The 69,172-nt window shown below is 45.9% G+C and overlaps 4 protein-coding genes across 10 annotated transcripts in view; 1 reads left to right on the top strand and 3 right to left on the bottom strand.

Moving 5' to 3' along the window:
- The window catches only part of TMEM150A (transmembrane protein 150A), a 4,263-nt gene extending 485 nt beyond the window's left edge, over positions 1-3,778 (bottom strand). The window contains exons 1-8 of one of the 2 annotated variants that reach the window (XM_068564730.1): positions 3,651-3,778; positions 2,945-3,127; positions 2,456-2,503; positions 2,029-2,115; positions 1,320-1,387; positions 913-1,040; positions 519-696; positions 1-296 (exon numbers count right to left, since the gene is read on the bottom strand). The exon at positions 1-296 is cut by the window's left edge and continues 485 nt beyond it. In XM_068564730.1, coding sequence (XP_068420831.1) covers positions 55-296; positions 519-696; positions 913-1,040; positions 1,320-1,387; positions 2,029-2,115; positions 2,456-2,503; positions 2,945-3,114 — 921 coding nt within the window. In that variant the 5' untranslated portion in view covers positions 3,115-3,127; positions 3,651-3,778 and the 3' untranslated portion in view covers positions 1-54. The other variant, XM_068564729.1, reaches the window with a different exon arrangement.
- A 276-nt stretch (positions 3,779-4,054) lies between these two features.
- Positions 4,055-12,409, bottom strand: C15H2orf68 (chromosome 15 C2orf68 homolog). 2 transcript variants are annotated; one of them, XR_011076540.1, is made up of 5 exons: positions 12,126-12,409; positions 11,924-12,042; positions 10,876-11,027; positions 8,859-10,505; positions 4,055-4,210 (listed from the first exon to the last, which is right to left on the bottom strand). XR_011076540.1 is itself a non-coding variant. In XM_068564319.1 (4 exons), exons 1-4 carry the CDS (start codon positions 12,230-12,232, stop codon positions 10,383-10,385), a joined length of 501 nt encoding a protein of 166 aa, XP_068420420.1. In that variant the 5' UTR covers positions 12,233-12,409; the 3' UTR covers positions 8,232-10,382. The 2 variants fall into 2 exon arrangements, 1 of the variants encoding a protein (XP_068420420.1); XM_068564319.1 differs by lacking the exon at positions 4,055-4,210 and having other exon boundaries at positions 8,232-10,505.
- Positions 12,410-13,977: 1,568 nt separating this feature from the next.
- On the top strand, positions 13,978-49,868 carry USP39 (ubiquitin specific peptidase 39). 5 transcript variants are annotated; one of them, XM_068564877.1, is made up of 14 exons: positions 13,978-14,282; positions 24,487-24,556; positions 25,827-25,921; positions 27,123-27,259; positions 28,426-28,578; positions 33,121-33,346; positions 34,972-35,049; positions 35,943-36,010; positions 36,752-36,940; positions 41,634-41,776; positions 46,587-46,722; positions 47,818-47,912; positions 48,427-48,513; positions 49,360-49,868. In XM_068564877.1, exons 1-13 carry the CDS (start codon positions 14,015-14,017, stop codon positions 48,464-48,466), a joined length of 1,698 nt encoding a protein of 565 aa, XP_068420978.1. In that variant the 5' UTR covers positions 13,978-14,014; the 3' UTR covers positions 48,467-48,513; positions 49,360-49,868. The 5 variants fall into 5 exon arrangements, with proteins under 5 accessions (XP_068420978.1, XP_068420977.1, XP_068420980.1 ...); XM_068564876.1 differs by lacking the exon at positions 47,818-47,912; XM_068564879.1 differs by lacking the exon at positions 47,818-47,912 and having other exon boundaries at positions 14,187-14,275.
- Positions 49,869-66,089: 16,221 nt separating this feature from the next.
- Positions 66,090-69,172, bottom strand: part of SFTPB (surfactant protein B) — a 7,667-nt gene continuing 4,584 nt past the window's right edge. Inside the window, exons 7-10 of the mRNA XM_068564702.1 lie at positions 67,991-68,174; positions 67,673-67,833; positions 66,739-66,819; positions 66,090-66,152 (exon numbers count right to left, since the gene is read on the bottom strand). Coding sequence (XP_068420803.1) covers positions 66,090-66,152; positions 66,739-66,819; positions 67,673-67,833; positions 67,991-68,174 — 489 coding nt within the window. The remainder of the gene's footprint in view (positions 66,153-66,738; positions 66,820-67,672; positions 67,834-67,990; positions 68,175-69,172) is intronic.

Here is a 69,172-nt window from a genome sequence, read left to right on the forward strand (position 1 = left end):
AGGAGATACGGGGTGGGGAGCTGCGGAGGCCGGGCCAGCCACCCTCCCCAGGCCTCAGATCATGGCGACGCTCTCAGGGGCACAGTTGAGGTGTGTGGAGGTGCTGCTGCTTCCGGACGACTTGCAGGCCCGGCCGGGGGCAGGCTGCAGTGCGGCCACCAGCGTCTCCGAGGAGACTGCCCCGAACTCATAGCTGAAGGTGCCGTAGAAGACGAGGATGTCGATGACAAACACCCACTCGCACAGGGCTGCCCCGTGCTGCAGCTGAGAGCTCTCGTGGATGAAGAAGACCCCGCCTGGGATGGGGCTAAGGAAACGTTCAGTAGGATGGGCGGGAGCCTCGCGACACCCTTTCTGCCTTCCCGGATATGCGGCTAGGCTGGGGCAGAGGACCAGGCCTCACCTCTCGGGGAGAGGGGGGCAGAAGACCACCCTGGGTGGGGGCGGATCCCCATCTTGGGTGGGATAGGGCCTGGGCTACAGGAGGAGCTCCTGGCCGCCCTGTCCTGGAAGGATACTGAGGATCAGAGAGACAAAGGCGATGGCTGCCAGCACGATCCGCAGGTAGGCCACAGCCAGGTCCTGGGGGGCAGTGGCCCCGTGGTAGGAGAGGGCACAGTGCAGGCAGACAAAGAGCAGCCCGGCAGTGAAGGCCACGCCGGTTCCGACGTAGTGCAGAGACTTAGCGTGATCCACCTGGGCCCGGAGAGAGGGGCTGACCCGTGAAGCAGCCACCCTCCATCCCCCTCCGTCCCTCCCTCCCGGGCTTTTCCCCTCCCGGGCCCTGTTCTTCCCACCCCCAACCTTGAGGGGCAGACCCCGCAGCCTGGGTCCACCCTCGGGAAACTGAGGGCCCCTGCCGAAAGCCTGGCCCCCTTTGGGGAAGTTCAAGAGGTGGGCAGGCGGGCGCACCTGGAAGTTGCCCACTACCACCAGGCCCGCAGCGTTGGTGCAGCCTGTGATGAGCGTTGTGGTGTTGACCCAGGAATGACGGCTCTGCTCCAGGAGCTGCCCGTAGCGCAGGAGGCAGATCAGGGCCACTGGGGGAGGAGAGCACAGGTGGCGCTGGCTCTGGCCCTGGCCCAGCCCAGCCCAGCGAGCCCACCAGCTTCCCCCAGATACTCTGAGGGCAGGAAGGGCACGGACAGGCGGGTGGTGTGCCCTACCAGCGTGGCTGTGTACGAGTCAGCCTTGGGCCTTCAAGGAACGGAAGGGAAGTAGGCGGCTCGAGGCCAGGGCTTCCTGGGCCTCTGTGGGGAGCGGGTGTGAGGGCAGGCGGGACTGAGCGGGGCGGTGGTCGGGCCGAGGGCACAACTCACCCATGAAAGCACCCACGTTGCCAATGAGGCTGAAGAGGCAGCTCTCTGGGGGGTATGTGCCGCACTTGCTGAGAGGAGGGGGCGAGGACAGAGTGAGGGGGGGCAGGAGCACCGGAAGGCCCCATTCTGGCCCGCCCGCTCTCCCTTGCCTTATCTGTGCCTGTTCCTTAGCAGGCAAGCCCGAATGATGAGAAGGGCCCGTGCCCCTCACAAACATTTGGCCCTAGGCTGGCCGCACCTCCCCCCAGGGCAGAGCTGGTGTGCGTGCTGGGGTAGGCGGTGCCCAGGATTGCTCAGCAGACCCCGAGGCTCTTGGACGCCCTGAGACTGTCAAGGCCTGCAGGGGGTCTGGCTTCCCTTAAGCCAGAACTTGGGCTGGGCAAACAGAGAGCTTGAACTTAAATCCAGGTGCCTCCACTTACTAGCTGAGAGACCTGGATGGATGACATAGCTCTGTCTCACTTTCCTTGCCTATAAAATGGTGAAAACAACAGCTGCCTTAGTGCTAGAAGAATTAAATGCCGCTACGCATGTAAAGCATTCAGCACAGGGTCCGGTACATAGTAATTGGTAAGTAATATTGTAATTAAGTGCTCTTAGTGGAATTATTATTCCTGAGACCCAAGGACAGGCCTTTGCTGGGGGGGGCTTAGTTGGGAGTCTAGCAGGGCCTTGGGTCTCTGTGACCTGCGCGGTTTCTAGGCCTTACCTGATGAGGGGGACATCGTCCAGGGTGCAGCAGGTCTTGGGGCCCCCTTGCTCAGTGGGGTCAGGAGAGCAGGATTCGTTGTAGGACCTGGCAGGCAGGACAGAGAGTAGCCTGGGGGAAAGGGGTTCCCCCAGGCCCTTGGCCTGTAGCCTCAGGCCTCTCGGAGACCACCCTCCCAGACCTCCCTTGGCAGGGGCAGAAGAGCCCACTTCCCAGGGCCTCCCTAGGACAGAAGCCAAAGGGGCGAATGACGGTGGGAAGCAGGTAGGTGGGCACGAAGCCATGCCTGGGGAGGGGCAGGCGCTGCCAATGTCAGAGAAGAGCAGTGAGGCCCAGTGTCTCCATCTGGCTCGAGGCAGCCCCGGCCCCAGAGGGAACAGAGATGAAGGGAGCTTTAGAGTGAGGCTGTCTGCAGAGTGCGCCATACCAGTTCTCCACGGGGCACACGTGGTGGTTCATCACGGCCATGGCATACCTGCGGGAGCACAACGGTCACCCCGCCCCATGGTGCACCCAGCTTTCTCCCACTGACTCTTTTCCTTTGATTCTGCCCCCATTCAGCCTCATTGTCCTTTCCGGGGACTCAAGTTGGGGTGGCCCTGCAGCTTGACACTACTCTAGAACCCACAGCCTAGTCCCAAGCTAGAGGACCTCTGGAAGTTGCCCTGGCTAGAAGTGTGTCTGTCAGGGCCACCCTGCTGGACAGCAGTGGTGCCAGCTTGTCCCAAGGGGCTGTGTGCCCAGGCACCAGGCCAGGCTTTGCAGACAGCCAGAGTGACCCTGGGTACCACCCTGGAGCCTGCAACAGGACAAGGGACTTTGTGTGTGCCATCAGGCTCCTGTTGGGTCCTGTCCCTCCTCAGCCTGGGTCCACTTTGTCCCCTAGTTGCCTCCCCCCATCCCCCTCTTTACTCACACAGTCCATAGGCCAGTGATGGAGAATGCTGACAGGCTGACAGGAAGGAGGATCCAGGCGGTCATGAGGGAGGGGAGCCAGGGTGGTGGTGGTGGTGTGGGGGGAGGACAAGAGGTAGGTGGGGAAGAGGGGGTGGACCCAGCTACCTTAAGGTACTTCGCCAAAACCATCAGCTGCCCGGGCCTGGTGGAGAGAGACAGGTCAAAGTCCAGGGTCTAGTGACTGGCCAAAGCTGGTGCGGGGGAGAGGAAGGTGGTCAACACCAGAGGCAGGGCTCCCGCTGCGGCTCTGAGCGCCCACACTTCGGGCTGAGCCGCCGCCGCAACGTGGACACCCTCCGGCATCCACCGGGGGCCTCCGCGTTCCACCCAGATGTTCAGAAACGCCGCGGGGCCCTAACATCCAGAAAGGGAGCCACTCTCCCTGGCCTGAGGGTCCCGGGCTGGGAGAGGGGCTGGAGTCAGGACAGTCCAGGGGGCCACGCCAAGGAAAGCCTGGGAGGGGATCCGGGGCTGGGTGGAGAGGCGGCCGGGGGCAGGCAGCCACCTGACCACCAGCGCCGCGGGGAAGGGGCGGGTTCACGCGGGAAACTCAGCCCGGCCCGCTCCCGCCCGCGTGGGCGCCCGGAGCCCAAGGTCCGCGAGGCCCCGGGATCCGGGGACCCGCGCCTCCGCAGGTCCGGGGGACGAAGGGGCCCAGTACGCACCTCCCCGGAGCGCCCCGCCGCCGCCGCCGCCGCCGCGTCTGCTCGGCCCCCGCGTGGCGCCGTCCCCGGCTGCGGCCCTCGGAGCTGCCCTGAATGGTTTAAAGGGCCGAGCAGCCCCTCCCCCGGCGCCCCGGGCCGAGCCGCGCCGCCCGCCGGGACGTGGAGTCCGCGCCGCCCCAGCCCTGGCGCTCGCGCCCAGCCGGGAACTACAACTCCCGAGCCCCCGCGCCCGCGTCACGCTGGAAGGGTGGGCGGTGCCCTGACTTCTGGGGACCTGGACGCCGAGGGCGGTGGCGTGGGACCCCAGCGGAGGCTCTGACACCGAAGCCAAAAGGGTAGCCCCATCTACCCTGCTCCTGCGGGGTAAGCTTCGGGAGGCGGGGAGCTCCGAGTGTGCACCGCCTTCCTGCTGCACGTGTGATTGTCACCGCGCACGTGGCTGGAGGAAGCCTCCCTCAGCCGCCGCGCACATCTTGCAGCCTGGACTGGCCGACAGTGACTTCGGGCAGCCTCCCTCCATGTGGCACCCCGTGCCTGCCGCTGTCCAAGGCGAGGCGGGTCTGCAGAGAAGCAAGCACAAAGCCTTGGCTGTTCCTTAGGAAACTCTAGAGCCCTGGATTTGGCTTTTGCTTCCCTCAGCTCAGCAAACTCTGGAGGAGGTCTACTTTCATCAGATACATTTTATTTTCAAGGGTACAAGTACACGGTGTACTGTCCAGAAGTCAGTGTCCAAAATGTGTTTCCTGACTGCTGAGCACTCACTTGAAACAATATCCATTCTAAGTAGACACACTTGGCCAGGTGTTGGGAGGCAAAGGAGAGGAGAGGAAGGCAGGAGACCCAGAGCAATCTGGGAAAAAGCAAACAGGATACTGTGAGGATAAATTACCCAACAGCTTCACCAAAATTTATGTTGAATGAAAAAAATGCACAACCTAAAAGTTGAGAATTGTTTTATTCGGTAGACTTTCTGAGGACTCAAGCCCTGGAGGCAGCCTCTCTCGGATACCTCTGAGGGACTGCTCCAAAGCAGCAGGGGAGAAGCCAGGATGGGAGTTTTTGCAAAACCCAGGTATTTGTAATATCAAAAGCTTACTGTTAATTAAAGACCAGTAAACAGACACCTCAAGTTAATGAATTAGTGCTTTTCTATGTATGGGAAGATACAAGAGTCTGGGCTCTTTGAAATCATTCCCTTGATATGCACCTTAACTATCTAGGGCCAATATCCTGCTTTTCTCCATCCACCCTGAATCCCCTCAGGGTGCACAGTTGGGGGTGGCTGCAGGCTTGATGGTCACATCCTTTTTTTCCTGATATGGCAGGAGACATTCTTCGCCCACACTTAACAGGCCAAGGGTGCCCTCCTAGACATTCTTTTCATGATTAAAAGGGCAGGAAATCTTCCTTTCACACACCGGAAGTGTACCTGGCACTCTAAACGGCAGCCCAGCATCTGTTGGAGCCCTTGTGAGACAACACTGGGGCCGACAGACCTTTACCTGAAGGGAGCATGGGCCCAGGCTGCTGGGAACCAGGGAGCTTAAGTTCGGCAGCACTGGTGAAGCAAACGTAATAGGCAGAAACAGGGCCCTGTACCATGGGGGAAATGGAGAAGATATACTAACTGGACAACAGCTTGAGAAAGGAGAAACCTTTTTGGACCTAGTGTAAGGTAAAAATGGAAACAGGAAACCTGTTGGAGGGCCCTCTTCCAAACTGCATCAGCACAAGTAGTTAAATCAGGGTCAAGAAGTATGGCAGTGCACATCAATCACTCTACAAGAATACCTGGCTGAAGGACGGGGGTTGGGGGGGGTGGTAAAGTCCAGTCCGTCTGCTGGCCATGCTGTGCCCCAGGACAAGGGAGTGCCTCTTTCAAATTTACCAAGAAGCACCATCTTCCTGCCCAGGGGTGTTCTCCTTGGAGCAGGCACCTTTTTCTCATCTGCCCAATGGTGCTGTGAACCCTCAGCATTTCCTACTGCTTTGGAAGCTTTGCAATTTTTTTTTTTTTAAATATTTTCTTTTTTTGATGTGGCCCATTTTTGAAGTCTTTATTGAATTTGTTACAATATTGCTTCTGTTTTTTATGCTTTGGTATTTTGGCGGGGAAGCATGTGGGATCTTAGATCCCTGACCAGGAATGGAACCTGCACCCCCTGCATGGGAAGGCAAAGTCTTAACCACTGGACCACCAGAGAAGGCCCCTGGAAGCTTTGCAATTCTTTTTTTTTTTTTAATTTATTTTAGTTCACTTTAATTGTATTTTTAATTTTATTTATTTATTTTTGGCTGTGTTGGGTCTTCGTTTCTGTGCGAGGGCTTTCTCTAGTTGCGGCAAGCGGGGGCCACTCTTCATCGCGGTGCGCGGGCCTCTCACTATCGCGGCCTCTCTTGTTGCGGAGCACAGGCTCCAGACGCGCAGGCTCAGTAATTGTGGCTCATGGGCCTAGTTGCTCCGCGGCATGTGGGATCTTCCCAGACCAGGGCTCAAACCCGTGTCCCCTGCATTGGCAGGCAGATTCTCAACCACTGCGCCACCAGGGAAGCCCCAGCTTTGCAATTCTTAATCAACATTTACTATCCCCTGTTGAGCTGGGTTTCAGTTCCTCTCCAACCACAATCATGGGGAAGGCCTGAGAGGGCTACTCAGGTTCTAAACTGGCCGTTCTATCCTAAAGTGGGGGTAAGGCAAGCATTCCAGAGCCTTGACAAGGAGGCAGATTTTGGTTTAATGTGACAATCGGAGTCATCCCTAAAATAGAGAAGTAGCCCAAGACAGAAGGGCTCTTCATGGGTAGTCGGTAGGGAGGAGTTGCATATCAGGTAAAAAGTAGGACCAGATGTCTTTAAAAGGCCCTTCCAGCTCTAATGCCACGTGAGTCTACTTGTTATGCTCCAACCAGGACAGTTCTTAAAATAGGCAGAACAAGAGATGAGATTTCAAGTGCTGATTCTGTGCTGCTGAATGACTTCAGGGCAGCATGTAATCTTCACTTCCTTATGTACACAAGTGATTTCACAACTCTTGGCAAAAACAGTGCTATAAAAATAGTAAGTTTATTGGTTGAAAAAAATACTGTATTTGACGAGTACCTTCCTTCCAGGATTTTCAAATAATTTCCACGTCACTTTATTCATCCATACGCATAAACATGGGAAATGAGAAAAGAGAAGAATGTATAGCTTTTTACACACTTAACACGACAGAGCCAGTGCAACCAGTCTCATTCTGGTGGCTCTGGGAGGGCCGAGGGGCCATTCACTCTCTTCCCTTCTGGCATCACTCCACCTCCTGGGGAAATCTGGGGTGGGTTCCTGTGGCTTCTTGGTCATTTGATTCCTCGCGGACAGGAGTTCAAGGAGGGAGCTTAAAATGTTTCAGATAATTGTCACCATTCCATGGTGCTTCTTCCCAAAGAAGGCTCAGAGGTAGGAAAGTAATCTGTCCTTAGTTTTCTTTCTATATGCCTCATTTATATTTGGGACCAGCTGGGGGATCCCTACCCTACCATCCACAGATCCTGCCAGATGCACAGCAAACTGGATACCCACCACCCCAAAGGGTTTCTTCCAGTTTCGTGGGCTAATCTCTAGATGGCAGTGCCCCTCAGAGTGGAACAATGGAGACGGAATGTCCCTTTCAGAGGCTCATCCACAGGGAGAAGCATTTTTTTTGGCCACATCGTGAGGCATGTGGGATCTTAGTTCCCCGACCAGGAATCAAACCCGCATCCCCTGCATTGGAAGCGCAGAGTCTTAACCACTGGACTGCCAGGGAAGTCCCAGGACAAGCATTTCTTATTGCCCACGTTGGTCCTACTGGCTGGCCGGGCTCCTACTCTCACTCAGTACAAAAAGCTTTGCATTCTCCTTTTCCCTTCTTGCGTTACCTTCTTCAAAGACTTCCATACTTGCCAGCTGGCTGGAACTCAAGCTTTAGTGTTTACTCTCACACAGCCCAAAGCCCCTGCAGGCCCCAGCTTCCTTCTATTAGTAATCACCCACGGTGGCCCAGGAAACACAAAGCCTTAAAATCCAAGGCTTAGCCTTAGTAAGTGAAGATCACTTCATTTTGGATTAACGTGAGCTATGCTTGTCAGGCTACAAGACTTTCTTTTATTAGGCGGCTGAGAATATATCTAGTTAAATGAGTGCTGATTCTGAAGCAGTCTGCCGGAAAGCCCCAGCTAGTCTAATGCTGTTGCCACTGCACCAAACGGCACGGGACAGTCCTCTTTGGGACATCTCTAGAGCCTCTGGGAAATGCTCTGGAACATGCTCCTTGATGGCACAGCACTGATATTTGAAAACAGCTGGAAGACATCGAGAGGCAAGTCCGGTAACCATACTGGATAGTACTACCTTGGACTGGGATGAGGTGTGGTAGAAGCAATGAGCGGAGCTGTAAGGCTGTCAGTGGGCTGAGGGCCATCACCAGAGAAGCATCTCAGGCACACCTGGAGTGATGGCACCATCACCACCAACAGGCCTGCTCTGAAGGACAATGCCTCATTTAAGTACCAGGCTTAGCGCTTTACATAGTCTCGTGGCACAAATTAGCTACAAATTAGAACGTTTTCTTGGGTGGAAAATATTTTATATGCACTTGATAAAAGCAAAGGGCCTCAAGAAAAAGCTTACAAGCAAGATATTCCCATCATTCTCTTACCTGAGAGTGTTAGGAATACACGATAAACACACAGAAGGACAGGATAGGTACACAATTCTCACAGGAACGGAGGCTAAAATTTCAAGCGCCATGCCCCCAACCTCCTCTTCTGGACTTGTTTCTCAATTCTACAATAAATCCAGGAAATGGGCCATCTAGCCGTGAGAAGACGAACCTCAAAATATTTCCAAACTAGGAAGCCTAAAAGTTCCAGTGAAATGCTATGTCCAAGTCAGAAGATCAGCTGAAGAGCTGGAAGACGAAAATGACTGGTGCTCTGAGCCGCAGGAAGGCTGGGGATAGAGTATGGCATAGTCTCCTTGACCCAGGAGGCTCTGGAGGGTAGTTAACATTAAAAGTCAAAAGGCACTTCCAGCCTGGCTGAACGAGGACAGACTTTCTCCTTTGAAAGCAGAACTGAGCCCAGGACTGGCAAGTTTAAGGCATTTAACCTTGGGCCAGCTCTGGGGGTCAGGAGCATGCTGGTCCCTGGCTACCTCCACAGGCCCTGCTAATATATCCACCTCACTCACCTTCCCAGCGAGCTGTGACTGGCTGCACTTTAACGATGGAGTCGAAGTAGCTGCCTTGCCCCATTTCAGAGGGGGTAGATTTTCAGGGGTGTAGGGCACGAACCAAAAGTGCTCTCAGGTGTCCTTTAAGAGAAAAGCTGCTGAGAGGGACCAGCCAGACTGATCTTGAGACCCTGATGAGGAAAAACCTCTGGGGCAGGGGGCTTTGGTTTGAAGAAGTCTCAGTGCTCACGGGCTCACTTAAACCCCATACTTCAAGTCACTGAGGTTAGGCCCATTTGCTGGAAAACTGAAGTGGCTTGGAACTGCAGTGCATGGGATTGCTTGTGGATTTCTCAGACTGTAGCCCAAACCTGCATTAGGAAAAATGTTCACTTAGGTGAAAGCAGTGATATTCCTGGGATCTTTATTCTCAGGATCTGTTGGGAGTTTTATATACTCTATACTCTTGGGAGGTAGGAAAGGAGAAAGCACAGAGCAGGGGAAGGGCAGATGAAAGAGGCTTGTTTCGCTCCCTCTAGGGCTCTCTTCAGGCTTTTTTTTTTTCTTTTTCCCAACTAGGGCTTGAAACAGGTAATTATTGCTAGTGTTGAATTTCCCTTTGTATGTACATTCAAGGCTGTTAAATCACAATTGGAAACACGGTTTCAGGCTTGTTTTGATAATTCCCTTTTAGCCTGAGCAGAGGATGGTCTGTTCCCAGCTAGGGATGAGGTTGGAAGCTGGAATTCTGTAGTCCGAACCCTGGCAGGTTTTGCTGCAAGAAATCCTCACAGTTTAGTTCTGGCGTCATCTTTCTAGATTTCCTTACCTAGACTGTGTGAAGTGGTGGAGCATGGGAGAAACCTGCAAAAACCATGGAAGGGGAGGAAGACATGCTCACAAGTAGGCATCAAAGAAGATCATCTCTCTTGACTAGCATCAGAATTACTGGGAGAGCTGGTCAGAAAGGTAGACCCCAGAACCCCATCTCCAAAGTCCTGAGCATCCGTAGGTGCGCAGTCACACTGGGAGGTGGGGGGCGGGGTGGAACTGATGGATTGAGAGACAAAAAAGATGAAGGAAAGAAAAGAACAAAGAAACAGAGCTGAAAAAATGATCTAGGAAAGCACGGATGGAAGTGAACAGAAACACAGAAGAAAGGAACCATAAAATAACAAACGGGGCTTATGGAGCTGGGCGGAGCAGCGTGGTCAGATGCCCTGGGGCGCGTGACCTTGGTGAGAAAGCAGCACGTTGGCAGAAGGTCTCATAAGCCTCATCTCTCCCCGGAATCTTTGCTTCCAGAACACCAAGCTAACCAAACAAAATTCTCAAAAACGTCCAGAACATTAGGCTGGTCAAATGGGCCAATATACGAGAAAGAATGGCTACAAGGGAGGTGGCCAGGCGTAATCCCTGTGACACCCTTTTCCTGTGGATGTGGCAGCTCTGGGGCAGGGGGGCCGGTCCTCAAGATCAGCTCAGACTGGTCCTGGCACCCCCAAACTAGGGGCGGCTCCCTGGACAGCGACTCCAGTCTGGTCAGTGTCGGTTCTGGCGCTTTGCAATCTCCTCCTGGATGCGCAACTTGAGGGCCTCTCGCATGGGTGGCTCCAGAGGTGTGTGTGCCGACACCTCCTCGCTCACCCTTCCTGGATCATCATCCTACGTGGAGGAAGAGTCAGGAAGCTCAGGGCCTGGCCTCTTCTGAAGAGGCGACCTGCCCTGTCCCTAGACAACTCTCTCACAGAACTCTGCTCGACTCACAACTTCTTGCCAGTGCCTGTCATTTCCCAGGTGTCCCCTGTAATAGTGACTCTCAACTGGGGGCCATGAGCCCTCCCTGTTGCCCGCTGAGAATCACTGTGTGACGGCAGTGACTTGTGCTCAAAAGCATCGCCCAGCAGTCTGTGCTCTCATGTGGAACAAACACTTCCCACTGGCCCTGAGGAAAACAGTGGCTGGCTCCAGGTCCGGCAGTGATTTCCATCACGGCCCAGGACCTTCAGGCTGCAGCTGTTTCCATCAGGCGTACCTGATACACGATAACTGAAGTGACGTCTCCGCTGTCCGCCTCATATTCTAAGCAGAAGAGCTGATGGCCAGGGGGCTCTGGCTCAGAGCTGCCACTAGTGCTGCTTTCACCAGACTCCTCACAGTCTGGGTTGCTTGGGTGGGTAGAGCCATCTGGAAGGATGAACCAGAGTGAGAGGGAACAGAGGAAGGCTGCTGGAACCCCTGCCCAGAGATGATACAGGAAAACATACTGTAAAGCCCCAATCTTCTCATGGACCTAGAATGTACATACGTGTGTGTGTGTGTGTGTGTGTGTGTGTGTGTGTGTGAAATCAGCCACCTATCAGGAATTTTATTCACCTTTGTATCCCTGCCCCAGGACCAGCACAGTCCTACCACGCAGTGGGTATACAATGCACATCTGTCTACACGGTTGGAAGGTAGTGGAGAGGTGGATAGGGCTCTGCCTGGGTTCAAATCCAGGCTCTGCCATTTATTTCTCTGAGATCTCCAACAAGTTACGAAACCTCTCTCTGCCCGTTTCCCTGACTGTGAAACAGAAATAATAGTTCCCATCTTACCGGGTCCTCTAAAAGCTAAGTGAATGACTGCACATAACCTCTAAAAACACTCTTAAGGGGAGCTCAGCAAATTTAGCATCATACGTTAACTACCGTAATCTCTAGATCACAAGTAAGCTGGGGGAAAAAAACCCATTAACTGGGTTTGGGCTTCATTCCACAATTATGTTCTGGTCGCCTAGAGCTGTGCCTAACTTTTTTCCTGTTAGCTGGTGGGAGTGCGAAAATATAGTACGCTGGGGGCAAAGCGGCGGACAACTTGCCGACTCTCAGGGACGTCCGGTAATAGTGATGCTTAACTGCGGGCCTTGAGCCCTCCCTGTGCTGCGGGCAGAATCACTGAGCGGCGATTGGGGAGCGTCGAGATAGACGTTGGAGATGAAATGAGCCTTGAGAGGTAAGACAATTTTTTCCCAGACAGAAAAGAAGAGCGCGTGGAGGCAGAGGGCCCGGGGGCAGAAGACCGCGCGGGGCGGGCGGCCTCACCTCGATGTCGCGGCAGGTACACCTGCAGGTCGGGCTTTCGGGGCCGAGTGGGCGCGGGCGTGTGCCGCCTCCTCGCCTTCTCCTTGGCCGCCTGCTTCACCTTCTTGTCGTAGTCGTCCCTGCGGGGAGCCGAGCGGGAGTCAGGGACGGCTGGGCCAGGCCAGGCTGGGGCTGGCAGCCGTGGCGCGGGGCGGGGCGGTACCGGGCGAGCTGGTTCCGTCGGATGTGGTGCACGAAGCCGTGGCTCATGTCCAGCCGCCCGCCAGGCTTGCAGCAGAGCCCGGGCCCGGGACCCGGCGCCGCTTCCATCTGGAGCCCCTGTGCGCGGAGCCGCGGCCACCGCCGCCGCCGCCACCGCCTTCTCAACTGCCCCAACTGCCACCCTCCTGCCCCGAGAGCTCCGCACCCCTCCTCACTCGACTTTCGACCTCGCGCCCTGACGCCGGTCGGGAAATGGCCAGCCGGGCCGAATGTCCCAGCGCGCGGAGTTCCCGGAGCGGGTGGGGCGGGGCGGGGCGGGGCGGGGGGCAATGGGGCATGCGCAACTTCCATTCCCGGGCGGGGCTTTTCTTTCGTTGTGACATTATCAGTAGGAAACCAGGATTTAGGTTTAGTGCTGCTACATAAGAAAATCCAGAAAAACACAAAGCACCCATCACAGCACTCAGCGTTCGGTGTGGCGCCTTCCCGTCCTTTTTCCTATGCTTGGATGCTGTGAAATTCCATCACCAGCTGCGTGACCTTGGCTGACTGTTGAACCCTGCTGTGTCTCAGTTTACTCATTTGCAAATGGGGGCACTGAGATCACCTACCTCCAAAGAGATCGTGAGGAGGCGAGTGCCAGGGCAGGGCACACAGCGGCGCCCCGGCCGCCCAGCCCAGCCCAGCCCAGCCCAGCCCGCGGCCCGCCCGGGGCTCCGCGCCGCCGCCGGCGGGGACGCTCCTTCCAGCCCGCCCAGCACCCGAACTCTGCGGACTTTCCCGCCGCCCAGCTCGTCTCGGCGCCCACCGGACCGATGTCTTAACTCTCGGCGTGGGAGGACCCAGGGCCTTTCAGGCGTCTGAGCCTGTGCCATTTTTGAATCCTCTTTAAAAAGAGACAAAACTAGGAATCCGTGATTAGAACAGGGACAGACTGGTACATCCACACAGTGGGATGTCGCTGAGCAATCAAAAGGAACGAGCAGTCAACAACTTGGATGAATCTCAAAACAAATACTCCGAGTGAAAGAGGCCGGGGATAAAAAGAGGACTCTCTGGGTGCTTCCATTTATATAAGACCCTAGAAAGTGACACTGATCTCTAGCGACAGAAAGCAGATCAATGGTCGGGAGAGGGGAACACTTTTGGTGGATGGTGGTTAGGTTCTTTATCTTGATCGTGGTGGTGGTTTCAGAGTGTATACATACCTCCATCAGTATTCAGCAAATTGCACACTGTAAACGTGCATTTTATTGTATGTCAATCACACCTCAGTAGAACTGTACAAAGTATTGAATAGTTCAGGGTTGTGGAAGGGGTCGTGAAAGTCACAGACCCTGAAGCTTGAGCTTTATTAGCGTCACTAGTCTCCTTCTGCTCGTCGTTTGCATTTTTCTGTGATACCAAGAACAATCCTCTAAATGTGGAATTAGAGCCGTCGGATTGCTCCACGAAGGCGATGACTTGGGGATGTCGCCTAGTTCTGTGCAGGGCCGTCGGTCTCCGAGGCGCTGAGACTGGAGACGACCTGCCATTTCTGGTTTCGGGACACACAGTATCTTGAAGACACCTGGGGCCCAATGACAGCTTTTTTTATCCAGAAATTCCGCAGCCAGTGAAAGGTTCCTGCCTCTTTAAGCTGGTAATAATGGGCAAAGTGGCAGTAGGCCCGCCTATCGGTCTCAGGTGCGCGCGCACCCGCAAAGACCCGCCCCCCCCCCCCCCCCAAGAGGCGTAGTACTTCCCAGAAGTTCTCTGCGGCGTGATTTGTCCCCATCGGCGACTCGTAGGAAACCTTGGGCTCGATAACAGCGCCGCTTCTGATTGGCTGCTTGCCGCGTGCTCGGTCTTCCCTGGAATCTGTGCCGGGCGACTCGGCTGGTAGTGGTGATGTCCGGCCGGTCCAAGCGGGAGTCTCGTGGTTCCACCCGCGGGAAGCGCGAGTCCGAGTCGCGGAGCAGCTCGGCTCGTGTCAGACGGGAGCGAGATCGGGAGCGGGAGACCGAGGCTCCGAGCTCCCGGGGCAGTCCGGTGCGCGTGAAGCGAGAGATCGAGCCGGCGAGCGCGCGCGAGGCCCTGGCGCCCGTGGTCCCGGCGGTGCGGGTGAAGCGGGAGCGCGAGGCCGACGAGGACTCGGAGCCTGAGCGGGAGGTGCGAGGTGCGCGGGGCCGGGCGCGGGTTCCATTCTCGCGTTCTTCTTTTTCTTTTTCCAACCTTCTCTCCCCACGGGGAAGTCACACTCCACTCGCGACCCGACTCCGTTTTAATGAGGATAGTACTAGTCTTGATCAGGATTGTAGCTATAGCATTTCTAACAGTAATAAGAACAGCAGCTTTCCTTTATCGGATGTCTAATGCGGGCCAGGCGCTGTGCTAATTGTTTTACAGGTGTTCCTTCCTTTTAGTTTTTTACAAAATACCTGAGGAGTGAGTCCTGCTGTAATTTCTGAGCGGAGAGCCTGAACGCTGTGCACTTGGACCACACTGCCCTGTTATCCAGGGCCGTAGCAGCCAGGAGGTATGGATTCTAGTCCTGCCTCTGAGACTGAGTCACGGTGGTTTGGGAAAGTGATTTTCACGTGTCTGTCCCTCTCTAGGTTAACGGAAGGAGTCCTGGAACCCATGACCTTTGAAAGCCTTAATAAGCCAGTGAGTCTGTCAGTTCCCATCCGTGACTGTACCCTCTGCCTCTTTCTGCTGGACTCATTCTGCTTCTCTTAGTAATTTCTGGAGACCTCTTGGCCAAGCCATGGTACTCTGTAGTGTGTACACTCTTTTCCAACTTTTGATATCTTACCAATCATTAAGTAGGTTTCTATCGTTTCTGAAGCTTTTCCTGTTTACCTCAATTACATCTTTTCCTTCTCTGAACTTGGAACTTCTGCCTTGAATATGTTCCTATGTACTTGTTTTCTGGTAGGTTAGCAGGTGAACATATCACAAGGCTACATGTTAGGGACAGTGTTCATTGGCCGGGGGGTGGTCTTCATTCTCCAGGATTTTATAATTCTGTCTCTGCACCTGGTAATCTGTATAAGATTATACTCTTATGTTAACTCTTAAATTTCTAGCTCAGGGTCCTGTGTTTGACATGTTTTTATATTACCCTCAGGGTCCAGAATAGCACCTTGCTTGTGGTAAGTGCTTGATAAATGTTCCTTGAATAATCTAGTTAATAATTTCAGGGTATTCTTTGATTTCCTTTACTTAAATATTCTGTCAGCCTCACGTTTCCCTTTCTTTGGAAGAGAAATTGTTTCTTAGATATTTTGTATAGTTATGGTAAGGAGATTGTTTTCTCTGGGACACACTAGGATCCCAGTTGAGGTTACTGCTGGGTTTTTTTTTTCGTTTTTATTTTTTTCATGAAATAGATCGTAGGTATTAAGATGAGCTAAATGTCATGCACATGTATAGTTTAAAGAAGAGTGTGGATATATACCTTAAATCTACCACTTGTCAAGAATTGTGAAGGGTCTGAGATTTTACCCTTTTTGTACGCTACCAAGTTAGCCTGCCCGTGGTTTCACGGATGCTGATGGAAGACATGGAGCTATTGGGCTTGAGACAGCTTATTGCAGCAATAACAGTAGCCAGAATATAGCATTGTCACTTCCCTGAGTCAGTTCCCACAGCGCAATACGATGAGAACCCATACACACAGTGGGGGTCCTCACAGGACGAGAACTCTGAGCTTAGAGAACCCAGACCTTCTATAATGGGCTGTGAGCTTGCCTCCCCTTTGCTCTGTAGGGACACACTGTCTCCTACTTCCAAAGCTATAGAAACAAACTTCACTATACAAACAACTTTGACAAGATAGTCTGGAGGCAGTCAGTGCCTCTGGTCACAATATGTGCAGAAATTCGAGAGACCCATGGAGAGTTGCCTCCCGACGCTGTTCAGCTTAAGAAGTGGTACTTAACCAGTACCTTAGAAGCTCCCATAGGCCCCTTCCCAGTTGCATCTGCCTTCCTTGCTTGCTTGGGTAATCACTGAATTTTTTCTAATCATTTCTACTTTTATTATTTTATTATTTACAGTTTTACCTCACATACACGTCCCTAAGTAGAACTGTATTTTATGTTGTATTTGTTATAAATGGAATCATACTATATGTTGTCTTCTGTTTTCCCTTTTTTTTTTGCTAGCCATATGGTTGATGTTTATCTGGGTAGATGTTCATGGCAACACTGTTCTATTGATGATATACCAAAACATATTCCTTCCATTTTTTTTTTCTTTTCTTTTTTTTTTTTTAAACATCTTTATTGAAGTATAATTGCTTCACAATGGTGTGTTAGTTTCTGCTTTATAACAAAGTGAATCAGCTATACGTATACATATATCCCCATATCTCCTCCCTCCTGCATCTCCCTCCCTCCCACCCTCCCCATCCCACCCCCCCAGGCGGTCACAAAGCACCGAGCTGATCTCCCTGTGCTATGTGGCTGTTTCCCATTAGCTATCTATTTTACATTTGGTAGTGTATATATGTCCATGACACTCTCTCACCCTGTCACATCTCAACTCTCCCCCTCCCCATATCCTCAAGTCCATTCTTTAGTAGGTCTGTGTCTTTATTCCCATCTTGCCACTAGGTTCTTCATGACCTTTTTTTTTTTTTTCTTAGATTCCATATATATGTGTTAGCATACTGTATTTGTTTTTCTCTTTCTGACTTACTTCACTCTGTATGACAGACTCTAACTCCATCCACCTCATTACAAATACCTCCATTTCATTTCTTTTTATGGCTGAGTAATATTCCATTGTATATATGTGCCACATCTTCTTTATCCATTCATCCGATGATGGACACTTAGGTTGCTTCCATGTCCTGGCTATTGTAAATAGAGCTGCAATGAACATTTTGGTACATGACTCTTTTTGAATTATGGTTTTCTCAGGGCATATGCCCAGTAGTGGGATTGCTGGGTCGTATGGTAGTTCTATTTTTAGTTTTTTAAGGAACCTCCATACTGTTCTCCATAGTGGCTGTATCAATTTACATTCCCACCAACAGTGCAAGAGTGTTCCCTTTTCTCCACACCCTCTCCAGCATTTATTGTTTGTAGATTTTTTGATGATGGCCATTCTGACCGGTGTGAGATGATACCTCATTGTAGTTTTGATTTGCATTTCTCTAATGATTAAGGATGTTGAGCATTCTTTCATGTGTCTGTTGGCCAGCTGTATATCTTCTTTGGAGAAATGTCTATTTAGGTCTTCTGCCCATTTTTGGATTGGGTTGTTTGTTTTTTTGTTATTGAGCTGCATGAGCTGCTTGTAAATCTTGGAGATTAATCCTTTGTCAGTTGCTTCATTTGCAAATATTTTCTCCCACTCTGAGGGTTGTCTTTTTGTCTTGTTTATGGTTTCCTTTGCTGTGCAAAAGCTTTTAAGTTTCATTAGGTCCCATTTGTTTATTTGTGTTTTTATTTCCATTTCTCTAGGAGGTGGGTCAAAAAGGATCTTGCTGTGATGTATGTCATAGAGTGTTCTGCCTATGTTTTCCTCTAAGAGTTTGATAGTGTCTGCCCTTACACTTAGGTCTTTAATCCATTTTGAGTTTATTTTTGTGTATGGTGTCAGGGAGTGTTCTAATTTCATACTTTTACATGTACCTGTCCAGTTTTCCCAGCACCACTTATTGAAGAGGCTGTCTTTTCTCCACTGTATATGCTTGCCTCCTTTATCAAAGATAAAGTGGCCATATGTGCATGGGTTTATCTCTGGGCTTTCTATCCTGTTCCATTGATCTATATTTCTGTTTTTGTGCCAGTACCATATTGTCATGATTACTGTAGCTTTGTAGTATAGTTTGAAGTCAGGGAGTCTGATTCCTCCAGCTCCATTTTTCGTTCTCAAGATTGCTTTGGCTATTCGGGGTCTTTTGTGTCTCCATACAAATTGTGAAATTTTTTGTTCTAGTTCTGTGAAAAATGCCAGTGGTAGTTTGATAGGGATTGCATTGAATCTGTAGATTGCTTTGGGTAGTAGAGTCATTTTCACAATGTTGATTCTTCCAATCCAAGAACATGGTATATCTCTCCATCTATTTGTATCATCTTTAATTTCTTTCATCAGTGTCCTATAATTTTCTGCATACAGGTCTTTTGTCTCCTTAGGTAGGTTTATTCCTAGATATTTTATTCTTTTTGTTGCAATGGTAAATGGGAGTGTTTTCTTAATTTCACGTTCAGATTTTTCATCATTAGTATATAGGAATGCAAGAGATTTCTGTGCATTAATTTTGTATCCTGCTACTTTACCAAATTCATTGATTAGCTCTAGTAGTTTTCTGGTAGCAGTTTTAGGATTCTCTATGTATAGTATCATGTCATCTGCAAACAGTGACAGCTTTACTTCTTCTTTTCCGATTTGGATTCCTTTTATTTCTTTTTCTTCTCTGATTGCTGTGGCTAACACTTCCAAAACTATGTTGAATAATAGTGGTGAGAGTGGGCAACCTTGTCTTGTTCCTGATCTTAGTGGAAATGGTTTCAGTTTTTCACCATTGAGGACAATGTTGGCTGTGGGTTTGTCATATATGGCCTTTATTATGTTGAGGAAAGTTCCCTCTATGCCTACTTTCTGCAGGGCTTTTATCATAAATGGGTGTTGAATTTTGTCGAAAGCTTTCTCTGCATCTATTGAGATGATCATATGGTTTTTCTCCTTCAATTTGTTAGTATGATGTATCACATTGATTGATTTGCGTATGTTGAAGAATCCTTGCATCCCTGGGATAAACCCCACTTGATCATGGTGTATGATCCTTTTAATGTGCTGTTGGATTCTGTTTGCTAGTATTTTGTTGAGGATTTTTGCATCTATGTTCATCAGTGATATTGGCCTGTAGTTTTCTTTCTTTGTGACATCTTTGTCTGGTTTTGGTATCAGGGTGATGGTGGCCTCGTAGAATGAGTTTGGGAGTGTTCCTCCCTCTGCAATATTGTGGAAGAGTTTGAGAAGGATAGGTGTTAGCTCTTCTCTAAATGTTTGATAGAATTCACCTGTGAAGCCATCTGGTCCTGGGCTTTTGTTTGTTGGAAGATTTTTAATCACAGTTTCAATTTCAGTGCTTGTGATTGGTCTGTTCATATTTTCTATTTCTTCCTGGTTCAGTCTCGGTAGGTTGTGCATTTCTAAGAATCTGTATTTCTTCCAGGTTGTCCATTTTATTGGCATAGAGTTGCTTGTAGTAATCTCTCATGATCGTTTGTATTTCTGCGGTGTCAGTGGTTACTTCTCCTTTTTCATTTCTAATTCTATTGATTTGAGTCTTCTCCCTTTTTCTCTTGATGAGTCTGGCTAATGGTTTATCAATTTTGTTTATCTTCTCGAAGAACCAGCTTTTAGCTTCATTGATTTTTGCTATTGTTTCCTTCATTTCTTTTTCATTTATTTCTGATCTGATCTTTATGATTTCTTTCCTTCTGCTAGCTTTGGGGTTTTTTTGCTCTTCTTTCTCTAATTGCTTTAGGTGCAAGGTTAGGTTGTTTATTCGAGATGTTTCCTGTTTCTTGAGGTAGGCTTGTATTGCTATAAACTTCCCTCTTAGCACTGCTTTTGCTGCGTCCCATAGGTTTTGGGTCGTCGTATCTCCATTGTCATTTGTTTCTAGGTATTTTTTGATTTCCCCTTTGATTTCTTCAGTGATCACTTCGTTATTAAGTAGTGTATTGTGTAGCCTCCATGTGTTTGTATTTTTTACAGATCTTTTCCTGTAATTGATATCTAGTCCCATAGCGTTGTGGTCGGAAAAGATACTTGATACGATTTCAATTTTCTTAAATTTACCAAGGCTTGATTTATGACCCAAGATATGATCTATCCTGGAGAATGTTCCATGAGCACTTGAGAAAAATGTGTATTCTGTTGTTTTTGGGTAGAATGTCCTATAAATATCAATTAAGTCCATCTTGTTTAATGTATCATTTAAAGCTTGTGTTTCCTTATTTATTTTCATTTTGGATGATCTGTCCATTGGTGAAAGTGGGGTGTTAAAGTCCCCTACTATGATTGTGTTACTGTCGATTTCCCCTTTTATGGCTGTTAGTATTTGCCTTATGTATTGAGGTGCTCCTATGTTGGGTGCATAAATATTTACAATTGTTATATCTTCCTCTTGGATCGATCCCTTGATCATTATATAGTGTCCTTCCTTGTCTCTTGTAACATTCTTTATTTTAAAGTCTATTTTGTCTGATATGAGAATTGCTACTCCAGCTTTCTTTTGATTTCCATTTGCATGGAATATCTTTTTCCATCCCCTCACTTTCAGTCTGTAAGTGTCTCTAGGTGAAGTGGGTCTCTTGTAGACAGCATATATATGGGTCTTGTTTTTGTATCCATTCAGCCAGTCTGTGTCTTTTGGTGGGAGCATTTAATCCATTTACATTTAAGGTAATTATCGATATGTATGTTCCTATTCCCATTTTCTTAAATATTTTGGGTTTGTTATTGTAGGTGTTTTCCTTCTCTTGTGTTTCTTGCCTAGAGAAGTTCCTTTAGCATTTGTTGTAAAGCTGGTTTGGTGGTGCTGAATTCTCTCAGGTTTTGCTTGTCTGTAAAGGTTTTAATTTCTCCATCAAATCTGAATGAGATCCTTGCTGGGTAGAGTAACCTTGGTTGTAGGTTTTTCTCCTTCATCACTTTAAGTATATCCTGCCACTCCCTTCTGGCTTGCAGAGTTTCTGCTGAAAGATCAGCTGTTAACCTTATGGGGATTCCCTTGTGTGTTATTTGTTGTTTTTCCCTTGCTGCTTTTAATATGTTTTCTTTATATTTAATTTTTGATAGTTTGATTAATATGTGTCTTGGCGTGTTTCTCCTTGGGTTTATCCTGTATGGGACTCTCTGTGCTTCCAGGACTTGATTAACTATTTCCTTTCCCATATTAGGGAAGTTTTCAACTATAATCTCTTCAAATATTTTCTCAGTCCCTTTCTTTTTCTCTTCTTCTTCTGGGACCCCTATAATTCGAATGTTGGTGCGTTTAATGTTGTCCCAGAGGTCTCTGAGACTGTCCTCAGTTCTTTTCATTCATTTTTCTTTATTCTGTTCCGCAGCAGTGAATTCCACCATTCTGTCTTCCAGGTCACTTATCCGTTCTTCTGCCTCAGTTATTCTGCTATTGATCCCGTCTAGAGTATTTTTAATTTCATTTATTGTGTTTTTCATCATTGCTTGGTTCCTCTTTAGTTCTTCTACATCCTTGTTAAATGTTTCTTGCATTTTGTCTATTCTATTTCCAAGATTTTGGATCATCTTTACTATCATTATTCTGAATTCTTTTTCAGGTAGACTGCCTATTTCCTCTTCATTTGTTAGGTCTGGTGTGTTTTGACCCTGCTCCTTCACCTGCTGTATGGTTTTTTGTCTTCTCATTTTGCTTATCTTACTGTGTTTGGGGTCTCCTTTTCACAGGCTGCAGGTTCGTAGTTCCTGTTGTTTTTGGTATCTGTCCCCAGTGGCTAAGGTTGGTTCAGTGGGTTGTGTAGGCTTCCTGGTGGAGGGGACTAGTACCTGTGTTCTGGTGGATGAGGTTGGATCTTGTCTTTCTGGTGGGCACGTCCACGTCTGGTGGTGTGTTTTGGGGTGTCTGTGGCCTTATTATGTTTTTAGGCAGCCTCTCTGCTAATGGATGGGGCTGTGTTCCTGTCTTGATAGTTGTTTGGCATAGGGTGTCCAGCACTGTAGCTTGCTGGTCGTTGAGTGAAGCTGGGTCTTGATGTTGAGATGGAGATCTCTGAGAGATTTTCGCCGTTTGGTATTACGTGGAGCTGGGAGGTCTCTTGTGGACCAGTGTCCTGAAGTTGGCTCTCCCACCTCAGAGGCACAGCCCTGATGCCTGGCTGGAGCACCAAGAGCCTTTCATCCACACGGCTCAGGATAAAAGGGAGAAAAAACTAGAAAGAAAGAAAGAGAATAAAATAAAATAAAATAAAGCTATTATAATAAAAAAAAAATTTTAAGAATAAATGTATTCAGAAAAATTTTTTTTTTAATTTTTCAAAATAGATTTATTAATTTTTTATAGTAAAAAATAAGAAAAAAAATTATTAAGAAAAAATTTATTAAGAAAAAAATTTTAATTTTTTAAAATAAAAAATATGAAAAAACTTATTAAAATTTTTTTTAATTTCTAAAAATAGAAAATAAGGAAAAATTATTAAGAAAACATTTATTAGGAAAAAAAATTTTTTTAAGTAAAAAAAAAAAAAGAAAACACGGACAGACCTAACCCTAGGACTAATGGTGAAAGCAAAGCTATACAGACAAAATCTCACCCAGAAGCATACACATATACACTCACAAAAAAAGGAAAAGGGGAAAAATTAATATATCCTGCTTCCAAAGTCCACCTCTTGAATTTGGGATGATTCGTTGTCTATTCAGGTATTCAACAGATGCAGGCACATCAAGTTGTTTGTGGAGCTTTAATCCGCTGCTTCTGAGGCTGCCGGGAGAGATTTCCCTTTCTCTTTGTTCGTACAGTTCCCAGTTCCCGGGTTCAGCTTTGGATTTGGACCCGCCTCTGCTTGTAGGTCGCCTGAGGGCGTCTGTTCCCCGCCCAGACAGACCGGGGTTAAAGGAGCAGCTGCTTCAGGGGCTCTGGCTCACCCAGGCCGCGGGGAGGGAGGGGTACAGAGGAGGCGGGGCGAGCCTGCAGCGGCAGAGGCCGGCATGACGTTGCAACAGCCTGAGGCGTGCTGTGTGTTCTTCCGGGGAAGTTGTCCCTGGATCACGGGACCCTGGTAGTGGTGGGCTGCACAGGCTCCCGGGAGGGGCGGTGTGGAGAGTGACCTGTGCTCGCACACAGGCTTCTTGGTGGCGGCAGCAGCAGCCTTAGCGTCTCCTGCCCGTCTCTGGGGTCCGCGCTGATAGCCGCGGCTCGCGCCCGTCTCTGGAGTTCGTTTAGGCGGCGCTCTGAATCCCCTCTCCTTGTGCGCTGCGAAACAAAGAGGCAAAAAAAAGTCTCTTGCCTCTTCGGCAGCTGCAGACTTTTTCCCGGACTCCCTCCCGGCTAGCACCGAAGCCCGAGCCTCAGCTCCCAGCCCCGCCCGCCCCAGCGGCTGAGCAGACAAGCCTCTCGGGCTGGTGAGCGGGCTGGTGAGCGCTGCTCGGCCCCTCTCCTCTGTGCGGGAATCTCTCCGCTTTGCCCTCTGCACCCCTGTGGCTGTGCTCTCCTCCGTGGCTCCGAAGCTTCCCCCCTCTGCCACCCGCAGTCTCTGCCCACGAAGGGGCTTCCTAGTGTGTGGAAACCTTTCCTCCTTCACAGCTCCCTCCCACTGGTGCAGGTCCCGTCCCTATTCTTTTGTCTCTGTTATTTCTTTTTTCTTTTGCCCTACCCAGGTACGTGGGGAGTTTCCTGCCTTTTGGGAGGTCTGACATCTTCTGCCAGCGTTCAGTGGGTGTTCTGTAGGAGCAGTTCCACATGTAGATGTATTTCTACTGTATCTGTGGGAAGGAAGGTGATCTCCACGTCTTACTCTTCCGCCATCTTGCCCCTCCTCCTCCTTCCATTTTTATATGTTGTAGACATTTGGGTTGTTTCCATTTGGTCTCTTTCAAATATTGCTGCTGTAAATATTTTTTAGTAAAGCATTCCTGATGGCACATGTGCAAAAGTTCTCTAGGGTATATAAGTAGAAGAGAGATTGCTGGGCCAAAAGGTCTGTGTATTTTCAGCTTTGATCTTGCTGTACTATTTTCTAAGAGGTTGTAACAGTTTATACTCCCACCAGCAGTTACATGAGCATTCTCATTGTTCTTCATATTCGCCAACACTTGGAATTGCCTGATTTTATTTTTTCCTCTCTGGTAGGTGTGAAGTGGTATATCATTGTGCAAGGAAATTTGCATGTTCTTGATTACTGGTGAGGTTGAGCATCTTTTCTTTTCTTTTCTTTGTTTTTTTTTTTTTTTTTTGGCCATGCTGTGAAGCTTGCAGGATCTTAGTTCCCCAACCAGGGACGAACCCCAGCCCCCTGCAGTGGAAGCACAGAGTCCTAACCATTGGACGGCCAGGGGATTCCCAGCATTTTTTCATAAGTTTGAGGGCTGTCTTCCTCATTTTCTTTTGGGTTGTCTTTTTTTTTTTTTTTTTGTTAATCTCTTCACCAGATTTCTTTATGTAATTGCAAGCAATTCCTTTATAGGTTATACGTGTTTCAAGTATATTCTCTCAGTTTGTGGCCTGTTCCGTTAAGTGGGCTTTTTTGGTGTTGTCTGGCTACCTGTACAGGAGCTCATCCTGATTAATTTTTCCCATTTCTGTGTTTGTTTGTACTGGTAGTTGACCCTGAGTATGGGTTTCCCATTTTCACAGCTTTTGATGCTTTTCCTTTCAGCAAAGAATGGCCGCATGGATTCTGAGGATCGGAGGAGCCGCCACTGCCCCTACCTGGATACCATTAACAGGTCGGTAGCACAGGAATGCCTAGGGCAGCAGCAGAACAATGGAGTCTATGCAGAAAGTTCTTTGGACTGTACGTTAAACAATACGTTCAAAAACTTTATCTCTTTTAAAGCTTTCTGCCCAGAAAACTGTGCTTCTTGCCTTGTTTTTTAATCTTTGCCCTCCAATTTAAAGTGTCAGAGAGCAAGTTGTTTTAGGGTGGGCACATGCAGAAAGAGCCTTTAGCTCATTTTGAATTTGTATGTGGAAATAAAGGGATATGTGGTGTCGATGACAATAGCAAATTTAAATATTATTGAGCACTGACTGTGTGCTAGGTACTACTCTAGGTGCCTGGGATTCAGCACAGGAAAAACAGACAAAAATATATCCTAAAGCAGAGGTGTTTACCCCATCTTGGTATTCTTTGATCCCAGATGCATTTTAGGATGGTTTTTCATTTATGCTCTAGGGTGGCACTGTCTAATGGGCTTTTTTGCAACAATGGAATTGCTCTCTAAGGGCTGTCCATTGTGGGAGGCACAAGCTACTTGTGGATATTGAGCGCTTGAAATGTGACTTGAGGAACTGAATTTTAAATTTTATTTAATTTTAATTATTTTACTTTTAAACACCAATAGCCGTGTGTGGCTAGTGGCCCCTTTGACTGACAGTGCAGCTTTCCTGGGACCACTACCAGTTAATTAGAGTTAATGCTTGAGAATGAATCCCCTTGCCACCTGTGAATTCAGTGGAGGTAAATTTTCTTTTGTCACTTAACCCGCCCAGTACTCATATATCATTACTTTGCACTTGAACAGGTAGATCTGTTGGTAGGTATTCCCCTAAAGTTCTTCAGGCTTCCCATTTATTTTTATGGACAAAAATAAAATTTTCTTTTGTGAAAGGGTTTATTCACTCTTTTTATGTCCTTCCTTTAATGTCTTTTAATTTGGAATGCTGTTGGGGCCCTGTTACTTTAGTCCTACTTGTGGCTTTTCCTCCAGAGAAAGTAATGGAGAATTCTCAACTGCTTGTGAATACTCAAAAGAAAGAGAGTCGTTGGTGGAGATACCTTTGCACTGCTTTGGGGCTTGGTGGGTGGCGGTACTACATTAAATGCCCAGGTAAGGAAGAGTTAATGTTCCCCACGGTTTGTATGTGATTGTTGAACTGTTCTCTGAAGGCGGCTGCGTGACTGCAGAACAGGGAGCCAGCGACACTGCTTCGCTCAGGTGCTCACCTAGGCAGCCATCCCTGTTAATTGTTTCTGTTTTGTTTTGGTTCTCTTAGGAGTGTGCTGGACTTTGACTTTGAGAAACTGTGTTCCATCTCCCTCTCGCATATCAATGCATATGCCTGTCTGGTGTGTGGCAAGTACTTTCAGGGTAAATAAATGTTTTGCATCACATTTTCAGCACTAGCCACAGTTCTATTCAGGGATTTTTTTTTTTTTTAAGTAAGTAAGCTGCTGTTAGGAGTCGTGTCTAATAAGCCCTATCTTTGTTCCCAGGAAGTTGGAATACTCTTAGAAAATCCACAGGAGGTTCTCTGATTGGTCAGAACCTGAATACATGTGAAAGCGAGAAAGAACTAGCCATATGAGAGACTATGTAGGAAGTATCAGAGACTCTGGGTTTTTGAATCTCTGATGTTTTCTATACTTACGTCTTTTTCTGAGAATCCTTTTACTCTAGGGACTTTTTCATTCTGTTCTTTTCTGGAAATTTATTATTTCAGTCCATTCAGAGCAAGCAAATGTTTTGTACACAGTATAGTGGAGGATTCAAAAGAAATATAAACTACATTCTTTGCTCTAATAAGGATCTTATAAACTGTCAAGGTTAACACGTAAAACAATCAGCAAACTCTCTTAAGACCATAAAGATTACGGCTGGCCTGTGTGGCGCTGAGTATAAATAGGGATGATAGGAGTTGAAATATGCAAAGATCATTGTTAGCTGGAGTGTTTGTGTAGAGTTCACGGAGGAGGTGGAACTTGTACTCTGTATGCAGGACGTAGAGTTTGAATAGGTTAAGGGTGAGATGCTCTAGAAAGGAGTGGCAACGTGAACAAAAGTATGTAGGTACAGGATTGTCGTGAATGTGGACAGTTGAAAAATCAGGACTAAGTGATGATGGACCGTCACAGATATGTACGTGTGTATGTGCAAATCTGCGTATGCATGCACGTACATGTACTGTATATAAATATATGTGGATATTCCTAGTTTCTAATACATGAAACTAGTTCATATACATAAACACATGCATATATACACACAAACACACACATATACACACACACACGCACAAATACACCCACACATATTTTCTGTGTTCATGTATATGAAATTAGTTCCCTTATGTCTTGTGCCATCTAGGGAATAAAGATAACGTGCTATTCTTTCTTGCTGATTTTTGTGATGAGAGGAGTTCATGTGGGAGGTTCCTTTCGTGGATGGCGTAGTACTTTGTTTTTGCTGATATTAACATGTTCTGGTACGAAATAATGAAAGGAAAATTACCCCTCATCTGTGTGATTATGGAGTCTGCCCTTCTCTCATAGCCTTTCACTCTTCCCTACAGGCCGGGGTTTGAAGTCTCATGCCTACATTCACAGTGTCCAGTTTAGTCACCATGTCTTCCTCAACCTCCACACCCTCAAGTTTTACTGCCTCCCAGACAACTATGAGATCATCGATTCCTCGCTGGAGGATATCACGGTGCGTGTCCAAGAGGGTTGGTTTGGAACTAGTTATCCTGGGAGCCACCCCAGGGCTCCTGAGGATCTGCCCCACCCAAGGTCAGGGAAGAGTCTCAGTCCCTTGTGCTTCGAGAGGCTCCTTTCGCCTTGGGAGGAACCAGGGAAACAGAGTAAGGAGGTCACAATTCATAATTTTGGCCCGTGGTCTACAGTCTAGCTCTCATTTCTGCTTTTAATGTTGAGGGTTAGGACTGAAGAAATATTGCTACTTTTCAGTTAGGGTGAAAGCATTTTTGTGAAATAAATTATCCTTCCATATTTTGGAGTAGGGATGTGAATTGGGCCTGCTGTAGGACAGTGGATACCAAGAGGTATACCAGCTTCCGGCTACTTTTGACATGATGCTGCCAGAATGGCCAGCATGTCCATCTGTGGGCTCTGGTCTGTGACCTGTGCCAAGAGTCACTGCACTTAAGTGGGGAGTATGGAAATTGAATTGAATTGAATTGAATGCTCAATTTATTAAGGAAAGCTTGGTGTTCAGAGTATTTGAAACACTACTTACTCCACTTCATAAGTTTTATAATATTCTATTAAAGTTGAAGTTAAAGTGGTTAAGGACAGTATTTATAGACGGAGAAGCTGAAAGGAATTCAAGCTTTCAAAGTGAGTTAGTGGCGACCCCTGACCAGTGTGTGACATGATGACCCTCATAGCTCTAGGACAGGGAAGGTTCTGATCCTGCCCCTGCAGCCACAGGGAGTCCTGAGATCTCAGTCCTGCACAAATAGGAGGTGACACTCCTGCTCCCGCACCGGGCCCACGTGCTGGCTCTGTGTGAGGTCCCACCTGGGACTCAGACTCCTGCCTCCTGCAGACTTGAGTGTCCTGCAGCTTCTCCCTGTTGTTTGTCATGGGTTTGGCTGGACCTGCGGTCTGAGGAAAGGCCTGGGGTTCAGTGACTTTGGGTTAAACACAGAGATCACCTTCTAAATGAGCAGCGTGGAGCGGGCCCATTCCATGTTACCTCAGTCCTTAGACCTACTGTTGGAAGCCCTTTGGGTGGGTGGTGAGATGTTCACGACCAAAGTATCTTTTCTTTTGGCAGAAATTGCTGTTGCGGATATATCTTGTGAACTCTGTAGACTGCCCTAAAACAGCCTAGGATTTTCTCTTGCTTTGCAGTATGTGTTGAAGCCCACTTTCACAAAGCAGCAGATCGCTAACTTGGACAAGCAAGCCAAGTTGTCCCGGGCATATGATGGCACCACTTACCTGCCTGGTATCGTGGGCCTGAATAACATAAAGGCCAACGACTACGCCAATGCCGTCCTTCAGGTAGGTTGGAGGTGGGAACCATGAGGGAGGTGGTAACCCGGGAACACTGTGAAGCTTGGCTAAGAAACAGCTGCCTTCTGGTTGAGTGCAGTCAGGTGGTCCTTAGACCCCGAGTCTTGCCAAGGACTCTTCTTGGGTGTTTGTTCTGCACCTAGCAGAACATTCCTGTCTGCTTGAGGGGCTGCCGCCAAATGGTGGGCCTGTTCTAGCCTCTGGAGCTTCCAGGGAATGGGGGATGGAGCTGCGCGGGGCCTGCAGTACGAAGTAAGAGACATATGAGCTAGATGATGCTTTTTCTTTTCATGGTGCAGATGTTCATTGTGTTGGCTCTGTGATGTCTCTGTCCTGCCCCTGTGCTGAAGTCCTGCAGTGGGAAAGACAGAAAGCCAAAGTTGTCCTGTTTGCAATTGTTTTGCTTTTTTAAAAAATTACATAAGTAATATGCGCATATTGTAGAAAAATTAGAAAACGTTGGTAAGCATAAGAAAATAAATAATCATCCTACGTCACTCAAAAAAAATTGGTTAAGAAAAACTATAAACAAGCACTTGTGTAGGGGGAAGATATAGAAAGTATAAAACAAAAGCTTCATTCCTTTCTTTCTCTAGTACTCTGTCCTGGGATAGTTAGCAGTATAGAGACCTCCAGAACTTTATTCTAAACGCATGTACACACATGCATTATATCCTGTCATGTGGTAGTATTATGGTTTATTTTGTTATTTCCCAGTTGATACATAAAATTTCACTTGTCTTACATTTTTATTTCTGTTACCAGTGTTGCAGTGAGTATCTATATATATAGTCTTGCATTTTTTGTGACACTGTTACATTTGTTATATTTCTTTTCTAGACTTGAAAAATGCTCGTATTGTTTAATCTATAAAGTAATGTAGTATGTATATGTATCTCTATTTTAACTGAAAAGCATATTATGAAATCAATAAATATTCTTGGGCAGCATCCGTAATGATTACATGTCAATCCGTTTCGTTGAATTTAATTTATTTAACCTTCTCTTCTTCTTGTATTAATGCACCTTGGGCCTAGATTCTAGGCTGTAGGGGGTTTGTAGCAATTTACAAACCCACCAGCAACACAAAAGGGTGTTTTTCTTTTTCTTTTTTTTTAAATTGAAGTATAGTTGATTTACAGTGTTGTGTTAGTTTCTGGTATACAGCAAAGTGATTCGGTTATGCATACATATATATATACCTATTCTTTTTCATACTCTTTTCCATCATGGTTTATTACAGGATATTGAATATAGTTCCCTGTGCTATACAGTAGGACCCTATTTATCTATTTTATTTTATTTTTTTTTTTTATAGATTTATTTATTTTTATTTATTTATTTATTTTTGGCTGTGTTGGGTCTTCATTGCCGCGCATGGGCTTTCTTTAGTTGCGGAGAGCGGGGGCTACTCTTCATTGTGGTGCACGGGCTTCTCATTGCGGTGGCTTCTCTTGTTGTGGAGCACAGGCTCTAGGTGCGTGGGCTTCAGTAGTTGTGGCACGCAGGCTCAGTAGTTGTGGCTCGTGGGCTCTAGAGCACAGGCTCAGTAGTTGTGGCGCACAAGCTTAGTTGCTCTGCAGCATGTGGGATCTTCCCGGACCAGGGCTTGAACCCGTGTCCCCTGCATTGGCAGGCGGATTCTTCACCACTGCGCCACCAGGGAAGCCCTTATCTATTTTATATGTAGTGGTTTGTATCTGCTAATCCCAGACTCCTAATTTATCCCCTCCCCCACCCTTTTCCCTTTGGTAACCGTAAGTTTTCTATGTCTGTGAGTCTGTTTCTGTTTCATGGATAAGTTCATTTGTGTTGTGTTTTACATTCCACATGTAAGTGATATCATACGGTATTTGTCTTTCTCTTTCTGGCTTACTTCACTTAGTATGATAATCTTTAGGTCCATCCATGTTTCTGTAAAAGACATTATTTCATTCTTTTTTATGGCTGAGTAATATTCCATTGTATATATGTACCACATCTTCTTTATCCATTCATCTGTTGGTGAACATTTAGCTTGTTTCCATGTCTTGGCTGTTGTAAACAGTGCTTCTATGAATATTGGGGTGCATGTGTTTTTTCGAATTATAGTTATCTCCAGATATATGCCTAGGAGAGGTATTGCTGGATCATACAGTAGCTCTATTTTTAGGTTTTTAAGGAACCGCCATACTGTTCTCCATAGTGACTGCACCAATTTACATTCCTACTAACAGTGTAGGAGGGTTCCCAAAAGGGTGTTCTTCATCTTGCATTGTCACTGTTACCACAGAAAAAAACTTTTTCCATTTTTTTTTTAATGTATTTTATTTATTGATTTTTGGCTGCATTGGGTCTTCGTTGCTGTGTGTGGACTTTCTCTAGTTGCGGCGAGCGGGGGCTACTCTTTGTTGTGGTGCGTGGGCTTCTCATTGTGGTGGCTTCTCTTGTTGCGGAGCACGGGCTCTAGGCACGTGGGCTTCAGTAGTTGTGGCACGCGGGCTCAGTAGTTGTGACTCGCGGGCTCTAGAGCACAGGCTTAGTAGTTGTGGCACACGGGCTTAGTTGCTCCGCGGCATGTGGGATCCTCCCGGACCAGGGCTTGAACCCATGTCCCCCGCATTGGCAGGCAGATTCTTAACCACTGCGCCACCAGGAAAGCCCAACTTTTTCCATTTTGATAGGTATGTCCATTTTAATTTACTTTTTCAAAATTCACTTCTAAAGTTGATTCTTATATTTTTTCATGAGTTTTTTGGCCTTATGTGCTCATTTTTCTATTAGTGGTCCATTTTATTGAGGATTAAAAGTATACATATATATATTGGCCTTTTTTTTTGCATATGTTGCACATAATTTGTTCTAGTTCTTTTTTGGCCTTTAAGCTTTGTTTGTGGTATTTTTGCATGAAGAATTTGGTAAAAAATTGTAAAAGTATATCTGTGAATTTTGGTGTCTGCCATTGGTGTCATGCCTGGTCCCTGGAGAGGTCAAATTCTTAGGTGGAGAGAGACTTTGCGGACTGTTTCTCTTACAGCCTCTCGTGGCTTTGTGAAGACTGTTACAGGATGGACAGATAGGATTTGAATATGGGCAGGGCAGTTAGTTTTGGCTTTGTGATGGGTTTCAGTCCCCATAGGAAGTTCTCTTTATTTATACAAATAAGTAGATCACCTGGCTCTGTAGCGCAATGGATAGTACATTGGACTTCTATTTATACAAACAAGGAGATGCACAAATCCTTTGTGATGTTTCCACTAAAATGGGATTGAATGGACCAAGTACTCCATCTGGAGGCTGAATAATTTCTCTCCAAGGACACCTACTGCTTGTATTGTTGCTGAAACCAGAGAGCAACCTCTCTCCACAGCATGGATAACCAAGAATTAGTATAAACTATCCATATGCTTCTCCTTTTTTTGAGAGTAACTCTAAGCAGGAAATCTTGTTTCTTCAGCTGAGCTAAGCTTGTAGGGGCTTTCCTGATCACCTCTATCGTTATCCTGACTTGCATCCTGAGTTATCTTCCCCAGACATGTGGGTCTTCCCCAGAGACACCTGGGTTTATTGTGTTTAACAGCATCCTCCTATCCTTGCTAAAGGAATTACCTTGTCAAAGAAAGTTGTGCTCATGGTAAGCATAGCACTGACGAGGATTCATAAACCCATCAGGAGGGACCTATGGGGAGACTATGCATTTATTTAGGGTCTGTTCTGTGGTCTCCTTCCCAGTTTCATAACTCACACTAATAAGCACGTGTTTCTTCTTGAACTAACATGGCTGGTCTTTATCTTTTTGCTTAATGAGATAAAATTAATTTTTGTTCTCTTAAACCTTTTGACTATTTTCCATCATAACAGAGTACATTCATTTTTGTATACAGTTGTATCGTTTTGTTTTGTTTTGTTTTGTTTTTTGGCCGTGCCACACAACATGCGGGATCTGAGTTTCCCAACCAGGGATCAAACCTGTGCCCCCTACAGTGGAAGTGCAGAGTCTTAACCACTGGACCACCAGGGAAGTCCCTGTATCGTTTTATTACCACCCTCTCAATACCGCATTTGGGGAAGACACCAGGTTTTACTAAGCTGTTTTTCATACTGTTTTAATGTACAGTTGAGAGATGGGGGAACTGTGGTCTCCAGATAGTTCTCTCTGCCCCAGCCAAATACATGGTGAAGAAAGAGTATTTGGGTTTCTAGCCTTCAGTTCCTGTGAATCCAAACATAGTCACAGGTCTAATTAGAGTAAACAAAGGAAATTATTAAGTTGGTCAGCAGATAGGGATTTGAATACCTTTATTTTAAAACTCCTTTGTTATACCCACGTTAGCAGAGTGTCTGCAGAACTGAACTTTCTGTGAAACTCACTATAAAGGATGGTTCTCTAATGTGAACTCTGGGGGGTATTCTCTGGGAGTGCATTTGCTTCTGATTCTTTAAGGCATCACAGGCACAGTTCTATTAGAAGAACTTTAGGTGGACGAGCTTGGCTCCCAGGGGTCCTGAAGAAGGGCTGTGGATTAATCGGAGTGTTCGTTTGATTTCCAGGCTCTGTCTAACGTTCCTCCTCTCCGGAACTACTTCCTGGAAGAAGACAATTATAAGAACATCAAGCGTCCTCCCGGGGATATCATGTTCTTGTTGGTCCAGCGTTTTGGAGAGCTGATGAGAAAGCTCTGGAACCCTCGAAATTTCAAGGCACATGTCTCTCCCCATGAGATGCTTCAAGCTGTCGTCCTTTGCAGCAAGAAGACTTTTCAGATCACCAAGCAAGGTAAGGAAGGAGTAATTCATGTTTTCTGACTTTAGGGCAACACAGCTAGTTTGATGAGCACATTTACTTCCACTTTGCTGTGAACCTGACAGTAGCCGGAGTGAGTGTCCAGTGCATAGTGTGGTTAGGTTCCTCACTCTTCCTTCCTCAGCCTGCCCTGCCCGGAGTCCCAAGCGATTTCAACTGGATAGAAAGTCTGTCTGCTTTGGTGAACTAAACTCTACGACTCAGGAAAACCAGGAGGCTGGGAAAGGCACCAGCCCATATTAAGCGCCTGCCACTTTTGGTTCTCATTTTGCCATGTTGCAGACTAGAATATTCTATTTTGACTATTTTTATCCCTCCAAACTCAATTAGTTATTGCCACATGAGTAGCTCTTAGTACCTGTATCTGATATGATATTCTCTAGCATCCAGGTCAGTTGATTCACCATTCACTCATGGTGCTAGTAGGTTTTAATGCTACCAGGATAAGAAACACAGTTTTTTCTTCCAGGAGCTCCTATTCTAGTGGGGAAGATAGTTACATAGAAAGATGATTACAGGGTGTTAAGTGCTGTGATAGAGGAAGCACAGCATGCTGTGGGAGGGAGCAAAGAGTAAGGACGCCCGTCGAGCACATGGGAGGTGGGCTGGGGGTCAGAGTGAAGAAAGAGACACCTAAGTTTTAGGTAGCGGGGAGACAGGGTGGGGTTGGGCATTCCAGGTAGAGAGGACACTGGACAGGAGCATGGAGGTGCCTGGTGCAGAGAGAAGACTGCATGTGGCTGGACCCTTGGATCCAATGATGAGAGCCGAGGTGGACCAGGTGTTGGGTTTATATGCCACTATAAGGAGGCTGGATTACATCCTGATAACAGTGGGGAGTCAGTGAAGGCTTTTAAGTAAAGATATGCCTTCACATTTTTGTTTTGAAAGCATTCTGGCTGAGGAGTGACTTAAAAGGGAAGTTCAGTAATGGCTTTTAAAATTTTTATTTTAATTTAATTTTTTTTTTTTTTTTTTTAAATATTTGGCCATGCCGCATGGCTTGCGGGATCTCAGTTACCCGACCAGGGATTGAACCAGGGCCACAGCAGTGAAAGCGTCAAGTCCTAACCACTAGACCCAGCAGTCAGTCCCCAACCTTTTTGGCACCAGGGAATGGTTTCGTGGAAGGCAGTTTTTCCACGGACGGGGGGCGGGAGGGTGGTGGGTGGTGGTTCAGGCTGCAGTGGGAGCGATGGGGAGCAGCGGATGAAGCTTCCCTCGCTCGCCCGCCGCTCGCCTCCTGCTCTGCGGCCCGCTTCCCAACAGCGGTCCTCGGCCCCGGGGTTGGGGACCCCTGCACTAGACTACCGGGGAATGCCCAGTCACGGCTCTTGATGGGTGATGAGACTCAGGATTGGAATAGAGATGATAATCGAAGATTTTGGTTGAACCAGAGAGCCAAGGGGAAGAGTAAAGATCAGAAGGCTGGAGTGCCAGCGTGTAGTGGCCAGGTAGAGGAGGATGCCCAGGGGATGGGTGGCGTGGCCGGAGAGGAAGGAGAGACACTGAGAATGTGGAGTCATGCCAACCCGCGTGTGGTTTGGACTATCGTACTGTCTCCCAGCTTTGACGTACCATCTTTCTTTCTTTTCCAGGGGATGGAGTCGACTTTCTCTCCTGGTTTTTGAATGCTCTACACTCAGCTCTGGGGGGCACAAAGAAGAGAAAAAAGAGTAAGTCATGTTATTTTGTGAAAGGGAGCACTTTTTTGTTTGCTTCTTTTAAAAAACGCTTTGCAGCTTCCCATCCTTTTCTTCTTACCTGTTTATCTTTTTGTGTTAGGGTAGCGTCTCTGTATATATGGGCTAAATCTTGTTCCTGAATGGTTTCCTCTCCATTTTTCTTTATTAGAATATGGTTATATCTCATGGCATTTTTAATAAGTGGAAATGGCTATATAATTGTGCTCTAGAAAATCCTGACCCAGTTTCAAACTGAGGGGCCGGGCAGCATGTTGTAGACATGCTAGTGGTGCCAGAGTGAGGGCTTGGTGGGCGGATTGCCTGGCTTGTAACTTGGTGGAACAGACTAAAAGCTCGTCCCTCGCCCTGAGCGTGTACTTGGGGAGATGAGGCTGGCCGCTCTATAGATTCGCAGACCTTGAGTCTCCGTGTTTCTTAGCATCCAGGTTGGCTTAGCACTAGCTAGACATTTTTTATGGATGCCAAAAATAACTCTTAGCTTAGAGACTGCTGAACCAGGTGAATAATTTTGGAGACCTAATGCAGTTTTCTTCTTTCTGTGTTCTGATGGTGTTGGTTTCTTCATGCGGGATTGTGGCCTCGTGCTTTTTCTATCACATAGCCCTGCCACCTCTTCAGGTATCTTCAGCCTGTGCGCCCCATCTCTCTTGGGAAGGAGATAGACATAAAATAATTATGTACACAAATACTTATAAAGGTATAATTTAGTGGTATATGTTACAAAGGTTCTTCTGTGCTTAGTGAGAGCTTTGGGCCTTGTGCTGGAAGATGCTGGTTTATTTCAGAAATTTAGGAGTTAGGACTGTATTTTGGAAATGCTTTCCAAACTGACAGAATTTGCATTTTGATTTCTGTTTGTACAGCTATTGTGACTGATGTTTTCCAGGGTTCCATGAGGATCTTCACTAAAAAGCTTCCTCATCCTGATTTGGTGAGTGGCTTGAACCGAGTTTTGGACCGATTTGTATCACCTGAGGGGATTTAGGGTTGACAGAGAGATGCTTAGATAGCTGGTACAGCCTTTTGCTCCAGGAAGAGGTTCTACGGTACACCTGCCAAGTGGCACTTCCCCTAGGTTCCTGTTGCACCAGGGTGCTTAAGTTTGGGAGGCAGTGGTTGGATATACAGTTGACCTTTGAACAACACAGGTTTGAACTGCACTGGTTCACTTATACGTGGATTTTTTTCAATACATAAAACCACTACGTTTACGCTTAGCGGTTGGTTGAATCCGAGGATGCGGAATCTGCGGACATGGAGGGCCGACTGCAGGACTTGAGCATCCGTGGATTTTGGTAGCCAAGGCAGCTCCTGGAACCAACCCCATAGATACCGAGGGATGACTGATTTCAGCGTTCTGGCCACTGGGTGGTGCTGGCGTGTTTCTTCCAGAAAGCTCAGATAAGCTCTCTAGGTCATCTAAAATCTAGATGAGTTTTTAAAAGAGAGTCTGGTATTTAAATAAAACCTCTCTGAAGATGGGAGCCCGGTTTTTGCATTAATCTAAACAGGTACGAGTGCACGTGAAAGTGCCCAGGCTCTTGGGCAGCCCTCTTGGTTCACTTCAATATTAAATGAAGTAAAGGTAACAGAAGCATCGTTTCTTCCCGCCGGTGGTGTTCGCCACTCTGCTCACGCGTCTTCCCTCCTTTTCCTTCTCTCTCGCTGCTAGCCAGCAGAAGAAAAAGAGCAGCTGCTCCGTAACGATGAGTACCAAGAGACGACGGTGGAGTCCACGTTTATGTACCTGACGCTGGACCTTCCTACTGCCCCGCTCTACAAGGACGAGAAGGAGCAGCTCATTATCCCCCAGGTGCCGCTCTTCAACATCTTGGCCAAGTTCAACGGCGTCACCGAGAAGGTAGCCCATTAGCACACCTGCCCTGCTTGGTACCCCTTTCTCTCTCTTGACGTCTTTCTTTTCATACTTGGAAATTGCCACACGCGTGTAACGCGTTCACTTTGAAGCGTATTGCGTTTACTGAGCCTCCCAGACTTCCTGGTGTTTCACCCCCACCTCTTAACTTGAGTTACAGCGCCTCTGGGTAGTATGGAGAAAGGAAGGGGCTCTTCAGGGTAGTAGAAGCTCACAAAAGTCCGCAAAACTCCCGTCTTTTAAAAGACGTGACATCAGCGTTAAAGTGGAAAAAAAACCAGAACGAAAATACAAATACAATGAAAAAGTTTATTCTTAGTCTACCATCGCTCTGCATCAAGTTAAAGGATTCTTTTTATCTGCTGAGTTAACCGTTTCTTGGTTCAATTCCCTTCTTCACCCTAGGCAAATTTAATCCCTTTTGATTCTTTTAAACTTTTTAACTTTGGCTCTTTTTGTTTTAACTTGATGCCTCATTCTAAACCCTTCCTGCTCCCTTTTTTAGCTAAGGTTTGTTGGTTGTCAGATAGTAAATGCCCATTTCTCCCCCCACCCCCATCCCCTCCTCTCGCTCTCTCTCACACACGCACACGCACACGCACACGCATAGAGACAGGTAACCTAAAATATCTAGCCTGTTTCTTAGGCTCATTTCATTTTGGGGAGGCAAGGGACCTTGGGGCTCATCTAGTTCAGTTTATTTTACTTGGTTTTAGTTTATATTGGTTTTAACTGACAGAGCTGGGGATTTTTTCATCTGACTTTTTCAACTATGCCACATGGTCCCTATTATTACTGTTTGTTCAAATTTAAGTAATATTAAGATTCTCGTGGACCTTCAGTATTGACCCAAATTTATTGTTATTATAATATTACTTAAATCAGTGTAAACGTCAATGTTGGTATAAGCTTTTTATACCTACAGCTTTTAAGCACGTATTAAATTATAACAAACTTTTATACAAACAAAACTTTGAAACCAATACAATTGGTTAATAGTGCTCTTGTAATGTGAGTTTAGCTAAAACCTTGCTGTGTGAATGTGGTACTGATGTCCAGGGTGAAATCCTTCCCCCCAGTATTTTCTCATAAATTCCAGAGAAACCTTTTCAACTTAGGCTATGACATCATTTAGGTGTTAAATCTGTCTATCCTTCACTACTCTGAGATAATTAAAAATAGTGCTTCTTGATGTCAACTTGTTCATAGACACAGATGTGGGCAGTGAAATCTCTTGGCATTTACTTGATTAAAAATTTTTCTTTGCTTTTAGCACAGTATTTTATTTCAGTCACGCAGAGATGAGTTCATATCATATCACCAAAAAGACATTTTTTCCAATAGTGCTTATACCCTTAAATGATCAGAAATTTACTTAAAAGAAGGTGTGGCTGTGGTATGTGTGCTAGAGCTGGAAAGTTTTTATTTCTCCAGCGCTGTCAGGTTACTCATCATGTGGCAATGGAACTTAATTTTTTAAAAAGTAACGGTTCTATGGAGATACAATTCACAGCACCATATACTTAAGTTCAGTGGTTTTTTTTCCTACATTCACAGATCTTTGCAGCCACCACCAGAGTCAGCTTTAGAACATTTTCATCATCGATGTTTTTTATCGCCCTTTAGTTATCATTCCAACCCTCTTGTCTCCCCCAGCCCTAGACAACTGCTAATCTACTTTCTGCCTCTATAGGTTTGCCTCTTCTGGACATTTCATATAATATGTGGTCTTTTGTGATTTTCTTCTTTCACTTAGGGTAGCGTTTTCAGGGTTCATTCATGTTGTAGCATCTATCAGGACTTCATTCCTTTTTGCAGCCAAATAATATCCCATTGTATGAATACACCACATTTTGTTTATTCATTCATCAGCTGATGGACATTTGGAGTTGTTTTCACCTTTCTGCTGTTATGAATAATGCTACTATAAATACCAGTCTACAAGTTTTTGTGTGGACATGTTTTCATTTCTCTTGGGTGGGTATTGGGGAGTGGAATTGCTGAGTCATGTGGTAACTCTTATGGTTAGCCATTTGAAGAACTGCCAGACTGTTTTCCAAAGTGGCTGCACTATGTTATATTCCTACCACCAGTGTATGAGTGTTCCAGTTTCTCTACATCTTCACCAATGTTCGTTATTGTTCATCTTCTAGATTATAGGAATCCTAGTAGGTGTGAAGTGGTATCTCAGTATGGTTTTGATTTGTATTTCCATGATGACTAATGATGTTGACCATTTTTTCATGTGCTCATTGGACATTTGCATATCATCTTTGGAGAAATGTTTATTTAGATACTTCGTGCATTTTTAAAATTAGATTATTTACCTATTTATTATTATTGAGTTGTAAGAATTCTGTATATAATCTAGATACCAGTCCCTTATCAAATGTATGATTTGCAAATATTTTCTCCCATTCTGTGGCTTGCATTTTCACCCTCTTGATAGTATCATTTGAGGCATAAAGGTTTGAATTTTGTTGAAACACTGTCTAGTTTTTCCTTTATAGTGTGTGCTTTTGTTGTCATATGTAAGAATCCATTGTTAAATCCTAGGTCATGAAGATTTACTCTTGTGTTTTCATCTAAGACTTTTGTAGTTTTAGCTCTTACATTTCAGGCCTTTAATTCATTTAAAGTAAATTTTAGTATATGGTGTAAAGTACAAGGTCCAGCTTTATTCTTTTGCATGTGACTGACTGTCTGGTTGTCCTAGTACTATTTGTTGAAAAGACTATTCTTTTCGCATTGAATGGTCTTGGCACCCTTGTTGAAAAATCATCTGACCATAGACATGTGGGTTTATTTCCGGACTCTCAATTCTATTCCATTGACGTATATGTCAAGATCACAGTCTTGGTTATTACTGCTTTGTAGTTAGTTTTGAAATCAGAAACTGAATCCTCCGACTTTGTTCTTTTTCAAGATAGTTCTGGCCATTTTGGGTTCCTTGCAATTCCTTGCACATTCAAATTTGAGGATCAGCTTCTGGATTTCTACAAAGAAGCTAGCTAGTATTCTGACAGGGATTGTGTTGAATCTGTAGATTAGTTTGGCGATTATTGCCATCTTAATAATAGAAGTCTTCTGATTCATAAACATGGGATGTTTTTCTATTTATTTATCTTCTTTAATTTCTTTCAACAATGTTTTATAGTTTTCAGAGTGTGTTTTGAACTTCTTTTAAGTTTATTCCTAAATATTTTATTCTTTTTGATGCCATTGTAAATGGAGTTGTTTTCTTAAGTTTAGTTTTGGATTGTTAATTGCATGTGTGTAGAAATACAGTTGATTTTTGTATATTGATTTTGTAGCCTGCAACCTTGCCAAACTTTTAAAGTGGATTTCTTAGGATTTTCCACATACAAGATCATGTCATCTGCAAACAGAGATAGTTTTATTTCTTCCTTTCCAATCTGGATGCTGCTTATTTGCTTATTTAAGTTTTATTGCCTAATTGCGCTGGCTGGAACCTCTAGTACAGTGTTGAATAGAAGTGGTAAATGCAGACATCCTTATGTCGTACCTGATCTTAAGGGAGCACACCCAGGCTTTCACCAGCAAGTATGATGTTAGCTGTGGATTTTTCATAGATACCCTTTATCAGGTTGAGGAAGTTCTTTCTATCTGTAGTTTACTGAGTGTTTTTCGCATGATAAGGTGTTGGATTTTGTCAAATGCTTTTTTGTGTCTAATGAGATGATTGTATAGTTTTCGGTTATTGCTATTTATTGCCTTATTATTTTATTAATATGAAATGGTACATTACATTAATTGATTTTTGGATGTTAAGCTACCTTTGTATTCCTGGATAAATCATACTTGGTCATGTATAATTGGTGTATAATTCTCTGTTGTTTATGTTGGAATTGGTTTGCTAGTATTTTGTTGAGGATTTTGGCATCCATATTCATAGAAATATTGATCTGTAGTTGTCTTTTCTTGTGATGTGACGCTCCAGAGAGTGATGGTGTCATTGGTATTTCCTCTCTGATTATGATTAGTCTTTCATTCCTATCTCTTAGTTTTTACTGTGCTACATTGTGTTTGTGTTAAGGAAAAGTAAATATATGTTCACTAGCTTTTAAGCCTCTTGGGCTGAGGAGAATGTCCTGGGCCCCCACCACTCCATCCCCTCAAACGTGCTGAGTGAGGCCTCAGTAAGTGTTGCCCACCAGATCGCACTTGACCCACCAGTCTCGGGGCCTTTGAGGAGGAAGGAACGTGGGATGTCAGTTGACAGCTCTGCTGGAAAGCCCTCAGTGATGAGGGGCTCCTCGCCGCCTCATAAGTGCCTGTTCCACAGCGCATGCGGTCTAATGGTCAGGAAGCTCTTCTTTATTTTGAATTAAGTGAGACTCTTCATGGTTTTTAAATTCTGAGCTTTTAGCAAATCCTCTTTCTCACTTGACATTTTTGTTTTCCTTATAGAAAGGAATATCCATGTTACTGTGGCTGGAGTTCAACAGTAAGATTGTGTGCTGGCTGAAATGCGGCCCGCAGTTGAGGTATTTTAGCCGTAGCTAAACAGCTATTCCTCAGCCTTGTAGGTGGTTTCTGGGATCAGGTGTCTTCTGAATTCTACATGTAAGGCAAAATTATATTAAAAAACCCAAAACAAGCCAAAACAAAACTCATGTCCCTGCTCTAATTTGATAATTTTCTTTTCTCTCTCTAGGAATATAAGACTTACAAGGAGAACTTTCTGAAGCGCTTCCAGCTCACCAAGCTGCCTCCATATTTAATCTTTTGTATTAAGCGATTCACTAAGAACAATTTCTTTGTGGAGAAGAATCCGACTATTGTCAACTTCCCTATTACGTGAGTGTTCCCCTCCTTCACTTCCTCTTAGGGGGCATGAGCTTGAATTTCTTTTTATATCTTTGTGCCACTCTTAGTTTTGGACTGTCTTAGTTGGAGATTGCAAGGCACCTACCTACACTACATAAGTTAAGGGTTTTTATTGGAAGGATAGAGATATTTCAGGGGCCTCAAAGATGGATGTTTCCCTGGAGGCAATTCCTCTTTTATCTTCTCTCCTGTTGCTTGCTGGGAATTGTAGTCTTTCAGTAAAGGGAAGAACAGTTGGTAAAAGCAGGGTAGGACAGGTAGGATTCTCCTGGCTTTGAAGATAATCCTGAGCAGTTAGTCTGTCCATCTGTTTGCTGGTCATTGCATCTTGTATGCTGTAGTTAAGGAGGGACAGTGGGGATGACTCTAGATTTGTCTTGCTTTCTTGGGGCCCTACTACCTTATTTCTTCCCTAGAGGATAAAGTCTGAAATGTGTTCAGTTTCTTCCTATTGATGAGGAAGTTATACATTTTGATGTATAGTCTTATTTTTAATTGACCATGCAGTTGTCCTTTTGCAAACATTTATGAGTGTTCTAATGGGAAATTTGGAGGAGTCGCAGAAGGCTCCTGCAAGACCCTTTTGGGGGTAGACAGTTGGTTTCCAGTTCTCAAGAGACATGGTTTTTCACACTCTGAAGATGATCTCTCTGAGAACCCGGAGAAGCCTGGTGGCAGGGCTGGCAGGGAGAAATGTGGGTCTGTGTGTGGGCGTTTAGATAAGGTAAGAGCGGAGCCCTAAGGTGGTTTCTTACTGAGAACGATTTGGATGGATGGATGATAGGCTTACCATGCTGTAATAGCTCAGGAGTGTGGTGTTTTTAAACCTTAGAAAGTAGTTTGGGAGCTGTAATGGGCAAATGTTCATCTTCTTCTCTTGTCTTTCTACCTCCATCGCCTCCATTTTCCAGATGCCCAGACTGTTCCAGGACTGCCAGTGTTCTCCTTTGAAAATAGTACCGGTTTTTTTTTTTTTTTTTTTTAAATAAATTTATTCATTTTATTTATTTATTTTTGGCTGCGTTGGGTCTTCGTTGCTGCGCGCAGGCTTTCTCCAGTTGCAGTGAGCGGGGGCTATTCTTCTTTGCGGTCGCGGGCTTCTCATTGCGGTGGCTTCTCTTGTTGTGGAGCATGGGCTCTAGGCGCGCAGGCTTCAGTAGTTGTGGCGCTCGGGCTTAGTTGCTCCGCGGCGTGTGGAATCTTCCCGGACCAGGGATCGAACCCGTGTCCCCTTCATTGACAGGCGGATTCTTAACCATTGCGCCACTCGCGAAGTCCCAGTACCGGTTCTTAATTCTGTGTAGTGTTTAAGAGGGTAGCAACTAAAATTAAAGAAGTCTGAGTTCTGTGCCGTCCTAGCCATGTGGCCTTGGGCAGGTCATTTGCATATTCTCTCCTGGATTAAATGAGAAGCTTGGACTAGATGAGCCCCAGGGGTCCTTCCAGGTGTAACATTTTATTGTTTCTGGTTCCATCATCACCAGGACTCTGAGAACAGTGAGGGGTGAGGAGAGAAAACCTTTGTAGTTAGGATTACAGGAGAACTTCTTTTTCTCTCTTCACACACTTTTCATCCTGTTCTTCTCTAGTATCGTGTTTGTGTGACAAGTAGAATGAAATCGGGGGACATGAAGGCCAGCTCTCTGCCAACTTGCGTAGGACCACAGAGAGGCTTTCCTTGAAAGTCTGTGGATCAGAGTTTTAGTTCAGAACTGGGCTTTTGTGAATTGCCGCAGTCACCAGTTTGTTCCTGGAAGGAAGGAGCGCCCTTGACTCCAGGGCAGCTCCAGAGGAAGGACTATGTGTTGGTGGTAGTTCCTGCTCAGTCACCACAGAAATTTCCTTACTCCGGCAGTTTCTTTTATATTGGACCTGGAGTATGTTTATTTTGCCACCAGTTGCATTTGGATTTTTGGTAACTGTGACTTCAGTAGTTTGTCTTTCAGAAAGCTTTGGAGAAGTTGAGAAAAAGATTACGTCTCAACCAGTCAGCCTTTTAGAGAACATCAGACTGTGTGACTGATTCTGGAAACCTGTACTTTAATTACTTTGTGCACTGTCATTACTTGTAGACTAACATGGTTCTAGGTTAGCCAAGGTCCCCGCTTCTTGAAGAGGACCCTTATCAGACCTAATTCTTCTCCTGTGTTTTATTCATAACACATCTTCTTTTTACCAGAGATTGATCAGACTTGCAGGGATTAGGGACCCTCTGCTCATCTGGAGATAGGGTTTCTGGAGCACAGGTTTCAAGTTTCACTTCCAGCCAGTTAGGTGGTCTCAAAATTGGACTGTTCTGATTGGCGGTTGAGTATGGTTTGCTCCGTTGACTGTTTTCTAAAACAAAATGATTTAACATGTATTTATTCCCTTTTGTCACTTAAACAGTTTCAGTTCAGTCATGGAAACTTGAGTATAAATACTTCTGAAGATTTCTCTAGGACTCATTCAGAGAAGTCTGAACAGCTGTTGTTAAAGCTGAGAAGACAATACAAGAAGTCAGTTTTTGGCAGCCGGGAGGCATTTCTAGAGCTCACATGGGTTCCCTCGGACTCATATCTAAATTTTCTTTTATCAGTGACTGTTTAGGGAATTCCGTGGTGGTCCAGTGGTTAGGACTCAGCGCTGTCAGTGCCGGGGCCCGGGTTTGACCCCTGGTGGGGGAGCCAGCATCCCTCAAGCTGCGTGGCGCGGCCGCCAGAACAAAACAAAACAAAACACCCAACAAAAAGCAACAACGAATGTTTGATCTGTATGGGACACTGTCAGTCTGTAGAAATAAATAGCTATCGTGAACACATAGAAAGTTACATAATATAGTTAGAACAAAGTTGTTTATTAATACATGGTTTGCATTGAAAACTTTTTGTGTTTTTGGAGAGATAATATATTCATGGTCTAAAATTCAAAAGGAGATACATATCTGGAAGTGACCACTGGATGTGACCACTGTTAGCATTTATTGTAAATCCTTCCAGAGATGACATTACTGTGTTTTGTGTTTTGAGTGGTAGCACATCAGACAGTTCTACAGAGATTAGAAACAGGATATAATCTCTCTTATTCTACATTGTATTTAAATTTTTATAAATATTTGTAGGCTACAGAAGGTTATATTTTTCCTGAAAATAGTGTAGTTAGCATTCTCTTAATATTCATGTTAACTGTCAATCTACTTCCCTATTTAGCTATTTGAAAGATCTTAGTAATTGTCATGTAGTCTTCACAGTAAGCATTTATTATATAGCTCTTGACTTCGTAATAACCGGTGTACGTGTATATACTTCAACTGACAGAATTCAACAAATAAAACACAGAAGCAGGTTTTATTCTAAGTGCATCAAGAATGCTTCTCTATATTTTAAAAAATGAATGTTCAGGTATTAAAAATAAATTTTATATTTCTAAGTCCCAGTTGAAGGAACCTAGTCAGTAGTTTCTTCTGGCAACCAGAACTGAGAAATTTGGAAGCTGTGGGGTAGCCAGTGTGGGTTCCATAAAGGAAAGAAAGCTGGGTGGGAAAAGAGTAAAGCTGATGTCAAAGCAGAAGAGAGGGCAGGTAGCTCTCGGATCTTGCTGCCTCTCCAGTGCTTGGTTTCAGCTGCATTTCCTAGTCTGAAACCCTTGAATAAATACCCTTTTTGTGCTTAAGCTACCTAGGGTGGATTTTTGTTACTTGTAACCTTTTGCTTATTTAACTAAAAGAAAAACAATCAAATAAAGAAGCAAGGTTCCAGAAGATCAAAGAAAAAAATAAATCGGATTGATCTGCCTGGTTTGCCATATTGAAATTGTTGCAGTGATTATATACAATGACAACCCACATGATCATGTGATCAGACTTTCATAGCCTAAGGCCAGAGACCAGGTGTCCCCTTGACACTGCAGCTACAGCTGATTCCCAGATAGGGCAGAGGGTGAGGCGGTTACACTTGTTCTCATCTCAGAGGAGAAGGTGACTCTCATTCTCATAGAGGAGCCCTAGGTTATGTCACCTGCTTAAACTCAAACACAGCTCTGAGGTGGCAGAGCCCCGATTCCAAATCAGATCTGAATGACTCCAGGCCCTGCACTTTTGACGGCTAGGCATGCTTTTTTTTAGATTTTTTAAAAAATTTATTATTTATTGATTGGTTTATTTATTTATTTATTTTGGCTGCGCCGGGTCTTAATTGCGGCACATGGGATCTTTTTTGCTGCATGCGGACTCTTAGTTGCAGCATGCTTGCAGGATCTAGTTCCCCAACCAGGGATCAAACCCGGGCCCCCTGCATTGGGAGCGTGGAGTCTTACCCACTGGACCACCAGAGAAGTCCCTAAGCATGCTTTTATTTTTTACTTTTTATTTATTTATTTTTTAACATCTTTATTGGAGTATGATTGCTTTACAATGGTGTGTTAGTTTCTGCCTTACAACAAAGTGAATCAGCTATACACATACATATATCCGCATATCTCCTCCCTCTTGCATCTCCCTCCCACCCTCCCTATCCCACCCTTCTAGGTGGTCACAAAGCACTGAGCTGACCTCCCTGTCCTAAGCATGCTTTTAAAGTGTGCTTTTCCCATAGAGCCAGTCTTTCCAGTTTGACTCATTTTTATGGCAGATTATATGAATTTCCACAAACCTGGGCTCCCATGGCTCTTCAAGCCCACCTAGATCCAGGGTCCTGAAATAGGGTTGCACAGCTTCACGGTCCATTTGGGTAAGACAGTTAACCTCTACAGGGCTAACCTAGTAGGCTTTATCTGATCTTCACTTTATTTTCATCATCATCAGAAACGTGGATCTGAGAGAGTACTTGTCTGAAGAAGTACAGGCAGTGCACAAGAATACCACCTACGACCTCATCGCCAACATTGTACACGACGGCAAGCCCTCTGAGGGCGCCTACCGGATTCACGTGCTTCATCATGTGAGTGGGGCTGACTTCTCATGGTGCAGTGGCAGGAGCAGGGGGGGTTCCTTTGGCATTTCAGAGGGCGCTCCTTTCAGTTTGCTCTTTCTTATCCTTGACTTTGGGATTCTGCAAGTAATAGGGCTGACAGTGGTCAGTTTAAGGCAACGGTTCTCAATTCTGGCTGCACATGGGACTCCCCTGTGGGCAGATTTTAGACTCCTGACACCTGGGCCACCCCAGGCCAGTTACGCGGGAACAACATAATTTGTGCCTGTTGGTTTTCAACTGGGCAGAGGCCAGGGATGCTGCTAAATATCTCACAGTGCACAGGCTGCCTGCGCAGCGAAGAATTTTCTGGCCCAAAGCGTCAGAGTTAAGACTGCATTAGATTATCTGGAGGTGGGAACCAGGCATCATGGTGTTCTAAAGTTCCCAGGAGATTTCCAGTGTGCAGCCAAGATTGAGAAGCACTGTCCTAGACCAGAGCCTTACCACCTAAAGTGGAATCCTTGGACCCGCAGCACTGACATCATATGAGAACTCGTTACAAATCGCAGAATCTCAGACCCCTCCCACACCTCCTGAATCACAGTCTACATGTTAACAAGACCCTCTGATTGGTGTGAAATTAAAGTTTACAAAGCACTGGTGGGTAGGTTCCCTTTCAGCTAAAAAAATTTTGTGAATTTGCTGAAAATGGCTGAAACGCGCTTAAGCTATATTTGGTATCACACAGCTTACTAGCACAGATTGTTCTAATTTGATTAGTCTTCTGGGGCCATGGGTTTAATAATAACTAGCTCTGTCTGTCGAGCGCTTTGCTGTGTGCTAGACGGTATGCCACGTGCTCATGGATGTTCATCTCGTTTATATCCTTAAAACACACTTTCAAGATCAGTGTTAATACTGTCTTTTTACAAGTGAGGAACCTAGGCTCAGAGTTTGAATAATTTATCTGAAGTCAGTAGAATTGGGATTTGAACCTAGATATTTGGTTTTACCAGGAATAGGGACTTGATTATGTGATCCTGAGCTTTTGTTGTGTTTCCTGTTCTGAACTACTGGAATATCTAGAATATCTGGAATATATCTGTCTTTGGCATTTCTTAGAAGTTTGGATGGGTGAGGCTGGTGAGCTTCCAGAAGTGCCTCTGCCATAATCCAGAAACCTCTTTTCCCCCTTGTTTATGGAAGCATGAAGTAAGGTAGGTTTTGCTGTATTTGCAACACTGTTTTTTTAGGCCAGAGGAAACAGGTTAGTATGGTGGACAGTGTCCACCAAGGACACTTTTTCTTGACTAACTTGCTGTGTCCTCTGGGACGGGAGGTGGGAATGTCCATTTTTGGTTAACACTGCACCTCCTAAGTCAGTGTGTCTATTCCGTCACTTCTGAGCAGCAGGGAGACGTCTTAGGTGAGGAGTAGAGGGCTTCCTCTCCTTTCTCTTTATTGTCCTTAAAAGGCGTACAGTGTTTGAGACTCCATTGTACTTCAAGGAGTCCTCAGCAGGAATTGAGTTTGCCAAGGTGAACATCCTAAAAAGTCTTTAAATTGAATGATGCCCAGCAGAGGCCATGCACCCTTTTACGTTCAGCTCTTGCTGGGTGATGGTCTAGTGACTATTCTGATTTTTCTAGCTTTCAGCTGTGATCCCTTCCCTCTTATATACCCTTTCAGTTTCAGAGAGCAGACTAACCCAGCCCTTCGTACTCTCTGCAGGGGACAGGCAAATGGTATGAATTACAAGACCTCCAGGTGACTGACATCCTTCCCCAGATGATCACACTGTCGGAGGCTTACATTCAGGTGGGTTGGCCGCAGACTCCACGAGCACGGAGGAGATGGAGTGTGGGTCCAGTGAGAGCAATGACGTGGGCGAAGGCACGGAATGGGATTGAGTTAGGTTGGGCGCCTTTTGACGTGCACCGGGGAGTGTGGTGGGACCAGATTATATGGCCCTTAAAGCCCAGGAGTGATCTTCAGGGAAGAGAAGGGTGGAGAAGCATGGAAGAGTGATGAGTGAGCAAGGAGGTTCTGCTTACGGTGAGCCAGGTTAGTTTTGCGAGTGTGGGGTCTGGTTTCAAGGAGGAAGAGCCCAGAACCATCCGGGCCGCCAGCTAGGAGTTGTCTCTGAAGCTTCCCCAGGCCCCCGGGCAAAGTCAGCACTCTTCGTGACCCCACCGCACTGTCTCCTGTCTTCGTGGAGCACCAGCTGGACTGGTTTAACTGTCCTCTCCGCTGGGTTGGGAGGTCGTGGAGTAGAGTATCTCTGTCTTCTTTTTTTAACTGTCCTAGTACCTGCAGAGAAGGAAGACTGAGGCTAAGAAGATGCTATAGCTTTGTAAAAAAGGAGGGAGACGCTGCTCGTTCCAGAGATCACTCTTTGCTTGGTGACTTTGTCTAAAGTTGCAGGTCTGACTATGAGTCACTTTTTAGCAAAGGAGTTTGGAATGGGAAGAGAAGGATGGGTAGAAAAGTGACCGTTGAATGAAAGGGAATTTTCTGAAAGATTATGAGTTAGTTTCAGGGGACTTAGCAAATACACAAGTGGGGTGATAGTTTGTCCATTGCCTAGCGCAGATTTAGGTACTCGATAAATATTTGTGGACTGAATGCCGGCTCCTAAATATCTATTGTATTCGTTTCTTACAGATTTGGAAGAGGCGAGATAACGATGAAACCAACCAGCAGGGGGCTTGAAGGAGGCATCTAGAGCTTTGCTCCCAGGGGGCTTTGGCTGAAGATGGAAATACGAATACTGAGCACAGGCTGATGGCCCAGCCCCTGAGCCAGCCCAGGTTTTATGTGTCCTGGTTCACACCAGAGCATCCCCGGTCCTTCTGCCTAGGATGGCTCTGTGCTGTCACTCGGCTGGTCTTTGATCAATTTATTGTAGATGGATGCTCCTTTCTCCTTCCTGTCTGTCTCCCTTCTAGCAGGCCAGGACTCTTTTACAGATGTGTGTAATTTATTTCTGAATAGCTGGGAGTAGCTGAAGGACAAGATAGTTTTCTTCTAAGCATCAAAGCCTCAAGATTATAGGAATTAGAGCTTGAAACCGGTAACACCCTTCTTCCATCATAGGTAGATAGTTTTCCTATAGTTCTCTTCATTTCTTGGTGTGTGTTTTGGTATGGATTAAATATTTTCCTGTTTTTAAACCAGCCTCTTGTTTCATATCCTTCCCTTAGGCTGCTGCCTAAGGGGAGGATTTAAAAAAAAAAAAATCCTCACAAACTGTCTACCCTATAGTCTGTCATCCGGTGGACATCATGCTTGTCTCTTCCTGTCAGCCTGTGGGTGGTGTGTCAGTTTAGGATGCATTTATCTCTAAGTAACAAAATATCTGACTGAAAGAGATAAGTTATTATTGGGCTTAACTAGAAGTCTGGAGGTGGGTGGTTTCAACCTGCAGTGCAGGGCTGTGTGAGGAAAGAGGGAGGGAAGGAGGTAGGAAGAGCATCTGACTGCAGTGCAATTCTGAGAACCTCTCAGCCAGGCCGGTGGGAAGCCTGGAGCACGGAAGAATCGAGCAGAAGTGGTTTTCGGCAAGCTCATTGATTAGGAGCTGCCTGGAGGAAGGGTGGCCTTGGCCCGGGCACTGTGGCAGACCTGAAGATGTGGGAGATCTGAAGATACAGCCGTTGGTGGCCGTCAGTCAGCTGAAGCGAGTTCTCTTAATGGGAGGTAGGAGCCGTGCCCCTCTGGCTGCCACCCTTTGCTTCTGGGACACAATACAGTCATCCCTCGGTATCCTCAGGGGATTGGTTCCAGGACCCCCGTGGACACCAAATTCTGAGGAGGCTCAAGTCCCTTACATAAAATGGCATAGTGTTTGCATGTAACCTACACACATCCTCGCATATACTTTAAATCATCTCTAGATTACTTATGATGCCTAATACAATGTAAATGCTATGTAATGAGTCGCCAGCCATGTGGCAAGTTCAAGTTTTGCTTTTTGGAATTTTCTGGAATTTTTTTTCCGGAATATTTTCAGTCTGAGGTTGGTTGAATCTGTGGCTGCAAAACCTGCAGATGTGGAGGGCCGACTGTACTGTCCTTATTTTCCCCTGCCTCTCTTACAGCTTCAGCATTCCTTCGCGGGCTCATCTTCCTCTATCCAGCCATTGAGAGTTGGGATCCCTCAAGACTCAGTGCCAGGCACTGTCGTCTCACTGTTTACTTTTTCCCTAGGCCATTTCAACTATGCCTGTGGCTTTACTTACCAGTTTAAGGGAGATGACTCCAGTCTTAATCCCAGACTCCTCTAAATTCTTGAACTTTAGAGCCAACTGCCCACTCGACATGTTTTGGGTGTCTTAAAGTCAACTCAAGCTCAACATTGTTCAAAACTGAGCTTGTGGGTTTTCTCCTCAATCGTGACCCCTTTCTGGAAGTTTCTGTGTAGGTGAAGGGTTCCCCTGTTCATCTAGTTATATAGACTGGACAGTTTTCCAGGTGTCATCCTCCCCTCACCCCTACTTCCCTTGTCTAATCTGTTACCAAGTCCTGTCTTTTACTTTGTGTCTTTTGAATCTCCCCACTTCCTTTTGTTCTCTGCCACTGTCTAGTCTGCGCTAGTGCCAGCTTAATCCAGGTCCAATCAGGAGAGAGAAACCATACAAAAATGTGATCGGGGAAAGTTTAACTTCAGGAATTAATAGCTATAATCGGACTGGAGTAATGAGGAAATGGCTAGTAATGAGAGAATGTAAGAATAGCAGACAGAAGGAGCAGCCACTGCTCCTTGGGGTGACATAGAGTGTCCGAGGCTGAAGTCTAGACCGTGCTGAAAATCTGTCCCGCTGGAACCTGTCAGAAATCTGCTCTCTAGTGCACTAAGGAAAGCTGTTTACAGGGAGGCTTCTCACTCTGCTACCAGGCTGCCTGGGGAGGAGGGAAGTGCCTGGTGAAGCTGCTGGCTGCTGCTGGAGGGCGTGCGCTGCAGAATCTTCGGGCGCGGCAAGAGCCTGATGCTGAGAAAGCTGCACACGTTGCCTTCAAGGGAGCCCCCGGGAACCGGGAAGCAAAGCCCTTTCTCCCTGTGGTGTGTCTCCAGCACCCTCTTCTGCCAAGCCTCAGTGGCAGCTGGCAGGAAAAATCTAAAGGGCTCCAATCCATTCAGAGAACAGGCAAAAGGGCTGAATTTGGAGCTGAGGGGCACTAAATTGATAACCTGCCCAGTCCACCCCTTTGATGACTCGGCTGCCCTGTGTGCTCTTTTTTTTTTTTTTTTTTTTTTTATGTCTTTTGAATTTGTTACAGTATTGCTTTTGTTTTATGTTTTGGTTTTTTGGCCAAGAGGCATGTGCGATCTTAGCTCCCCGACCAGGGATCGAACCTGCACCCCCTGCACTGGAAGGTGAAGTCTTAACCGCTGGACCGCCAGGGAAATCCCATGCCTTATGTGCTCTTTCACACACACAGACTCCCATACAGCGGCCACCACAACGAAGAAGACAACTCCTTATGCCTAATAGAGACAGCTGCCCTTCCTACGAGAAAACAAGTTTTCAACCTTTCTCAAAATGAGATGCAGTCCCAAGAGTCATGTATCCTCTGATAGTTATATGTATTACTCCTCAAATCCAGTCATAGCCACACTGAGTATTGTGTTACCTAAAAAGACTAGGTTGCAAGGTTAACTTCCAACAAGTTAACCTAAAAATGGGAAGAAGAAAAAATGGTTAGCATAGACAAATTATCTATTTTACATGTTACATGTACATGTAACAAGCAAATAGAAAGTATGAGCAAAGCTACTTAGAGTCCTCATTTCTGTAACTGGTCACCATACTGTGATTGATACCTGTGCGTGTTTCTTCCGCTCCCCCTCCCTGTGTTCTCTGCCCTTAGCTCAGACCACAGCTGTTCGGGGTTCTTTACCTGGTACAGTGACCCAAATCTTCAGTCTCTAAGACCCTGGCTCCTTAATCATCCTGCCCCCACCCCACCCCCTTTTTTGGTTGCTGTAGTTTTTCATTAACCTTTGCTATTGGACATACTTGCCTCCATTGTGTAGAAGCAACCCAGTTGGCCTTTGGTAATCAGGATCAGTCACTCGGGCACATATAATAGATTACACTCCTACACCATACTGCCCTCCTCCACACCTGTTGGTTCACTAGCATAAGGAGCCCAAAATGTCCAGGTGGCCGTCTCATCTTACAATTTAGTGGAACCATTGTTGTGTCCTTTGGTGGAAGCATTCCTTCTTTGGGAACTAAAATCTCCAAACCAGCAGGGCTTAAAATTGCTGGGACGGGAAGCAAAAATTCTGCGAGAAGTCTATTAGTAATAGGGGAGTCACTCTGACATCCACCTGTTTTCTAGACCCATATATTTTGAAGAGAGCACTATACAATGGTCTCTGATTCAAAGCATGTACTACGTCCTGTAAAACAAGAGCACCAAATGGTACTGTAACTGTTTTTTTTGTTTGTTTTAAGACACATGTACTTACTTATTTATAATTGGCTGTGCTGCGCAGCTTGCGGGATCTTAGGTCCCTGACCAGGGATTGAACCCAGACCCTCGGCAGTGAATGCACCGAGTCCTAACCACTGGACTGCCAGGGACTTCCCTGTAACTGTGTTTTCAGTAAGCCATTCCACCTTTCAGTTAGGCTACCCACTTCCAGATGATGGTGTGTGTATGTGGTAAGTCCAGTTAATCCTATGGGCATGAGCCCATTGCTGCACTTGCTTTGCTGTGAAGAATTCCTTGATCAGATGCAATGCTGTGTGGAATGTCGTGATGATTGATAAGGCATTCTGAGAGTCCATGGATGGTGGTGCTGGTAGAAACATTGTGGGCAGGGAAGGCAAATCCATATCCAGAACACGTTTCTAGTCCTCTGAGGTTGGATCTATGTTCCTTCCATAACAGAAGAAAGTAATCAGCCTGGCACTAGGTGGCTGGCCAATCCCCACAAGGAATAGTGTCCATACTGGGGACCCAGTGTAAACCCCTGCATTGGCAAATTAGATAACTCAGCAGAAGTACTACTCAGGTCAGGGGAAGTCTGTTGTTGAGCCCATGCATAACCTCCATCCCTGCCACCATGGCTCATGAGCTCGTTGAGCAAGCGCTGGGGGAGGCTGGAGGAAGAGGCTGCTGACTACATCCACAGAGCATGTCGTTTGTGTACCCCTGACTATTAAGGGTCTCTAATGCGGTGGATACCTTTTGGTGGGCATTCATATGGAACACAACTATTTTCATAGTATAGTCTTATTCAAGTTGTCCACCCACATACCTCTTCCCCAAACTTCTTTTTCACCATTGTTACAATCCTGTTGCAAGTCCCTAACCATCCAGTCAAATCATTGGCAACCGCCCCTGAATTAGCCTAGATCTGTACTTCTGGCCATCTCACACTCCAAATGGTGAACAACCAAATATACTGCTTGAAGCTGTGGCCACTAGAGGATTTTCCTTTACTTCTGTCTTTCAGTGTCACCCTGAGTGGGGATGTGGTGCAACTGTCCACTTGCTGGTGGTGCCAGCATATTATACAAATCCATCTATAAACTGGGCTTGAGTTTTGTCTTTTTTGGTCAGCTGGTCTGAAGGAACACCCCAGGAGGCAATGCAACAGGAGCTGTGTCAAAGGAGTCTGCTCATGTTAACCTGTGCCTTTTGGACCTGCCTGAGCTTGGCATTCCATTTAATGGTAGGTTGCAGCTGTACCTGCCCAACATGGCAAGGTGTCAGACGACAACCAGTTGATGAGAGCAGGATCAGGCTGCGTGATCACCTGATGTCCCATTGTTAGGTGCTCTGTCTCTGCCATGGCCCCATAGCTAGCCACAAGCTGTTTCTCAAGAGGAGAATAGGTATTTGCAGAAGAGGGCATAGCCTTGCTCCAAGATCCTGGAGTTCTGCACTGTGATTCTCCCACTGGTCCTTGCTGGAGGCTCCATACAGCATTCCTGTTTGCCCTGGTCACTTCGAAATATCGTTGGCTCTCCTGGATCATAAGGCCCAAGTAGTAGAACAGTCCGTTGTGCAACCTAAACTCGCTGCAGAATCTTCACTTATGCTGGTCTCCATGAAACTAGTAGTTACACAACTGTAAGTGACTCTCTAGATAGGTCAAAATAGCACACTCAAATGTGATCTATGTTGTCTTAAAAAGTCAAAAAATCCTATTGTACTGGCTGTGTGTGTGTGTGTGTGTGTGTGTGTGTGTGTGGTGACATGAGGTACAGCAACTTGGCAGCGATGCTTTGACATACTTTCGACCGTTGACCCTGAGAAACTTCACTGAGGTGACTGGCCCCTGAATTGTATTGGGGTTAAATCCCACCCTCTTGTTTGTGTATGTCTTACTAAGACATTTAAAATACTTGGTACTTCCTGCTTATTGGACATTGATGACATCCAGTGTCATCAATATAGAGGACTACTGTTATGTTTTGTGGAATGTCAAGATGATCAAGATGGCTGTGGACTGTGGCGGTAGAGAGTGGAAGAATTGACGTTGTCTTCATGCAAAAATGTGAAGGTATACTGTTGGCCCTGCCAGGTAAAAGCAAACGACTTCTGCTGACCTTTATAAATTGGCATGGAGAACGAGGCATACAAAGTGCCAGAGGCTGTGCTGTATCAGTAAAGATGCTACGACTGGGACAACAGCTTCCATGGGAGTCAGCATCTAAGTTTATGATTGCCTGAAGTCACTCTCCAAGATCCATGTGACTTCTGCACAGGCCCTATGCCACTGTCATTCTAGTCTACGCTACTGACAGTTTATCCCCACATTCCCTTGTCCCCTCCCCCCAAGTCATTCACACTTTAGCCAGAGTAATCTTTTTTTTTTTTTTTTTAATATTTATTTATTTGGCTGCGCTGGGTCTTAGTTGCAGCACGTGGGATCTTTGTTGTGGTGTGCGGGGTCTTTTAGTTGCAGCATGCGGGATCTAGTTCCCTGACCACGGATCGAATCTGGGCCCCCGGCATTGGGAGGGCAGAGTCTTTTTTCTGAATTTTTGGATTATATTTATTTTTTTATACAGCAGGTTCTTATTAGTTATCTATTTTATACATATTAGTGTATACATGTCAATCCCAATCTCCCAATTCATCCCACCGCCACCACTCCACCCGCCGCTTTCCCCCCTTGGTGTCCATACGTTTGTTCTCTACATCTGTGTCTCTATTTCTGCCCTGCAAACCGGTTCATCTGTACCATTCTTCTACGTTCCACATATATGCATTAATATATGATATTTGTTTTTCTCTTTCTGACTTTCTTCGTTCTGTATGACAGTCTCTAGATCCATCCACATCTCTACATATGACCCAATATCGTTCCTTTTTATGGCTGAGTAATATTCCATTGTATATATGTACCACATCTTCTTTATCCATTCGTCTGTTGATGGGCATTTAGGTTGCTTCCATGACCTGGCTATTGTAAATAGTGTTGTAATGAACATTGGGGTGCATGTGTCTTTTTGAATTATGGTTTTCTCTGGGTATATGCCCAGTAGTGGGATTGCTGGGTCATATGGTAATTCTATTTTTAGTTTTTTAAGGAACCTCCCTACTGTTCTCCATAGTGGCTGTATCAATTTACATTCCCACCAACAGTGAAAGAGGGTTCCCTTTTCTCCACACCCTCTCCAGCATTTGTTGTTTGTAGATTTTCAGATGATGCCCATTCTAACTGGTGTGAGGTGATAACCTCATTGTAGTTTTGATTTGCATTTCTCTAATAATTAGTGATGTTGAGCAGCTTTTCATGTGCTTCTTGGCCATCTGTATGTCTTCTTTAGAGAAATGTCTATTTAGGACTTCTGCCCATTTTTTGATTGGGTTGTTTGTTTTTTTAAATTGAGCTGCATGAGCTGTTTATATATTTTGGAGATTAATCCTTTGTCTGTTGGTTCATTTGCAAATATTTTCTCCCATTCTGAGGGTTGTCTTTTCATCTTGTTTGTAGTTTCCTTTGCTTTGCAAAAGTTTTAAGTTTCATTAGGTCCCATTTGTTTATTTTTGTTTTTATTTCCATTACTCTAGGAGGTGGATCAAAAAAGATCTTGCTGTGATTTATGTCAAAGAGGGTTCTTCCTATGTTTTCCTCTAAGAGTTTTATTGTGTCCGGTCTTACATTCAGGTCTCAAATCCATTTTGAGTTTATTTTTGTGTATGGTGTTAGGGAGTGTTCTAATTTCATTCTTTTACATGTAGCTGTCCAGTTTTCCCAGCACCACTTATTGAAGAGGCTGTCTTTTCTCCATTGTATATCCTTGCCTCCTTTGTCATAGATTAGTTGACCATAGGTGCATGGGTTTATCTCTGGGCTTTCTATCCTGTTCCATTGATCTATATTTCTGTTTTTGTGCCAGTACCATATTGTCTTGATTACTGTAGCTTTGTAGTATAGTCTGAAGTCAAGGAGTCTGATTCCTCCAGCTCTGTTCTTTTCCCTTGGATTGCTTTGGCTATTCAAGGTCTTTTGTGTCTCCATACAAATTTTAAGATTTTTTGTTCTAGTTCTGTAAAAAATGCCATTGGTAATTTGATAGGGATTGCATTGAATCTGTAGATTGCTTCAGGTAGTATAGTCATTTTCACAATATTGATTCTTCCAATCCAAGAACATGGTACATCTCTCCATCTGTTTGTGACATCTTTGATTTCTTTCATCAGTGTCTTATAGTTTTCTGCATACAGGTCTTTTGTCTCCCTAGGTAGGTTTATTCCTAGGTATTTTATTCTTTTTGTTGCAGTGGTGAATGGGATTGTTTCCTTAATTTCTCTTTCTGATCTTTTGTTGTTAGTGTATAGGAATGCGAGAGATTTCTGTGCATTAATTTTGTATCCTGCAACTTTACCAAATTCATTGATTAGCTCTAGTAGTTTTCTGTTGGCATCTTTAGGATTCTCTATGTATAGTATCATGTCATCTGTAAACAGTGACAGTTTTACTTCTTCTTTTCCAATTTGTGTTCCTTTTATTTCTTTTTCTTCTCTGATTGCCGTGGCTAGGACTTCCAAAACTATGTTGAATAATAGTGGCGAGAGTGGACATCCTTGTCTTGTTCCTGATCTTAGAGGAAATGCTTTCAGTTTTTCACCATTGAGAATGATGTTTGCTGTGGGTTTGTCATATATGGCCTTTATTATGTTGAGGTAGGTTCCCTGTATGCCTACTTTCTGGAGAGTTTTTATCATAAATTGGTGTTGAATTTCATCAAAAGCTTTTTCTGCATCTAGTGAGATGATCATATGGTTTTTATTCTTCCATTTGTTAATATGGTGTATCACATTGATTGATTTGCGTATATGGAAGAATCCTTGCATCCCTGGGATAAACCCCACTTGATCATGGTGTATGATCCTTTTAATGTGCTGTTAGATTCCGTTTGCTAGTATTTTGTTGAAGATTTTTGTATCTATATTTATCAGTGATATTGGTCTGTAATTTTCTTTTTTTGTAGTATCTTTGTCTGGTTTTGGTATCAGGGTGATGGTGGCCTCATAGAATGAGTTTGGGAGTATTCCTTCCTCTGCAATTTTTTGCAAGTGTTTGAGAAGGATGGATGTTAGCTCTTCTCTAAATGTTTGATAGAATGCACCTGTGAAGCCATCTGGTCCTGGATTTTCGTTTGTTGGAAGATTTGTAATCATAGTTTCAATTTCATTACTTTGTGATTGGTCTGTTCATATTTTCTATTTCTTTCTGGTTCAGTCTTGGAAGGTTATACCTTTCTAAGAATTTGTCCATTTTTTCCAGGTTGTCCATTTTATTGGCATTAGAGTTGCTTGTAGTAGTGTCTTATGATGCTTTGTATTTCTGTGGTATCTGTTGTAACTTCTCCTTTTTCATTCCTAATTTTATTGATTTGAGTCCTCTCCCTCTTTTTCTTGATGAGTCTGGCTAAAGGTTTATCAATTTTATTTATCTTCTCAAAGAACCAGCTTTTAGTTTTTATTGATCTTTGCTATGTTTTCTTTGTGTCCATTTCATTTATTTCTGCTCTGATCTTTATGATTTCTTTCCTTCTACTAACTTTGGGTTTTGTTTGTTCTTCGCTGTCTAGTTCCTTTAGGTATAAGGTTAGATTGTTTATTTGAGATTTTTCTTATTTCTTGAGGTAGGTTTGTATCGCTATAAACTTCCCTCTTAGAACTGCTTTTGCTGCATCCCATAGGTTTTGGATCGTCGTGTTTTCATTGTCATTTGTCTCTAGGTTTTTTAAAATTTCCTCTTTGATTTCTTCAGTGATCTCTTGGTTATTTAGTAATGTATTGTTTAGCCTCCATGTGTTTGTGTTTTTTACATTTTTTCCCCTGTAGTTGATTTCTAATCTCATAGCATTGTGGTCGGAAAAGATGCTTGATATGATTTCTGTTTTCTTAAGTTTACTGAGCCTTGATTTGTGACCCAAGATGTGATCTATCCTGGAGAATGTTCCATGTGCACTTGAGAAGAAAGTGTAATCTGCTGTTTCTGGATGGAGTGTCCTATAAATATCAATTAAATCTATCTGGTCTATTGTGTCATTTAAAGCTTGTGTTTCCTTATTAATTTTCTGTCTGGATGATCTGTCCATTGGTGTAAGTGAGGTGTTAAGGTACCCCACTATTATTGTGTTACTGTTGATTTCCTCTTTTATAGCTGTTAGCAGCTGCCTTTTGTATTGAGGTGCTCCTATGTTGGGTGCATATATATTTATAATTGTTATATCTTCTTCTTGGATTGATACCTTGATCATTATTTACTGTCCATCCTTGTCTCTTGTAACATTCTTTATTTTCAAGTCTATTTTATCTGCTATGAGTATTGCTACTCCAGCTTTCTTTTGATTTCCATTTGCATGGAATATCTTTTTCCATCCCCTCACTTTCAGTCTGAATGTGTCCCTAGGTCTGAAGTGGGTCTCTTGTAGACAGCATATATATGGGTCTTGTTTTTGTATCCGTTCAGCCAGCCTGTGTCTTTTGGTTGGAGCATTTAATCCATCCACGTTTAAGGTAATTATCGATATGTATGTTCCTATTACCGTTTTCTTAATTGTTATGGGTTTGTTTTTGTAGGTCCTTTTCTTCTCTTGTGTTTCCCGCTTAGAGAAGTTCCTTTAGCATTTGTTGTAGAGCTGGTTTGGCGGTGCTGAATTCTCTTAGCTTTTGCCTGTCTGTTAAACTTTTGATTTCTCTGTCGAATCTGAATGAGATCCTTGCCGGGTAGAGTAATCTTGGTTGTAGGTTCTTCCCTTTCATCACTTTCATCACTCCCTCTGGCTTGTAGAGTTTCTGCTGAGAAATCAGCTGTTAACCTTATGGGAGTTCCCTTGTATGTTATTTGTCGTTTTTCCCTTGTTGCTTTCCATAATTTTTCTTTGTCTTTAATTTTTGTCAATTTGATTACTATGTGTCTCGGCATGTTTCTCCTTGGGTTTATCCTGTATGGGACTCTCTGCGCTTCCTTGACTTGGATGGCTATTTCCTTTCCCATGTTAGGGAAGTTTTTGACTATAATCTCTTCAAATATTTTCTCGGGTCCTTTCTCTCTACTCCTTCTGGGACCCCTATAATGCAAATGTTGTTGCATTTAATGTTGTCTCAGAGGTCTCTTAGGCTGCCTTCATTTCTTTTCATTCTTTTTTCTTTATTCTGTTTGGTGGCGGTGAATTCCACCATTCTGTCTTCCAGGTTACTTATCAGTTCTTCTGCCTCAGTTATTCTGCTATTGATTCCTTCTAGTGTATTTTTCACTTCAGTTATTGTATTGTTCATCTCTGTTTGTTTGTTCTTTAATTCTTCTAGGTGTTTGTTCTTTAATTCTTCTAGGCCTTTCTTAAACATTTCTTGCATCTTCTCGATCTTTGCCTCCATTTATTTTCCGAGGTCCTGGATCATCTTCACTATCATTATTCTGAATTCTTTTTCTGGAAGGTTGCCTATCTCCACTTCATTTGTTTGTTTTTTCTGGGGTTTTATCTTATTCCTTCATCTGGTACAAAGTCCTCTGCCTTTTCATTTTGTCTATCTTTCTGTGAATGTGGTTTTCCTTCTTCAGGCTGCAGAACTGTAGTTCTTGCTGGTGGATGAGGCTATCTAAGAGGCTTGTGCAAGCTTCCTGATGGGAGGCAGGAGGGCAGAGTTTTAACCGCTGGACCACCAAGGAAGTCCCAGCCAGAGTAATCTTTTAAGGCACAAATCTAACTAAATCATTTCTCCCCCACACCCTGATCTCCCGCTTAAGACCCTTCATTGGCTCTTAGAATAAAGCCTGAAATTAGCCTCTCTAGTGTCACCTCTCAGGATGTTTCTCCTGATCCTGATTCCCAGACTCACCGGCTTTTATTCTGTTGCTCAAATATGCCACAAGGCACCAGGCCTTTGTGCCATCCACTTCCTTTTCTTGGAGTGCTCTTTTTCTTTTACCTTGCTCTTCTTTCACCTCTCTGACTCTCCTATCTGCCCAGTCAGTACCATGCATTGGTCTAATTGATGGCCCTTACCCCACCTGAAGTATGCCATTTTTTTCTGTGATTCTCTGATTAATGTCCATCTTCTCAACTAGACTCTAAGTTCCAAAAGGGCAGACAGAAACTGTTTCTATTGTGCCCAGCCCTAGGGAAATGCTTGACACTTAGGAGTCAGTGACTAATAATGTTCATTAAGCAAATGGCATAGTGCTGAGTCTGTGTTTTCTGTATCCTTCTTTTGCAGAGATGATTTTGTCTCCTTACACCCTCCCAAGGTGTTGACGATAGACGCAGTTGCCTGAAAGGTTGGGGACCACTGCTCAGGCTGACTGTCATGTCCTGTGTGTGTAGCTTGAAGTCCTTTGTGGGTGACATGTGGGTGGCTTCCACCACTAATGTCTGAGCTGGGGGCCTGGCCCACGTGTCTTTACAGCTGTGATTCCAGCATATGCTTTCTCTTTGGAGACATCAGGCTCTGGCCAGTCTGAATCACAGATGGGAAAGAAGTGAAATTCATGCTTTCTTAGCTGGATGTCACAAAGGAAAAGATAGATATGTGGAAAACATATCCTAAATTTGAGAGACTTATGCTAGGGGAAAATCTGCACCATATAGGACAGTAAATAAATAAATATACCTGATACATTTTTACTGGTAAGACAATAAAAAGAACACCCCAGCGGAAAATCGGGCAAGAAACCCAAATAGGCATTTCACGAAAGATGAAATAGAAATGGCCAATAAACATGTTAAAAAAAGTTTACTTAGTAACCAAAGAAATGCAAATTAGAATAACCGGAGGTCATTTTATAGTTTAGCAAAGATTTGAAACATTGCTAATATCCAGGGTTGGAGAGAGTGAAAAAGAGGCACTTGTTTACTACTGAGATAGAAATTGGTGCGGCTGGTAGAGGGCCAGTTTGATAATACAGACTATGTTAGAAGTAAAGATGTACATGGTTTTTGTCCCCAAAATTTCGTGTCTTAGAATTGATTCTAAGGAAATAATCAGACTAGTAAGCAAAGATGTTACTGCCAGGATTTTTATTCTTCACAACATTGTTGATAATAGTTGTTTTAAAAAGTAAAGAGTTTTGGGACTTCCCTGGTTGTCAGTGGGTAAGACTCCACGCTCCCAATGCAGGGGGCCTGGGTTCGATCCCTCGTCGGGGAACTAGATCTCACACGCATGCTGCAACTAAGAGTTCACATGCTGCAACTAGGAGTCTGCATACTGCAACTAAAAGATCCCACATGCTGCAACGAAGATCCCGCATGCCGCAACTAGGACCCAGTGCAGCCAAAATCAATCAATCCATCAGTCAATCTTTAAAAAAAAAAGTAAAGAGTTTTTATCAAGAAAAAAAGCATGCAGCAATTAGCAGTGTTGATAGGTATCTATATTTATTGACATGGAAAAGTTAAAAAAATTTTTTTAAATTTTTTCTTTCCTTGGTTGATGTATAGTTGATTTACAATGTTGTGTTAGTTTCAGGTGTACAGCAAAGTGATTCAGTTATATACATATATAAATATATATAGTTATTTATATATATATAAATATTCTTTTTCAGTTTCTTTTCCATTATAGGTTATTACAAGGTACTGAGTATAGTTCCCTGTGCTATATAGTAGGTTCTTGTTTATCTATTTTATAGGAAAGATTATTTTAAATGAACAAAGCAGTTTACAAAACAGCATGTATAGGGTGTTCCCATTTTTGTAAATCTGTTATATCTATTTTTGTACATGTGCAGAGGAAGGTTTGGAATAATGTTATGTATGTTATAAATGTTATATTGATTGTGTAGTGGATTTAAAACTTCAGTCATTAATTGCGGGACATAAATATAATTGTATTTGTCTATAACTGAACTCATTTTGGCTCATAAGCCCCCCATACTTAATATTTCCATCTGAAAATAACTCAGTCCCTTCTTGTTTAATGCACAGCCAGCCCATCTTGGGCAACTAACCACTGAACCCTCCTTCCCTTACCCCTGGGATTGATTTACACATTACCCTGTTGTGAGGAGAGATGTTGGTGACTGTGCTCTCCCGGGCACTCCAGGTCTCCACCCAAGCGTCACTCATCTTGCCTGATCTTCACCATCTTGTGTTGGCTACACATGTCTGACTTCTCATCCTCTCAAGGTCCATGCAACTGTCACTGCTTTGTCGCCAACCATGGGCTCTTGTGGGCCCACCATCTTGTCCAGAGCCCATCCTGATGGCCTCTGGGCCGTGAGGTGTGCTTGCTCTCCTGCATCATGTGGGTGGGCTCCCCCTGGGGCAGCCCCCAGGCCTGTCTGCCCAGGCCCCTCCCTGAGGCCATTCTCTTCACTCTTTCTGATGTGTCCTCCCCAGGCTGCACCCTGGCAACTGAAGAACGAGCCCCTCTACTGCTCTGGGACACTAACCCCTTCTTGGGGCTTTTCCTTCTTGCAGGGTGCTGGGAATGTCTCAGGGACCCCCACCCTGAGTCTCAGCTGTAGCCACTTCTCTCCTCCCATAGCTGGTTGACTCCTGACCTTTTGAGTGAAGCCTCCTCTTCCATTATCAGGAGCTCATTCCCACGCTTGCTTTTGGGATAAACTGTTAATGCCTCCCGTCCTTCAGGCTGTCGATGCGCTTCATCTTCCCAGCCAAGCTTTTTTTCAAAATGTAAAACACTCTTTTCTCTCAGGGACCTTAGTCTTGTAATTGAAATAATGGCTTTCAAGACAATAGTCTGCTATAGATTTACAAAAAGATTTACTTAAAAGTTCAAATTCAGAGACCAAGGGTTTGTGTCAATCTTCCCTACCCCAAGCGCAGGTTGTATAAAAAGCTCTTCCTGGTGCTTGAATAGTGGAGCCATTCAGGGTGGAGCCAAAGGGTGGGCAAATGGATTGAAAAAGTCTAGTTCAGGGTCAAAGTCTACATCCAATATAGCTCTCTCCTGGGATTGGTAGGATTGTGGGTGATTTCAACTGTTTCTTGGTCTGCAATTTCTGAATTTTCTACAATAAACATGTATTTCTTTTATAATAGGAAACATAATAAAAGTTCTTTTATGAAGTGAAGGGACACTTCCAGGCATTTAGGTCTTTAATGCTAAAGGTTAATTAATTTGGTTGGTTTTTTTTTTTTTTTTGGTATACTTTGAGTTTGGGGTACCCTGACGACCTCACTTCATCACAGTGGGTGGGCTCTTTGGGAGGGGGGAGGGTAACAGGTGGGGGCCAGCCTGGAAGCAGTTACAGGAGGGAGAGGTGACGTAGGCTTATATTTCTCCATCATGAAGGAGGGTGGGGCAGGCCCCGCCCCCCCCCCCCCCCCCCCCCCCCCCCCGCCCGGCTACCTTCAGGGTGAGGCTGCAGCTTCTGCAGCATCTTAAAGGGCAATGTCTTTTCTTTTAGGACAAGGAGATGGCACTTTGTTAGTATCCTTATGGTTGCTGCATTACCTGGGAACTGATCCCCAGCGTGACCAGCCCCAAGTGAGCTGTGAGGAGATACATCACAGCAGGAATCGAGTCACCCTGGCATTTCAAACAAAAGTTGGGAGTTCAACCTTACAAAAAGCAACAACAGCTCTTAAGCAGGAAAACGTTCAAATTTTGAAAGTGCCCAATCACCTCCCACCGGGCTTGAGCACTGCCGTGCTCACCTTTGACCACGCCAGGGATTTCCTGATGTTTAAAAAAAGTTTAAGGATTTCACATGTCTATCTTTTCTGGTACTTTATGTTCCCATTTTTTATTCTTCTGAATCTTGAATTTTGTGAAAGTGTTAGCAGAATAATTATAAAAGCTAGGATCTTGTGCACGTGCAGATCGGAGTGAGGCAGGGCCCAGCCTTTCCCCTGCTGTCCTCTTGCAGCCAGGACTTGGAGAAGCACTGAGGGCCCACAACGAGATCCCCTCGGCCCAGCCCTGGGGAGATCTCTACCCTGTGAGAGCAGGGATGGCTCAGGTAGTGTGTGAAGGTGGCCCCGGCCCAGAAACCTCCTCTGCAGACCCCCTCCAGAAGATGCAGCCTTGGCTGTGCCTCACACCCAGAGTGGACGGAAGTGGCTCTGGTTTCAGGCTGTGGTTAGAGATAGGACAGACCGGGCTGAGGATTTGTGGAGCAGGCCGGGCTTCCCCCTGACCTGCAGATGGAAGAGGCTGGCCCCGGGGTGTGAGCTCCAGGAGGGCAGCAGGCTCACTCTTTTATTCACAGCTCTGGCCCTTGCCCCTAGAATGTGGCCTGGCCACAGGCACTCACTGCATTTTTAAAAAATGAGCGAAGAAATGAATAAATGACCTTTGTGTTGGGGTCTTGCTCTGGGGAGAATTGTAAAGTTGACCAGGTTTGTTCTCAGGGGCACTTCCCTGCCCGGAGGCACCTGGCACAGAGGCTGCATCTGACCCACCCCTCCATCCTAAGGTGCGGCCTCTGACCGAATGACAGGGGAGGGAGAGAGGGATGTGTCTCAGGAGTGGGGAGACAGGTGATGGCGGAGTTCCTGGCCTCTGAGGGGGTGTCATCTTCGGGCAGCGAAGTCTGATTTCCCCTGAGTTTCAGGAAAGGCTGGCCTTGGTCTAAACACATCCAAGACTGAAGAGTGCAGAGAGTGAGCTGTAAGGGGGAAGCCTCAGGCAGGCACAGAAGCTCCCCTGAGGGCTGGGCCAGAGCGAGGGAGCTGGGAGCTGGGCCTGGCACTGAGCGCCACAGGGATTCTGGGCAGAGGGGTGAGCGGGTTCGAGAGAGGTCATTCTGGTGAAGGTGCTGCCAGGGGCCCTCAGGAGCCTCGAGTTCGGCCTGTGAAGAAGAGGATGGAGCAGCCAGAATCAGTGGCTGTCTTTTCCTGCTTGGGGACAGAGGGGCTCCCCTCCTGATGGGAGGAGGACCTGCCCACACTCCCGTCAGTTGGGGGCCTGGACTCACCTGGCATGACGTTGAGTTCTCATCAGAAGTGGGGTCTGTGGACGCACTGGAGAGGACTGAACGGGGTCATGCACATCCCCAGGGCCTGCCACAGGGACAGCATCAGGGCCTGAGACCTTGCACCCCCCATTCCCAGCTCTGCGGATGTTAGGGAAACTCCTCCTGGAAGGGGCGGCTCTCACTCCACCTGCCACCTGGTGGGAGCTCTTGAGGTGACCTTGTGGACTCCTTGGGCCACTCCCTGAGCCACAGGCCTTCTGGGTTTAGAGCTGGAGGAGGTGGGATGCTCGCCCCAAGACTCTCACTTTGTAGCCCCCCATCAAGCACACACTGCTCGGTGAACACCCCCCCCATCCCAGAATGCACCTCAAACCACACTCCTTAAAGCTGCCCTCTCCCTTCCCATACTCCTCTTTTTCATTCTTTCGTGGCTTTCTCTTGACTTCTCTGAGCCTTTTCTATCGTAAAACGTGCGAGGGCATGTCCCAGTTGGGGGCCTGCGCTCCTGGGGCTGTCCTGCACCCCGGGGGAATGGGGCCGCCCTGCACCCCGGGGGAATGGGGCCGCCCTGCACCCCGGGGGAATGGGGCCCTTGAGGACTGTGGACCGGAGGGGGCGGGGGTCCTGGGAGCTGAGGAAAGTCCCGGATCAGCTGGGAAGGGTGGGTGTACCTGGCAGGCGGTGTGGGCGTCCCAGCCCCCGGACACTAGGGTCTGCAGCTGGGGTGCGTGCTGCGTCACAAACTGCTCACACTGAGGAAGGAGACAGACACAGGGTGGGGTGGGCCCAGGCCCAGGGCAGGGCTCTCCTGCCTGGCTGACCAGGCCTCCCCACTTAGATGGATCACCCCAGGGCTCCCCGGGACCTCGTGTAGGTCCAGCCCTCAGTCCCCACTGAGCAGCTCCGGCTGTAACACTCTGAACAAGCTGCCGTGGGTTGAAATGGGGGTTTCTGCCGGGAAAGCCAGGGACGTTGGAGGTGGAGGCACAGGGGCAGAATCTCATCCCCCTTTTCCCCCTCCCCCTAAATTTCAGTTCTGGAAGGCATTCTAAAGCTCATCTGGTCTTGGAGACCTGATGTGATGGGCAGTAGGGAGGGGGAAAGCAGCCATGTGGAAAGCAGCCTCCTGGGACGGGAGTCAGCGGGCTTGTCGCCCACTCTGAGTACGGGGACTCCAGGACTTCAGGCCCAGCCCTCTCCTGCAGGGGGGTTGGTCCCCACTGAGTCACACTGGAAGGAGGGTTGGCGCTGGGACAGGACTGGGACCCTGGAGAGATGGCCGGGCCCTCTCGGGCTCCAGCCGGCCCTGGCATTACTCATCTCCTGGTAGATGACCGGGCCTCCCTCCTGGTCCATGAGAGAGGCCTGCTGGTCCTCCAGAGCCCACGCCCTTTGTCCAGAGACAACTCCTGACCTTAGCGGGGTTTGCCCTAAGTTACAGCACCACCACTGTTTGGCCCACATCCCGTCTGCCTGTCTGAGCTCCTTAACGGCAGTGGGGGGGAAGTATCTCAGTGTATCTCTGGCTGGGAAGTCTTTCCTGGGCTCCACCCTCCACCACTGGCAGCCCCTGGGTTCCAAGCCTCTGCTGTGCCTGCCCCTCACCTTTTGCCTATCCAGCCAGGAGCCCAGGCAGGCCTGGCGCATTGCCTGTGGCATGGCCTGCTCGCTGCTCTTCCCTGCCTGGGTGGTCACAGACACGCAGAGCTGGCACTCAGTGTCTTGCGGTAGCCATTCTCCTGGCAGGGACCCCAGAGCGGTGAGGGCTAGAGAGAAAAAACAGTCAAGGATGCCCTGCAGAGTATTCAGTTCCTGTCCTCACTGGTGCATTGCAGGGGCACCTGGGAGGGAGAGGGTCGTGCAGGGCCAGGGTGGGGAGGGATGAGAGTGGGCGATGGGCAGGGGCTGGGACTGCAGGCTCACCTGGGCCAGCGCCATCCTCGCTGGAGCACCGGAGGATGAGGCCGCAGACCAGCTGGGGCAGCGTGCGGTCCAGCAGTGTGTTTAGCAGGATGGAGACGTAGCGCTCGGCAAGGCACTGGCAGATGCCGCCCACCACCAGGGGTACCACGTGGCACACTTGGGCCACAGTTGTGGCCAGCGTACCCTGGGGTGGGGGCCGAGAGAGGGCAGGGTCGGACCTTCTCTTGAAAGACCTAGTCAGTGCCTAGCACTAGCTGGGTACTTTGTAGACCTTACTTTGTTCCCTTGGAGAATTATTATACTGTTTACAGATAAGGACCCTGAGCATCACAGAGTCCAGGGGACTTGCCCAGAATCACTGAACTGGTGCAAGAATCAGGCCATGGACCCACCTTTGACTTCAAAGAGTCTGGAATTGCTGAAATTCCAGAGTTGCCCAGAGAGGTGGTCATTGCCAAGGCCACATGGCAGCCTGGGGCAGAGGCAGAACCAGACCTGAGTCTTCTCCCTCCTGACCCGGGCGTGCTGTGCTTTCCCGCTCCTGTCTGTGCTCCAGAGCCTGCGGTTTCAGGAGTCCCTGGGGGAAGCCAGGAGTTTCCCCACCCCACCCTTGATTCCAAACACAACCTCCCAGCTGAGGGGCAAGGAGAGAGGCGGCAGGCACGCTCATCCCTCCGCTCCTTTATTCATTCAGCCAAGAACTTACATGCATGAAATAAGCTACAAGGACATATTGCACATCACAGGGAATATAGCCAATATTTTATAATAACTATAAATGGCATATAACCTTTCAAAGTTTTGTGAATCACTATATTGTACACCTGTAACATATAATACTGTACATCAACTATACTTCAATTAAAAAAAAAGAACCTATATGCGGCAGGCTGGCCTGGGCCCTGCTCCTGCTTGCAACCCTCCCCTGTCCCCTAGCACCAGAAAGGCCGAGGAAGGAGTAGGGCAGAGGGACGTGTACTTCTCTGGGATGTAACACATTCCAAATGGTACATCTCACCAAATGTACCCATTTGCTCGCAACAGATCCCACACTCGGCCTCCTCTCCTGCTATGATGAGGTATCCCTGCTCTGTCAAAAGCTGGCCCATCTCCTTGTGCATTGGGTCCACCCTGCCCCCACCTGCACACGTGCTTCACCTCTGCGTCCCCCTCTCTGTCCTG

This window comes from Eschrichtius robustus, chromosome 15 (assembly GCF_028021215.1).
Source record: "Eschrichtius robustus isolate mEscRob2 chromosome 15, mEscRob2.pri, whole genome shotgun sequence".
NCBI classification, from domain to species: Eukaryota; Metazoa; Chordata; class Mammalia; order Artiodactyla; family Eschrichtiidae; genus Eschrichtius; species Eschrichtius robustus.

Excerpts from the sequence above, each read along its gene's own strand:
- C15H2orf68 (XM_068564319.1), bottom strand. The coding sequence starts at position 12,232 with ATGGAAGCGGCGCCGGGTCCCGGGCCCGGGCTCTGCTGCAAGCCTGGC. Across the intron at positions 12,043-12,125 it reads CGACGGAACCAGCTCGCCCG|GGACGACTACGACAAGAAGG; the intron begins GTACCGCCCCGC and ends GGCTCCCCGCAG. Across the intron at positions 11,028-11,923 it reads GTACCTGCCGCGACATCGAG|ATGGCTCTACCCACCCAAGC; the intron begins GTGAGGCCGCCC and ends TCATCCTTCCAG.
- USP39 (XM_068564877.1), top strand. The coding sequence starts at position 14,015 with ATGTCCGGCCGGTCCAAGCGGGAGTCTCGTGGTTCCACCCGCGGGAAG. Across the intron at positions 24,557-25,826 it reads TACCTGGATACCATTAACAG|GAGTGTGCTGGACTTTGACT; the intron begins GTCGGTAGCACA and ends TGGTTCTCTTAG. Across the intron at positions 33,347-34,971 it reads TTTTCAGATCACCAAGCAAG|GGGATGGAGTCGACTTTCTC; the intron begins GTAAGGAAGGAG and ends TTTCTTTTCCAG.